The following is a 72,089-nucleotide window of genomic DNA, read 5'->3' on the forward strand; positions in this document are numbered from 1 at the left end:
AAGCAGCCATGTCAAGATGCTTCAGCTCTTTTTCTCTTTTTCTTTTTTTTTTTTGGTCAACTTTTTGTCACGGGCAGCCAAGTATAAGAAGACTCTACTAGGGCTGTATGGCTCTGTCCACGACTTCCAACACAAAGTAGCTCAACAATCAATGGCCAGATTCCCTGCAAAATAAAACACTCGACCATGATCCGTGAAAGATGGAGGAAGCGAAATAACCCATGATACTTAAGCTAAGCAGCAATTTTTATTTTTAACCTAAACTAATTTTTTTGCGCAACCGACACTATTAACATCCCCCTACAAAGGTTGCGAAACTCAGGGAGGCAATTAAGCCGACTGGACAAGACAACAAAGAAAGCATATAAAAATTAAACACACATAAAAGCAATAAATAATTAAGCTTGGGTTGCCTCCCAAGAAGCGCTTAGTTTAATATCCTGGCTCGACACACTCTTAGCAGAAACCATTCAGCCAGCTCAAACAGCCAGCTCAAAGTCAGTCTTCCAAAAACTCACACTTTTAATCCAGTTCAGCCAATAATAAAATCACAAGCTCTCAGCAACAACCGCTAACTTCATACTATACTCCTTATTTTAGTATCAAATGTACCCAGCAAGTACAACTCAAAACTTTAATAATTTTCTCAAACGTCAGCTCATTAATATATTAAACCATTAAGCCATTGTGTCCATTAGTATGTCGATAGCTAACTAACAATTCACAACTTCAAACAGCTCATTCCTCACACTTATTATAAACCATACATCACTTTTAGGGATAAAAATAACAGAGGGAGAGATTCAGGTGATAGGCTTTAGAGAGATAATAAGGGTCAAGCAAACGTAAAACAAAAAACAATTGGTTAGCTAGACTACTAGTTCCCTACAAAAAAACGTCATTCGACCCACTCTTTGTTCTTATACTCACTGCAAAAATACGCACACTCTCAATTAGACTATCAAACTCCAGAATGTCTCCTGTAAGTATATCGAATTTCCTTTCGGCTCTTTTGTCATATGTCAAACAATTAAATCAAGGTAACATTAGTAGTCCTTACTCCATACAATCCATCTTTGTCCACAAATAGCTGTCAATAGTTTAACATAACTCAAACCGGTCAAACATTATCTCATAACTTTTCAATTCAGCAACACTCACCAGCATTCCTTTGTAAATTAAAGCTCCTAGCAAAGAACGATTATCTAAGTGGGAAGTAAGGGAGATAACTTACTATTACACTAAGGTTACACTTAAACATGTGCCATTATTCATGATAGACCACTAACGTATGTCATTAAACTAAGGGACTTAAAGCATTCAAATTTATTACATTACACAGGACCTACAATGTGTACTAACGAACAGAGTGACATTGATGAATTTCACACTTATGATTTGCTCTAAAACGTTATGCTACAAAATATCAGTTTAGCAGGACTCAAAAACCAGAAGAAACCAAATGAGCAAGCAACACGCAAAAATTTTTAGGAAACATGTTGTCAACACATAATTTCTACCTAAATAAAGTCCAAATCATAACTGACTTACGTTAGTTTCGAAAAATACAAAATACATACCTAGAAACTTAATTAATCAACAATCTCCCCGCCAACGGCGCCAAAATTTGATACGTGTCGTTTGCGTATACAAATTAATAATTTGTAAACCTATCTTAACCTCAAAAATAATAACGTAGTAAAGGATAAGTAGGGTCGACTCTACGGAGAGACTGAAAAAAATTATTAACTATTGAGTTGTAACACCCCGGTTTATGAAGGAGCCTTCGCCAAGACATTCCCTAATAAACCGGACTGTTACCATCTCGGTTTCCCGATGTAGTGAATAACAAATTAAACTCCAAGGCAATTTATATAATTATTTTTAACTTAATTATTACAAAACCTCTTTTACGTCAAATTACAAAGAACTAACATAAATAAAAGTGAAAGTCTTCTAGATGATGATCTAGCTACTAAGTCTTCTGATCCAGTGTCTCACGCCCACCAAGCTCCCGTTCTATCTCTTAAACCTGTCAAGTCTGTTCGCCAATATTTGGGTCATCACACGTGTTCACGAATACACAGGGTCAACCACGAGGTTGAGTAGGGAAGACAATTAAACAACAATATATGATATGCATGATCCTCCGTCACCTCCATCTCCATCTCAACTCATATCTCGTATCTCATTTCTCATAACTCATAACCCGGAACGCCCAGCCATACCGATCTCCGGTAGACTATATATATCGACCGTAGCCGATCTGCCGCATTTCGCGTTTGAGGACACCAGGGCAAGTCCTGCAGAACCCGCCTGGGCCTTAACACAACATCATCATCACCACACCACATCACCACAACATCCACCATCTCCAATGCATATGAATGCTCAAAAGAAATTAATGCAACACAATATATATATAAATCATCGAATCGATAAATCATAAAATCATGCGGTTACCCGATGTTGTGATATCATACTCAATACGATCAATTGATCAATCACCTTCCCGTATATGAATCATAACATAAATCAACAACCGTGAATCAAGTCAACACAATTCAACAACAACGATAATAAGTCAAGTGTATTTCCCTACCTCAAAGTGCCAGCAATTCCAATTAAGCAATTTAAGCAGTCCAGAAAATAAAGCAATGAATTTGATTATCGATCCTTCACGAATCCGTCACCTAAAACAATTATAATATTTATAATTACTAATTACTAAACATAGAAATCTCCCAAAGTAGAAGCTACTAAAAATAGATAGGTTACCCAATATAGAGAGTTCCTAAAATAGAAGTTTTCCCGAAATACAATCCCGACACCAAACTTATGCCCAACTGATAACTAAAATAACCCGGTTAGTATTTGACCCAACTTCCCAAAATAGAAAGTTACTAAAGTAAAATTTCTTAAAATGGAAACTTTCCCGATATAGTAACTTTTCTCTTTTAACAAACCCGACTCAAAATCCGTCTCTAATTATTTTTAAAGGCTCGGGAATTTAAATTAAATAAATTATTTAAATGACTCGGGAATTGCATTTAATAACTAATATGATAAATAAAATATTAAACAAATTAAACGATTTAAGAAAACCCGAATCAAACATAAAACAACTCGAAAAACCCGAATCCACAACCCGTGACAACTCACTCGCCCAAACCCTCACGCGCCGCCTGAACCACCGTGACAACCACCAGCCGTGCTCCCCACTTCGACCCCACCACCAACAACCACCACCGGCTGTCGATCGCCGGCGAGTCGAACCAGGGCTGCCATAAGGCCTGGTTCACCACCGTGCCTCACCAAACACCCTCTGTTCTCTCCTTACCACCACCGCAGCCAACACCTATTACCTGTCAACTCACCACTGTCCTGCTCACCGTCAGCCCACGAACCCAGACGACATGGCGCCGTCGTTTCGACCTCCCCCGAGTCCACGGTGGCGCCACCCCAATCCTAACCCTCTAACTCACCTGAAAACCCGTATCTTAAACCCATTTGTTCCCCCTGTCGCTGCCGCCTCTCCCTGCCAATACCACCACCTAAAACCACCCCAACAACCACCAAGTCACTCGTCTCACACCACACTACTCATATACCCTGTCAACAACCACCATAACCACCTCTATAAGACACGAAACAACAACCAACAACCCGACATCAATGCGAAAAACAGAGGAGGGGGTTGAATGCTTACCTTTCCGCCACCACAACCGCCACCAGGGCCACCCACGGCCGTCGACAATCGTCCCTAGCTCTTCCTTGCTGTGCCGTCAACACCCACAGTCATTCTCTCTCACTCTCTATGCGTGAAAGGCTGAGAGTGGTGTTGAAGAAAAGAGGGAGGCGGGTTGAGGGAGTATGAATTGAGGGAGGCGGGTTGAGGGAGTAGGGTTTGTAGGGTTAGGGTACTATTAGGGTTAGGGTTTAGGGTTAAGGGTTAAATGGGCTGAAAATGTTATTGGGCCAGCTCAAATGGGTTAGCTCACATTTCGCATTCCTTATAAACCCGTCTTAATTAACTTACGATAGCTTATCGTAATTATCGACTCACCATTAACCCGACTTAATTAGTAATATAAAATGTATAATAATTAATATATAATAATATCCGTTTAATTGATTATATAAAATACGGGGTATTACAGTCTTCCCCCCTTAAAATGAACTTCGTCCCGAAGTTCGCTCCCGTACTCAAACATCAGAAGGGGTATTGTATATCGTACATACGGACGTCACGCATTTCTAACACAGTTAACACACACTTTTGACACATCAATTAAACATAACAGACACGAAATGTTACATTCTGCCCTCCTAAAAAAAATAAACTTCGTCCTGAAGTTTAACTCATCTTCACTTAACCCAACTAACTACAACTAATAACTACCTGAGAACACAAATGTATAACAACTAAATAATCACCTGAGAACACCGTCATCTTCCATTTAAATTCCGATCTCAAACTCAAATAACCCAATAACCATGGTCACACTAGACCGTAAACATAACTCCCATAACATAACTCGGCTCATAAGCTAACTCATAACTCAATACCAGTAGTTTAACTACACTCTCCTTTTACACATCAACCAACTAACAGAAGTAGGAACAAAACATATAGAACTCATTTGCATAGGTACCCCACAACGAAACATCAACTTGATCAAAACTACAATCTACAAACAAGTGCAACATAAACATTAAGATTTTACAATCCTCCCCAACTAGAAACATGGTTACGTCCTCGTAACCTCTTTTCAACTTTCATATACATATGCCACAAAATCACTGTCAACCACATGTAACAGGAAAGAACACATAATAAGAGATTGCGCATTAACATTAAAGTCGAATCAAGGTTTTATTATGGAATTAACTGATTGTCAACAAGTAACATTTAGTACTTAGCTCATGTTTAACTTAAAACACAACATCAAACTAAAAGAACAACAAGAAAGGAACCAAGGTTTACACGGTTTCACAACTAAACAAATTTGATGATCAATTACAGACCATGAACGAGCGAGAGTAAAATCAACCAAACAATTTAAGAAACTTCTCACATTTGTAAACATATCACCGAAAATAGATCTACCACTACTATCCATCACAATCACAGGATCTTATTGACATGTCCGTACAACCATTTACTCACTCACTGGTTTAGGTCACGAATTAGGCCGATGAATTTAAGCAATCAACAACATATTCATAATTCATATTTTAAATTATCAAAATTGTTTGCACGATATTAATTCTGAAAACATATTTCCCAATAAAAGTAATAACATATGATCTATGACAATAACAACATTACTTCCATATCACACATGTGTTTAACATTTTAGCCACCATATCATTCAATTGTGTCCAAAGAATCGAGTATAACTCATTTTCAAAATAAAACAAAAGATATCGTATAATTAGCTTAACATATACATTTGCCATCATATACTTTGTAGAACACTAGCTATGATAAAAGATTAGCAACTTGAACAACTTCTCTGATTTGCACGATTTGAATAATTAGGCAACTCGTAGGCTCGATTAAACGTAACTATAACGACTATCATTTAAATCAATGCATATCATGTGAATCATCAAAGGGTTGTCCCATTATAATTGTCAACACAGTTATCATAAACAATCTTTATTAGAATATGATTGATATAAACGACTCAAGAATGTAGATATGCCAAATGTTGTGCTACATCAAACAGTTTCCTCTATATCACGCCCATACAATTGCAAGAATCGCTTTAACATTTTATGACAATATAATAACGAACATATTCAATAAGGAATAACAACACTGTTTATTATCATGTTATAGGTTTAAGTTCAACTGAAATAATTTAATGCAATGAAAGTAATAAGTATAACTATAGGCACACAACTCACATGAAAGACATTAGAACTCAGATGACATCTTACATGTGTGAACATTTAGACATAATATTTAAATGACTCGGGAATTGCATTTAATAACTAATATGATAAATAAAATATTAAACAAATTAAACGATTTAAGAAAACCCGAATCAAACATAAAACAACTCGAAAAACCCGAATCCACAACCCGTGACATCTCACTCGCCCAAACCCTCACGCGCCGCCTGAACCACCGTGACAACCACCAGCCGTGCTCCCCACTTCGACCCCACCACCAACAACCACCACCAGCCTGGTCGACTGCCGCCGGCGAGTCGAACCAGGGCTGCCATAAGGCCTGGTTCACCACCGTGCCTCACCAAACACCCTCTGTTCTCTCCTTACCACCACCGCAGCCAACACCTATTACCTGTCAACTCACCACTGTCCTGCTCACCGTCAGCCCACGAACCCAGACGACATGGCGCCGTCGTTTCGACCTCCCCCGAGTCCACGGTGGCGCCACCCCAATCCTAACCCTCTAACTCACCTGAAAACCCGTATCTTAAACCCATTTGTTCCCCCTGTCGCTGCCGCCTCTCCCTGCCAATACCACCACCTAAAACCACCCCAACAACCACCAAGTCACTCGTCTCACACCACACTACTCATATACCCTGTCAACAACCACCATAACCACCTCTATAAGACACGAAACAACAACCAACAACCCGACATCAATGCGAAAAACAGAGGAGGGGGTTGAATGCTTACCTTTCCGCCACCACAACCGCCACCAGGGCCACCCACGGCTGTCGACAATCGTCCCTAGCTCTTCCTTGCTGTTCTGTCAACACCCACGGCCATTCTCTCTCACTCTCTATGCGTGAAAGGCTGAGATTGGTGTTGAAGAAAAGAGGGAGGCGGGTTGAGGGAGTATGAATTGAGGGAGGCGGGTTGAGGGAGTAGGGTTTGTAGGGTTAGGGTACTATTAGGGTTAGGGTTTAGGGTTAAGGGTTAAATGGGCTGAAAATGTTATTGGGCCAGCTCAAATGGGTTAGCTCACATTTCGCATTCCTTATAAACCCGTCTTAATTAACTTACGATAGCTTAACGTAATTATCGACTCACCATTAACCCGACTTAATTAGTAATATAAAATGTATAATAATTAATATATAATAATATCCGTTTAATTGATTATATAAAATACGGGGTATTACATGAGTACTTTTATTCACTAACTTACATATATACCATTTATTTACATATTCACAGCTATTAACATTATGTACGATTAGAGGGGAGTTTGTTTGTATTTTTGAACTAAACTAACACGACTAAATACTAAAGCTAGAAGCGAATTTAAATACCCCATTAAGCACATATTCTACTGGTAATTGTAGTTTGTCAACCGGTTATTGTTTACGTCAAATCTCCATATCATTTATAGATTAATTGCGGAATTAAAGATAACAATAACTCCCTATCCTCTCTTAGATTACAACCGACCTGAACTAAGCCTAGACCGATTCTTAACTAACCGACCAATGTAAGTTTGTCGCACCAACTAATGACTGGATTACAAGCATTATCGAACCAAGAAGACGTCATTAATCCAATTAATCCTTTCGTGTCGTCACTACCTAAAGATTAACTGACCAAATTTTACTCCTAACTGAAACTAACCCCAATTCGCAGAGATCAATCTAAACTAGATGCTACTCGGATTATGCGACTCGAACTAAGCCAGAATCACACAATTGGCGTAGTTAACAGTCTTAGGCCATAATAAGATAACAAATTATAAACTGAAATTCTAACTTTAAATTATTAAGAATGACTAAAGCTTTGGATACAAATAACTGAAAGATTAACAGTAAACAACCAACGATTTCCAATACTAAAATTAATCAACGAAAATAGACCATAAATTTAATACAAGAGAGGTAGAGAGAACTTAATTTCTGCCCGGAACTTGTATTCGGAACTTCGGATATCGCACCTCAGGATCCGCCCCAAAGTCGCCCTTACTCGACCGTGTGCTAAGACTCCGACCGAGTACGATCTCCTACTACTCTCACGACCTAATTAGATCTAAAATCGTCACTCTATTTCGCTCAATAACAAAATATATGGGTAAAATTGCCTCCTCTTCTGGAGGAAATCATGGGTATTTATACTCATCGTGATCCGTGTTTGGGACAGATTCGGGATAAATTTTGCAAGAAATATGGTATATTTTGGGATTAAAATATGGGAAGAGATTAATTCCGAGAATCAGACGAGACCCGGTTTCTTCATCTGCTGAGCTCTTCGCTTGGCTTCTCGAATTATGCGCTGCTCTTCTTTTTTTTTTTAATGATTTGTTTTGTTGACTTTTTATATTTGTTAAGTTGCTGCTATTCAACTCCAAATCCACGTGATGTTGGGCTCATTTACTTGGTCCACCGTCTTCTCGATAATTATCGGCCCATTTGATTGTCATCCACCTATTAGTCCAAATTACATACAAATTAGCTCATCAACGCAAAAAACGATAATTTGATGAAACACGTTGTGATCCATGAAACACGTTGTGGACCCGATCAAGCGATGGTGGTAAAGCTAGCCGATAGGATACTTTACCTACCCGGTCTAGAATCTCATAAGGGCCGATAAACTTCTGGCTCAACTTCCCTCTCTTGCCAAACCTCAACACTCCTTGCATAGGTGACACTTTCAAAAGGACCTTGTCACCTACCGCAAACTCAATGTCCTTGCGGTGAAAATCCGCGTAACTCTTTTGTCGATCCTGAGCTGTTTCATCTTCTGGCAAATCAAGTGAACTTGCTCAATCATATCCTGTACCATCTGTGGCCCCAACACCATGACCTCAGCACTATCATCCCAACATACCGGACTCCTGCACTTCCTGACATACAAAGCCTCAAAAGGTGTCATCCTAATACTACTGTGATAGTTGTTGTTATATGAAAACTCTATCAAGTCCAGCCTATCCTTCCAACTTCCACCAAATTCCATACCGCAAGCTCGTAATATATCCACTAAAGTCTTTATAGTCCTTTCATTTTGACCATCCGTCGTAGGATGAAATGTTGTACTCATCTTTAAGGTAGTCCCCATAAAGTCCTGCAACTCTTGTCAAAACCGCGAAATGAACCTTGCATCTCGATCTGACACTATATTCTTTGGTACTCGATGTAATCGAACCACATGCTTCCTGTACTCCAAAGCAAGTTGCATCTTAGTCCAAGTATCTTTCATCGGGATAAAGTGGGCTGCCTTTGTTAAACGGTTGATGATAACGTAAATCATATTGTTACCTTGCCGAGTCCTTGGTAACCCAACGATGAAGTCCATAGAGATCGACTCCCATTTCCACCCCAGCACTTCAAGTGACTGAATCTTACCTTGTGGTCTCCGTTGTTCACCTTTTACTCTGTGACAGGTTAAACACCTAGCCACAAACTCAGCCACCTCCTTCTTCATATTAGGCCACCAAAACGTTTTCTTTAAGTCCTTGTAGAATTTGTCACCACCCGGATGTACTGAATAAGGAGTGCAATGAGCCCCCATCATCATCATCATCAAGTTCTTTAAGTCGAAGTCATTAGGTACACACCATATCCCATCAAAACGAACACTCCCACATGTGTGGATAGAAAACCTCGAAATTGTGCCACTCTCTACCCTTAACTTCCACTCTTGAATCTTGGGATCAAGTTCCTGTTTCTTCTTTATGTCATCATACAGATCAGGCTCGATAGTTAAGTCACCGATGGCATCACCCTTCCGAATCACATGAATCCGCATCTTAGACATCTCATCCCTCAGTTTCAACAAAGACATAGCTGTGCACAATAAATGTACACTCTTCCTGTTAGGTTCATATACCTATTATTAGACTCTTCTAATAGTGAACTAATTAACATATTAATGTGAGTTCATTAGATCTAGTGCCTGCATAACTAAATAAGTGATTGATGCAGGAGCATAATCGGACAAGCAAGAAACACGGGTTACTTGGTGAGCAAGCAAGGGAACTGGATTAATTGGCGTGCAAGTAACACGGATTCCGAGTCGGAGCTATGGAGACACGGTTTCCTAAACCGTGTGGAGTTAGTTTTAGCTTATTTTATTTAATTTCGAATAAGATTAGGAAAGGTTAGCTTATCCTAATTCTAGTCATATTAGGAAAACTTGTTATTTCCTAATCCTAGTTTAATTAGAATACCCTAAATCTGATTGTATTTTAATTATTATTATTAGTTTAATTACTTTTCTAGTTAGTTTAAGGAAGGAGTAGATAGCTTGAGGAGCAAGCTAAGGAATTAGATCTCGAGTCATATTTCTGACATCGAGTAGGATTAGGAAAGATAGCTTATTAGTCAAGCTAGGTAGGAGTATAAATAGGACTTCGTTGTAACCTTATTTTTCAGATTATGAGTTTTAATAAAAATCGTTCCCTGTGTGAGAACAATTAAGTTCAAGGCTTGCGAGTTTTGGCTTTTAGATCTTCTTTGCGAGGTTGATCATTTGAGTGTTTCGAGTTCGTACCTTGCGAGGCGGAGAGCGAGATTCACCATACTATCTCAGTTACTTTGTTACTTTTTACGTTTTACAACAATTTCAGTTAAATTCCGCTGCGTTAATCCTAAAATACCTAGACGAACAGTCAAACAAACTGTCAGATTTGCACGATTTTATCCTATTCTTCATCCGAACAGTCCGTCGATCTGTTCAACCTAATTTGTCCAAGTTATTTTACATCAAATTGGTATCAGAGCTTCGGCTCTTGATTTCCTTCAATTAAGACGGTCTTATGGGGATGATCGAGATGGAAGGCCACAAAGATTTATTCTTTCACGAAGAAATTCAAATGGAAGGTAACTATTTGTTTAATCTGGATTTACCTCCGTTCTTTGATGATTATGATGAGCTGTTGTTGCATAAGGGTGGAGAACGTGTTGTTTACAACGTTGGTTCTTCAATTGATTTCAATCGGCCTCCAAAATTTGATGTTTATGGTGATACGGTTGTTTCTTTGGTCAAGGAGCCTTGTCATTTATTTTTTTCTAGCCAGGAATTCAAATTATTTGAGAAGCCAATCGAGAGTACAATTAGTTCTAACGAGTTTCAGATTCGGCAAGTTTATTATTTGGCTGATTTTCAAGTACAAAAGGATTCTGCAACTTTGAGGGATCTGTCGTGTTTACATTGCTTGTTCGTCAATAGGTTTTGTAGTAGTCTATCAAGGCATGTGCACGGAGAGAGGAGAGGTGGAAGGCACAAACTAAAAAGGCACAATAGGGGGACTGAAATCGAACAAGATGAATGAGCTTAAAGATTGCATCGAGGATGATGAGCTCAAAGATGATTCGAGTGTATTGCTATTTTTTATCAACAAACTTGCGTCCAGATTTGTAAGGTTCATATTTGATCCAGGAGTTCGCGGTCCAAGAATCAGGTCGATTCTTCTTTAAGAAAGGGAGTGTGATGCAGGAGCATACTCGGACAAGCAAGAAACACGGGTTACTTGGTGAGCACGCAAGGGAGCTGGATTAATTGGCGTGCAAGTAACACGAATTCCGAGTCCGAGCTGTGGAGACACGGTTTCCTAAACCGTGTGGAGTTAGTTTTAGCTTATTTTATTTAATTTCGAATAAGGTTAGGAAAGGTTAGCTTATCCTAATTCTAGTCAAATTAGGAAAACTTGTTATTTCCTAATCCTAGTTTAATTAGAATACCCTAAACCTGATTGTATTTTAATTAATATTAGTTTAATAACTTTTCTAGTTAGTTTAGGGAAGGAGTAGATAGCTTGAGGAGCAAGCTAAGGAATTAGATCTCGAGTCATATTTCTGACATCGAGTAGGATTAGGAAAGATAGCTTATTAGTCAAGCTAGGTAGGAGTATAAATAGGACTTCGTTGTAACCTTATTTTTCAGATTATGAGTTTTAATAAAAATCGTTCCCTGTGTGAGAACAATTGAGTTCAAGGCTTGCGAGTTTTGGCTTTTAGATCTTCTTTGCGAGGTTGATCATTTGAGTGTTTCGAGTTCGTACCTTGCGAGGCGGAGAGCGAGATTCACCATACTATCTCGGTTACTTTGTTACTTTTTACGTTTTACAACAATTTCAATTAAATTCCGCTGCGTTAATCCTAAAATACTTAGACGAACAGTCAAACAAACTGTCAGATTTACAAGATTTTATCCTATTCTTGATCCGAACAGTCCGTCGATCTGTTCAACCTAATTCGTCCAAGTTATTTTATATCAAATTGGTATCAGAGCTTCGGCTCTTGATTTCCTTCAATTAAGACGGTCTTATGGGGATGATCGAGATGGAAGGCCACAAAGATTTATTCTTTCACGAAGAAATTCAAATGGAAGGTAAATATTTCTTAAATCTGGATTTACCTCCGTTCTTTGATGATTATGATGAGCTGTTGTTGCATAAGGGTGGAGAACGTGTTGTTTACAAAGTTGGTTCTTCAATTGATTTCAATCGGCCTCCAAAATTTGATGTTTATGGTGATACGGTTGTTTCTTTGGTCAAGCAGCCTTGTCATTTATTTGTTTCTAGCCAGGAATTCAAATTATTTGAGAAGCCAATCGAGAGTACAAATAGTTCTAACGAGTTTCAGATTCGGCAAGTTTATTATTTGGCTGATTTTCAAGTACAAAAGGATGCTGCAACTTTGAGGGATTTGTCTTGTTTACATTGCTTGTTCGTCAATGGGTTTTGTAGTAGTCTATCAAGGCATGTGCACGGAGGAAGGAGAGGTGGAAGGCACAAACTAAAAAGGCACGATAGGGGACTAAAATCGAACAAGATGAATGAGCTTAAAGATTGCATCGAGTATGATGAGCTCAAAGATGATTCGAGTGTATTGCTATTTCTTATCAACAAACTTGCGTCCAGATTTGTAACGTTACTATTTGATCCAGGAGTTCGCGGTCCAAGAATCGGGTCGATTCTTTTTGAAGAAAGGGAGTTTGATGCAGGAGCATACTCGGACAAGCAAGAAACACGGGTTACTTGGTGAGCAAGCAAGGGAGCTGGTATAATTGGCGTGCAAGTAACACGGATTCCGAGTCCGAGCTGTGGAGACACGGTTTCCTAAACCGTGTGGAGTTAGTTTTAGCTTATTTTATTTAATTTTGAATAAGATTAGGAAAGGTTTGCGTATCCTAGTTATAGTCATATTAGGAAAACTTGTTATTTCCTAATCCTAGTTTAATTAGAATACCTTAAATCTGATTGTATTTTAATTATTATTAGTTTAATAACTTTTCTAGTTAGTTTAGGGAAGGAGTAGATAGCTTGAGGAGCAAGCTAAGGAATTAGATCTCGAGTCAGATTTCTGACATCGAGTAGGATTAGGAAAGATAGCTTATTAGTCAAGCTAGGTAGGAGTATAAATAGGACTTCGTTGTAACCTTATTTTTCAGATTATGAGTTTTAATAAAAATCGTTCCCTGTGTGAGAACAATTGAGTTCAAGGCTTGCGAGTTTTGGCTTTTAGATCTTCTTTGCGAGGTTGATCATTTGAGTGTTTCGAGTTCGTACCTTGGGAGGCGGAGAGCGAGATTCACCATACTATCCCGATTACTTTGTTACTTTTTACGTTTTACAACAATTTCAGTTAAATTCCGCTGCGTTAATCTTAAAATACTTAGACGAGCAGTCAAACAAACTGACAGATTTACACGATTTTATCCTATTCTGCATCCGAACAGTCCATCGCTCTGTTCAACCTAATTCGTCCAAGTTATTTTACATCAGTGATTAAATTAGAAAAACAATGTCCCTCACATTGTTATATGGCTCGAAAATAAGGGCACAAATAAGGTCATCTTCCTTATTTATTCTTGAGCTTAAATGTAATGGATGATCCTCCCAAATCCCAATGTAGAGATCCTCCTTTGATTGCACCCAAAACAAATCCCTTAAAATAATATACTAATTAACTAGATTAGTGTGTTATTATACCTTAAAATAGATTCTAATATTATCACTATTACTACACTAGTAATCTAATATTTTGATAATATTAGATGAACAAATTTCTATTTTTAAAAGCTTGTTTTAGAGAGAGGTAGAGGAGAGAGTATAAGATGAATGCATGTAGAATGAATGGATAAATAAGAGAACAAATTCTCTTTAAATAAAAGGAGGGGAAACCGGTGGGGTGAAGGCAAAAAATGCCAAAAGATGGCATCTCCTTTTGCTTTTGTTCTTCTCCATATTGTAGGCATGTAAGGCTACTTAGTGTAGGTGTGATTATTTAAATTTTATCACATAAAATAATATCATCCACACTCCACTACAACCCCTCCATTTCGGTCCATATGTATAAAATGGACTACCATTTTATTTTGTCAATTTGTAATTTGTCACATAATATGTCACATGTAGTATGTTACATGTTATTAATTAATTTAATGCATACTTATCAAATAAATATCATTTTATATATTAATTAAATTACATACAACAAATTGACTAGTGATTCTTGATCACATAAATAAAATGGGTCATATAATTATAATTCACAACATATTATAATTATAATTAACCATTCATTCTTATCTCAATTGTTTCATAAAGAATAATCAATTTTAGTAATGAAATATTTTAATTACTAAAATAAATCTTATTTAATCAAATTACAATAAGAAATAAATATTCTCTCTCACAATTGAATTGTTCAAATTAAGGAATTTGATTAACTTGTATCGTCATACAATTAATCAATTTGTCTATTAAGGGAATTGTCTTAAGGGATCAACTGATCACCACCGTCAAACGACAATAATGTCAAACTCTAGTTAGCCAATCATTACTGATTAATGTTGATCAGTTGACTATATAAATGAATCATCCCTTACGTATTCTTAATTTAAGATTTAAACATGTGATCGCACTATTGTTGAGGACACATACTCCAACAATCTCCCACTTGTCCGAGACAAGTGTGCGTCACCAATTCTCTTGTCCTATTACAATCTCCCACTCAATGCAAGGTGTCTCGCAGGTCGTACTTGCATTTAATCATATATTGAGTGGTTTCCTCGATCTGGAGAGTAACTGTCTGATCGGAATTATCTACCGTAGATACCTTCCGAGCGTGGCCACGCATTTTCAGTTCACTACTCCTCGAGTGGCCCTGAGATTTCAAACAACCCTGACAAGGGGATGGACAATTCCTATCGCACTATTCCCTTCGCATAGTCACAGTTCAGGATGACCCAAAATACACTCATTTGACCTCAGTTACGACAATCGCAAAGAATAAATTAAAGCCATTCAGAAATATATTCCAACTTGGGCGAATAGTTTCTAGTCATAAGAATTGACTCATAAGAATACTATAGTAGCTCTTACCACAACCAGGCTTTATGAATTACCAGAACTCCATAAGCGGTCACTGCCCGACAGAGTGTCCCATACAGTCCGTCTATGTGATCAACTAGTCATCTCATATGACTCTATGGCACTTGAACTTGCCATCAATCGCATCACACTCTATTTACTTTGAGACGTCACCTCATTTAAGTAACCAGGGGCGAATACTATGTTAATCCAGTTCACTTCAATGGGGTTCAATATTGTCTCAACAACCCATTTGGATTTAACCAAACAATAAATGAGTTTAATGAAACTCAAACGATAAATGCGATTATCATATATAAATAGTCAATACACTATTACTACTTCATATCTTATAATGTACAGTGTACCTTTTACACTAGTTGAAATGCAATAAAAGCTTGGCAAGTGGATATACCATGTATCCAAATTTTCCAACTTTATGAATTGTTATTTCCTTCTATTCAATGTTATTTCTAATAACATGAATTTATCTAAGTATATGTCTAGTCTTCTTACTAGACTTGGGCTCTTTAGCTTGAAAGATGCTCCCACTGTTATCTCATAACTTGTGATAAAGTCATTGGTAGAGGGATTCACTCTTATTCCATATGTTGACCATTTTATCACAATTTACTTAGATTCTATTTATAGAATTTGCAATGGTCAAAACTAAAACACTTCTCTAGTCTCTTACTCCTAAGTCAATAAAATCAGCCTAGGATTTCGACAAATCCTTATAGGTTTGGAACCTAGAGTTTGTGTAACCCTTCAACACACAACTTAGTATATCATCCAAACATAAGAATGGATCCTCAATTTTTCTCAAAAATCTCAAGAATGTTCTTTAAGGCTTTCACAGGACCATCATTCGAATTAACTCATTAGGACTTATTATGGTCTAAGCATATGATTCATCCCAGCATGTGGATGTAATGGCATACATGATCGTTCTAATGGCGGAAACATTAGCAAACGATTTCATGTGATCAACAACTTAATAGGTTCAGTGAACGACTATGACTCGATCGTAGCAATTCCACTTTCATCAACATGAATAACCTACTCAACTTTGTTGATGTTAAATAGATATGAAAGATCTTATCATCATAAGACTCTCAACTCTATGCCAATAATCTCTCAAATTAACACATAGATTCGAAAATCTAAAATACATCGCACCTTTTCCTAGTCTCTCAATCACTCTTTCACAGAAGAGAGCATTGGTACATTATTCTCAATAAGTAATATGTTATCAACATATAAGACATGGGAAAATAATTCTGGCTCCCACTTAACTTCATGTGTAAACATGATTCTTCAACAATATGAATGAAACCATTCTCAATCATCACATGAACGAAAAGTATAATCCTTTGATACTTGCTTAAGACCATTCTAGGATTGGTTAAGTAAGCTTTGCTTAATATGTTAGGATTTTTAGATCTTTATCTAAGGTTTTGTGTTCCATACACATCCTTTTCCAAATTCCCATTTTAGAAAAACGAATTTTTTAATATCATTTGCCATTCTTCATCAAAATGAAATGTGGCAATTCCTAACATAATTTATCTTGATCAACATCTTCATGTCAATCTATGCTCTTAGGTACTCTAAAGCTCTATTCACTTTAAGGAGACCATCGCCTTAAAGTAAATCTACTCTTGAGTAACAATCTTTGGATTATAATGCTATGTCTCGTATGCAACAAGGTCGATTTGGGACAAGGTCATAATACCATTTAGATCAAAAAGCAACATTTTAACAATAAGACATGTGTGTTATACTCCCACTAAGCTATACTCCCACTCTATTTTAATAGATTATAGTTCCATTACTTTCAAAAAGTAACACATTAACTATAAGACATGTTTGTGACGACCTACTCCCACTCTATCTCTTAGAAATACATCTATCTTCTTAAGAGATAGCTTTGTGAGTTACAAACATATATGGTGAGGTATTAGCAATTTGTCTAGACTGACGTGTTAGCACATAAAAAGACAAGCTCTATCATGGCAGCTTGATTCATGTAATATGCGAGCCTGATCAATGTCATTTGTTAAATATACTCTCTATTTTAGGTATATCTTGGGTTGACCATTCGTTTTTAATAACGTGTCTGTTTTGGATTGCAAATTCCCTAAATTGAGCTCGATAACCCTAACGGAATCATGTCCATGTTATGTACAAACTTGAAGTCTTAAGCCTTCCCATAACTCGTATAGAGTCTTATAAATGGTGTAGCCAATTGGTTTATTAAATTTCCCTTTTTAGAGTTCAATTAACTCTTTTGACTTTATAATCATTTAATCTTATGTCAAATAAGATGTGACATTAAGTCACAAAAACTTCATGACTTATGAACTTAATTACAATGATCCCATAGTTGTAAGTCTTTTGTGATTAAATTAAGTCAACAGAATTTATGTTATGATATGTAAGATATATAATGACAAGTTTTTAGAACGAAGAAGAAAACTTCCATAACCGAATGACTTTGGTTGAAAGACAAGCCATTAAAATTCATACAACCATTGTTTACGAAATGTAAATGAAACAAACTTCTATGTCCAACATGGAAATTAAAATAAGTTCTAAAAACAACAAGTCAAAATACAACAATACTAAAATAGACAATAAAATAAAAAGCCAAGCTTCCATAGGCATTCTTCTATGGGCGGCTACACTAGCATCCCTTGTTGAAGATCATCCTCAAGCTTGCTTATCCTTTCCCTTGTTTTTACTCACATGCCCTATATCACATTTAAAGGGGGTGAGAATCACAACTTGTATCTAAATACCAAAGTTGAAATTTTTATCAATAACATAATAGATTAGAGATCTTATTACCTACTGGAGTCACACGTCCAGCTTTAACATCTCTAACATACTTGGGGCAATTTCGTTTCAATGTCCCATGCCACGACAATAGTGGCACTTATCTTCGGTGGATGCACCCTTTTTCGGCTTGGAAGAGTTATTCCCAATAACTTTCCCTTTGCCCTTGTTGGGTTTCTTACCCTTACTAGTACTTCGCTTGAATTTCCCTTTGCTTTTGTTGTTAATAGAAAGCACATCCTTTGATGAACTAACATCAAGACCCATGTCCCTCTCGGCTTGCACAAGCAATTTCTGCAACTTATGGAGAGAAGTCTTCATGTTTTGCATATTGTAGTTTACCCTAAACTGCACATATGCCTTCACTTTGTTCAAAGAATGCAGAACTCGGTCTATGACGAGCTGCTCGGGAATATTGAACCCTTGGGTATTTAGAGTCTCAACAAGCTCAATCAATTTGAGCACATAAGGGCTCACCTTTTGGCCCTCTTTTATGTTGATCTCGAAAAATGTGGAGGCTGCCTCATATTGGATTATTCTCGGAGCTTGCGAAAACATGGTCACAAGCTTGGTATAGATCTCATAGGCCGTGTTCATTTTGATAGCACTCCTTTGGAGATCGGGCTCCATAGAGAAAATCAAGACATTCTTGATTGCGGCCGACACTTTTAGGTAAGCCTCATAGGCTTCCCTAGCGGCGGAGGTTCACCTTCCGCGGCCAAATGGAGTTGCGCATCCCAATCACCGAAATTTGAACCATTTTTTTCAAGTTTGCATTGATCCATAAAGGATCGTAGCCAAGAAGCATTAGGAAGTGGTGGAGCGTTTGTACTAGTTGATGCGGATGTAATTGGAGTCATCATTGCAAACTAATCAAATTGACTACAAAATAGAAAATGAAGGAATAATAAACATTTATCGTCTTAAACCTTGTAAATATTTAAAACAGGTTTTAGCATTTCTATAGTGACCTCTACCCAACTATTATAAATGATTCTGAGATATAAATTCATATCAATTCGGGCACGGTGAGCCGATTCATCCCTAATCAATATAACTCGCTGGATTAACTCTTTAATCGATTCTACTTCTAGAACTCTCGGTCGATAAAATTACTTTAATATTTATCTTAAGCCCGGAACACATGCGGCTACAATCGCGAATACTTTCGTTGAGCTCAATCCAAATTTCGATGTAATAACAATTTACTACCCACTTACCCAACGTAACAAGTTTAGTACCTCGGTAAGCCAAGCTTACTTCCTTATGAAATTGGGATTTATGGTTCTACTATTTGGTAAGGCTAATTCTCAATTATTATTTAGTGAGAGGTCTTGTTAATTCATTATCTATCACGTTTTAAGTGAAATAAAGCGGTGAACTACGATAATTATAATTGACACGGTCGATGACTCGATATGAAATACAGGTGTTGTTATGGCGATTTGGCAATGCATGCAACATATTAAAATAAATTGATGCAGGAGCACTTGAAGAAAATGAAAATGAAGTCTTAATTAGTCGAAATATAACTCACATTTCTGAAGGATTCAAAATGGGCTCAAGTATCGTGAATATGATAGCATGGAGAGGTCAAGGTGACGGGTTGGAGTCCGTCTAAGTCAACACGCCAACCAAGGAGGTTCAAGGTCGTGTGCTGATGGAGGTGTTTAAGATTATTAGTTTCCTTATTTTTGCTTTCCTAATTCTAGTCAATAAATTTAAGGTAGTATTGTTATTTCCTTATAGTTTCTTTCCTAATCTTAGCAAGATTGTAATAAGGCAATTTGCCCTAATATGGTTCGGATTTCCTAATCAGTTTAGGACAAGTTAAGGAAGTTTAGGGAAGGGAGGTCGGTTTCCTTATAGTATAAATAGGGTCTTTTGTATTCAGTTTTATGCATTCCAGTTTAGAGATTAATACAAGTTTTCTTGTTGCTTATTGCTTGCGAGCTTTGAGAGTCTTATTTCTTTCTTGCGAGGGAGAGATTAGAGTGTGATTGATCCTTGCGAGGTGAGAGTCACAAAAACCCAGTCGTGTGTGAGTTCGAGTTCCTTGCGAGGGAGGAGAGTTTATTCACGTCATATCCTTTTAATATTCGTTCAAAAACATATAAAAATCAAATAAAAAGTTTAATATTCCGCTGCGTATTATACAACACAAATCGAACAGGCCAACGTACTGTTTAAACCCATAAAATCGACCTGATTTTACATCAATTTGGTATCAGAGCAAGGTTATTAATTTGTTTCTTAACAAGTTAATCTTAGGAAGTAAGGATGCCGGGAGAGGATGATTCCTGCAAGACAACCGGGGATGGTTCAAGCACACTTCAAGAACAGCTAGATGAGATGAAACAAGCTATGGCCGAGCTAAAGTATATGATGAAGAACCTTCTAATTGGACGAGGTAGAGAACGAAGTCCAAGTCGTAGTAGGTCTCATGGATCATATTCTGATGATGCGGTTTCCAAGTCCAAAAAGGAGAACAAAAACGATGATGATCGAGGTCTAAAACTTGACATACCTGATTTCAATGGAGATTTGGATCCCGAAAAGTTTTTGGATTGGATTAGGCAAGCTGAACGAGTTTTCGAGTACAAGGAATACGATGAGCATAAACAATTCAAGGTAGCTATTCTAAAACTCACTAAATATGCATCATTGTGTTATGAAAACTTGAAAAAACAGAGGAAGTGAGATAAGAAGAGCAAGATTGATACTTGGGAGAAACTTAAGAAGCACCTTATGAGGAGATTCTTACCAAGAGATTATGAGCAAGAAAATTACCTAAAATTGCAATCTTTATCACAAGAAAATTTGTCCGTGGCCGAGTACATTAAAGAATTTGAAAGGATGATGATTGTTTGTGATCTTGAAGAGAAGGAAGAGCTTAGAGTTGCAAGATTCATCAAGGGTCTAATACCGTCACTTGCATCAAAAGTTGAGGTTCATATTTACAATGGGTTTGATGATGTGTGTCGTTTGGCTCTAAAATTCGAAAAGCAAGACAAAACAAAGAAATCCTATACCTATTCGAAAGGAGCAAGTTCTGGCTCGAGTTCTTATTCTAAACCAACAACGAGCAAGCAAAAGGAAGTTGTGACAGAAGAAGTAAAGGACAAAGGTAAGGGTGTCGTGGAACCTAAGGGTATCTCATTAAGGCGCTGTTTTAAATGCCAAGGCTATGGTCACATAGCTAACAAATGTCCACAAAAGAGAGCACTTACCGCTCAAGAATTGCGCAACATAGTTCCAGCATTCGTTCAAACCGAACAGTCAACAGAACTTTCTGAAATTGAAGATAACGAAGAAGAAGGTGTCGCCTATGATGTTGATCCATTGAGTGAAGAGGAGTGTTTGGTAATTCGTACTATTCATGTGGAAACAACTCCGGTTGAAGTTGAACAAAGGGAGCAAATATTTCACACTCGTTGCAAGGTACATTCTAAAATTTCCAATCTAATCATTGATAGTGGATCATGTACCAATGTTGTGTCAAAGGAGTTAGTAGATGAGCTGAAATTACAAACCAAGAATCATAATAAGCCATATAAATTGCATTGGTTGAATGGGGACAATGGAATACAAGTAAGGAAGCAAGCATTAGTTTCTTTGAGCTTGGGACCTTATAATGATGATATTTGGTGCGACGTGATTCCTATGAGTGCGTGCCATATTCTATTGGGACGACCATGGTAGTTTGATCGAAAGGTTGAACATGATGGAAGAACTAACGTATATAGCGTGACCAAGGGCAAAACAACATTCAATTTGAAGCCTTTATCACCTAATAAAATCGAGGAGCTGAAATCAAAGAAGGGGAGCTTATTTATGAAAGCTCGTGAGGTTGAAGAGGTTCTAGCTCGTGGAGAACAAGCCTATGTTCTTATGGTTCGTGAATTAGAAGCTAATGGTGAAGGAAGCAGCCGTGAAGTTCAAGGACTATTAAAGGAGTTTTGCAATGTATTTCCCGAAGAATTACCGGTTGGATTACCTCCTTTAAGAGGTATTGAACATCAAATTGACTTAATTCCAGGAGCTCAATTACCAAATAAACAAGCCTGTCCTTGTAATCCAGAAGAAGCAGAAGAATTACAAAGGCAAGTACAAGAATTAATTGATAGGGGTTATGTTCAAGAAAGTTTGAGTCCTTGTGCCGTACCAGCTCTATTGGTTCCAAAGAAAGATGGGACTTGGAGGATGTGTATTGATAGTAGGGCCGTTAACAATATCACAATAAAATATCGATTTCCTATGCCGAGGTTGGATGATATGTTAGACGAGTTGAGTGGATCACGAGTATTTTCGAAGCTTGATTTACGAAGTGGTTATCATCAAATGAGAATTCGTGAAGGTGACGAATGGAAAACAGCGTTCAAGACTAAGCAAGGGTTGTATGAGTGGCTCGTTATGCCATTTGGTCTTTGCAATGCTCCTAGTTCGTTTATGAGATTGATGAACGAAGTGTTGAGGCCGTTCTTAAATAAGTTTGTGGTGGTGTATCTCGATGATATTCTTATTTATAGCAAGAGAAAGGAGGAACATATTTAACATCTCCGTGAAGTGTTTAAAATGCTACAAAAACAGAAACTATATGGCAAAATGGAGAAGTGCACGTTCATGGTGTCAAGCGTGGTGTTCCTAGGTTATATTGTTGGTGAGAATGGTGTGAGCATGGATCCGTCCAAGGTGGGGGCAATCAAGGCATGGCCGGTTCCTAAATCAACAATTGAGGTTCGTAGTTTCCATGGTTTGGCTTCATTTTATCGAAGGTTTATCCAAAATTTCAGTACAATCATGGCGCCTATAACCGAGTTGACAAAAAAGGATGAATTTGTATGGACTCCTAGTGCAGAGAAGGCATTCTAAGAGGTAAAATCTAAATTAAGCTCCGCACCTGTTTTAACACTTCCTAATTTTGATAAATTATTCGAAGTTGAGTGTGATGCGAGTGGAGTTGGGATTGGGGCTGTTTTGGGGCAAGATAAACGGCCAGTAGCATACTTTAGTGAAAAGTTGGGTGGTGCGCGATTGAATTACTCGACTTATGATAAGGAGTTCTATGCAATTGTGAGAGCATTGGATCATTGGGGTCATTATTTGCGACCTAAACCATTTGTGTTACATTCGGATCATGAAGCATTGAAGCATATTCATGGACAACATAAGTTAAATCAAAGACATGCCAAGTGGCTTGAGTTTCTACAATCTTTTACTTTCTCATCAAAGTATAAGACGGGAGCTTCTAATGTTGTTGCTGATGCGTTGTCTCGAAGACATACTTTGTTGATCGAGTTAGATGCGAGAATGCTTGGGTTTGAACATATCAAAGAACTGTACAAATCTGATCCAGAGTTTGCTAAGGAGATTATTGAGCCAACGGGGTTATATACTGTTCAAGACGGTTATCTATTCAAAGGCAATCGATTATGTATTCCCAACGGATCAATTCGAGAGCTTTTGATTCGTGAAGCTCATGGTGGTGCAATAGCTGGACACTTTGGAGTAAACAAGACTAATGATATTTTGAGTGAGCATTTTTATTGGCCAAAGATGAGCAAAGATATGCAAGAGATCGTGGCTAAGTGTGTGGTGTTTCAAAAGGCAAAGAGTACGTTCAATAAGGGACTTTATACGCCCCTGCCCGTACCTACACAACTGTGGAATGAGGTAAGTATGGACTTTATACTTGGTTTACCTAGAACTCAAAGAGGAAAGGATTTAATTATGGTTGTTGTGGATCGATTTTCAAAGATGGCGCATTTCATCCCATGTCATAAAACCGATGACGCTACCAATATTGCTGAACTTTATTACAAAGAGATTGTTCGATTATATGGTATTCCACTTACTATTGTGTCGGATCGAGATGTTAAGTTCTTAAGCTACTTTTGGAAGACATTATGGACATTGGTTGGAACGAAGTTGTTATTTAGTACTTCTCATCATCCACAAACAGATGGACAAACCGAGGTGACTAATAGAACTTTGGGAAGCTTGTTACGAGGTTTGGTTAGCAAGAGTACGAAAGATTGGGATGTTAAGTTAGCTCATGCTGAGTTTGCATACAATCGAACGCCGTCAATGACTACGGGAAGATCATCGTTCGAGATTGTTTATGGGGTGAATCCGTATCTTCCTATTGATTTGGTTCCTATACCAAAGAAGGATGTGTTGAGTTTCGAAGCAAAGGAAAGACAAGCTGCATTTTTTCGAGTTTGTGAGCAAGTTAAAGCACAAATCCAGAAAGCTAATGCTAGATACAAGGAGAAAGCAAATAAACATCGAAAGCAACCTGTTTTAAAGTTGGAGACTTAGTATGGTTACACTTAAGGAAGGAACATTTTCCATCCAAGAGGAAGAATAAATTGATGCCAAGAGCCGATGGACCATTCAAGATACTTGAAAGCTATGGGACTAATGCCTACAAGTTAGAATTGCCGAGTGAGTATGGAGGTGTAAGTGCGACATTCAATGTTGGAGATTTGTCACCGTACTTAGATGACGAAAATTTGAGGTCAAATTCTCAAAAAGAAGGGGAGAATGATGCAGGAGCACTTGAAGAAAATGAAAATGAAGTCTTAATAATGTAACTCACATTTCTGAAGGATTCAAAATGGGCTCAAGTATCGTGAATATGATAGCATGGAGAGGTCAAGGTGACGGGTTGGAGTCCGTCTAAGTCAACACGCCAACCAAGGAGGGTCAAGGGTCGTGTCTTTGATGGAGGTGTTTAAGATTATTAGTTTCCTTATTTTTGCTTTCCTAATTCTAGTCAATAAATTTAAGGTAGTATTGTTATTTCCTTATAGTTTCTTTCCTAATCTTAGCAAGATTGTAATAAGGCAATTTGCCATAATATGGGTCGGATTTCCTAATCAGTTTAGGACAAGTTAAGGAAGTTTAGGGAAGGGAGGTCGGTTTCCTTATAGTATAAATAGGGTCTTTTGTATTCAGTTTTATGCATTCAAGTTTAGAGATTAATACAAGTTTTCTTGTTGCTTATTGCTTGCGAGCTTTGAGAGTCTTATTTCTTTCTTGCGAGGGAGAGATTAGAGTGTGATTGATCCTTGCGAGGTGAGAGTCACAAAAACCCAGTCGTGTGTGAGTTCGAGTTCCTTGCGAGGGAGGAGAGTTTATTCACGTCATATCCTTTTAATTTTCGTTCAAAAACATATAAAAATCAAATAAAAAGTTTAATATTCCGCTGCTTATTATACAACACAAATCGAACAGGCCAACGTGTTGTTCAAACCCATAAAATCGACCTGATTTTACATCATAAATGCAAAGCAATATTAATAAATTTCTAGCATGGCCTTCCTAAAATAGAAAATCAAAATAATCTATTACATATTTGGAAACCAACTCCTTTGCTCCCTTGAATCTTCAAGTGGCGCGCCTCCCAATAACACCGTCTTTGTCGGAAGACTTTTCCGAATGGCACCGTCTTGGAGGAACTCCGGAATTACAAATAATATTAAAAATACATAGCTATTCCTATTATACATTTGTAAAATTATAAACTAGTAAAAATAAAAGTGATACGAGATCACATTAAATTACAACCGAATCAATATTCCCTTTCATTACGAGTAATATCGATTAAAACTAAGGCCATACTAAGATAAAATTACATAATTCAAAATTATATAAATAAAAAGACATTCAGCAGTTGAAATATGCAGCATTTAATATGTGTCTATCATGCCAAATTATGTGCCAAATCGCCCTATCCCAGGAAAAGCTCGAACGACCTTCAACAAAAGGGTACCTGTACCCGAAACCGACACAGGTTATTTAACTTACATCGTTTATATAACCCGGTTTTATGGAAATGGGTGATAATAGCTTATTAAAATCACAAATCAATACTTAAATCAAATTTAAGCTCAAGTTAATTATTCTAACATACTTAGGTCTCAAAAATTAGTCATCACTCAATTTTTTGACAGTAATTCAACTTGATATAATTTTATGCTCATTTTGACCTTAAAATCATTACTATTATGAAATAAATCCAAATTAAATTACAATAATTTCAAAATATGAATTTTAAATTTTTGAACATTCTGGAATATTTCCATGACACTCATAATGTGAAAAATTATGGTTAAAATTTTCGAATTTTATTTCGAGAAAATATAGTTGCAATTTATCGGTTTTATCAAATAAAACATCTAAAGTAATTCAAAAATTAATCTAATCAATTTTACAACTTTAGATCTAATAAGTGGGATATAAATGCAACCTAAAATAATTTTCTCATGCCATGTAATTCATTTTAGCTATTTATGCTAAAATAGTCACTATTTATGTCATTTTTACACTAAAAATTCATAAATCATGCTAAATGAATCAAGTTCATCTCAAATTTTACACACAGTGAGTAAACATGCATGTGACAACATATTAAAATTTAATGGCCTATTTCGAAGTTCAACTATATTTAACCATTTTACCTCCATTTAATTCATTTTTATCTCATAAAAATCATAAATCATGAAATATTAATCACATTAATACGAAATTTTACATACAATACATAAAATATTCATGTGAGGTCATATTAAAAACTCACGGCCAGTAATGAAGATTAACTATTTTTAGTAAATAAAAGTTCATCTTACTCATAAAAATGTAATTATTTCACTAAAAATCATTAAATTGAGCAATAAAATACCATAAATCATAAAAATGACCTAAAAATATTTTAGGACCAGAATATATAACATGCATCATGATTTCGTGAATGAATCTAATTAATCACAAATTTTTAGTTTTAATTAAGTTACTAATAACTCGACAAAACTATAAATCGATTATGCATGCAACATCCTATGCTCTAATACCAATTGTTAGGTTCATATACCTATTATTAGACTCTTCTAATAGTGAACTAATTAACACATTAATGTGAGTTCATTAGATCTAGTGCATGCATAACTAAATAAGTGATTAAATGAGAAAAATAATGTCCCTTACATTGTTATATGGCTCGAAAATAAGGGCACAATGTCACCTTCCTTATTTGTTCTTGAGCTTAAATGTAATGGATGATCCTTCAAAATTCCAATGTAGAGATCCTCCTTTGATTGCACCCAAAACAAATCCCTTAAAATAATATACAAATTAACTAGATTAGTGTATTATTTTACCTTAAAATAGATTCTAATATTATCACTATTACTACACTAGTAATCTAATATTTTGATAATATTAGATGAACAAATTTCTATTTCTAAAAGCCTGTTTTAGAGAGAGGTAGAGGAGAGAATATAAGATGAATGCATGCAGAATGAATGGATGAATAAGAGAACAAATTCTCTTCAAATAAAAGGGGGGGAAACCGGTGTGGTGAAGGCAAAAAATGCCAAAAGATGGCATCTCTTTTTGGTTTTGTTCTTCTCCATATTGTAGGCATGTAAGGCTACTTAGTGTAGGTGTGATTATTTAAATTTTATCACATAAAATAATATCATCCACACTCCACTACAACCCCTCTATTTCGGTCCATATGTATAAAATGGACTACCATTTTATTTTGTCAATTTGTCATTTGTCACACAATATGTCACATGTAGTATGTTACATGTTATTAATTAATTTAATGCATACTTATCAAATAAATATCATTTTATATATTAATTAAATTACATACAATAAATTGACTAGTGATTCATGATCAGATAAATAAAATGGGTCATATAATTATAATTCACAACATATTGTAATTATAATTAACCATTCATTCTTATCTTAATTGTTTCATAAACAATAATCAATTTTAGTAATGAAATATTTTTAAGTACTAAAATAAATGTTATTTAATCAAATTATAATAAGATATAAATATTCTCTCTCACAATTGAATTGTTCAAATTAAGGAATTTAATTAACTTATATCGTCATACAATTAATCAATTTGTCTATTAAGCGAATTGTCCTATACGTGTGACCTTAAGGGATCAACTGATCACCACCATCAAACGACAGTAATGTCAAACTCTAGTTAGCCAATCATTACTGATTAATGTTGATCAGTTGACTATATAAATGAATCATCCCTTACTTATTCTTAATTTAAGATTTAAACATGTGATCGCACTATTGTTGAGGACACATACTCCAACACTTCCTACTCAAGGCATCCGCCACCACATTAGCTTTCCCCTCATGATAGACGATTTCCATATCGTACCCCAATAAACTCCATCCATCGCCTCTGTTGCATGTTCAGTTCTTTATGTGTGTAGATATACTTCAAGCTCTTATGATCCGAAAACACCTTAAAGGTCGCCCCAAAGGGATAGTGCCTTCAAATATTTAGAGCAAAAACCATTGCACCGAGTTCCAAATCGTGAGTAGGATAGTTCTCTTCATACGGTTTCACCTGCCTCAATGCATAAGCGATAACCTTTCCATTCTGCATCAACACACAACCCAACCCATTGTTTAAAGCATTAGTATAAACCTCAAAGTTCTCACTTCCCTCTGGTAAAGCTAGAACGGGAGCTGTGGTCAAGCGCTCCTTTAATGTTTGGAACGCTGTTTCACAACTCTCATCCCAACGAAATCTGGTCTCTTTCCTCATCAAAGCTGTCATAGGTCTAGCAATCTTGGAAAAGTCTTTCACGAACCTCCTGTAGTAGCCAGCTAAACCCAAGAAACTCTGGATCTCAACAAAATTCTTCGGTGCTTCCCAGTTTGTTACTGCCTCAATCTTACTAGAATCCACTAACACCCCCTCTTTCGATATCACCTAGCGCAGAAAAGTCACTTTCTCTAACCAGAACTCGCACTTAGATAGCTTGGCATAAAACTAATTATCTCTCAAGGTCTGTAGTAGCAACCTTAGGTACTTCTCGTGCTCCACCTTAGTCTTAGAGTAGACTAAGATGTCCTCAATAAAAACCACCACAAACCTATCCAAGAACGGACTGAAGATCCGATTCATAAGAACCATGAACACTGCTGGTCTATTAGTTAACCCAAAAGGCATCACCACATACTCATAGTGACCATACCGCGACCGAAAAGCTGTCTTCAGAATATCCTCATCTGCGATCCTTAACTAGTGATAACCCGACCTCAAATTGATCTTGGAAAACACTCTTAAACCACTCAACTGGTTGAAAAGATCATCAATCCTTGGCAAAGGATACTTATTATTCAGGGTGGCATGGTTTAGCTCCCTATAGTAGATGCATAACCTCATACTCCCGTCTTTCTTCTTCAGGAACAAAACTGGTGCACTCTAAGGTGATACACTAGGTCGAATGTACCCCTTGTCTAGCAACTCATCTAGCTGCTTCTTCAACTCTTCCAACTCTTTAGGCCCCATCCGATATGGTACTTTAGATATAGGTCCCGTCCCCGGTTTGAATTCAACACTGAAGTCTATTTCCCTCTTAGGAGGTAACCCCGGTATCTCATCTGGGAAAATGTCACCAAACTCCCCAACCACTGGTATGTCAGACGCTGATGGCTCCTTTACACGCATATCCCTCACATGGCAAAGGATTAAAGGACACTTCTTTCTCAAACATGACTTCAAAGTCATTACCGTGATCAAATTCATCTTAGGTTTTACTATGAACCCCCTATATGACACTTTGACTCCATTAGGCTCCTTTAAAGACACCCTCTTTTGCCGACAATCTATCTTAACCTCATACTTCTCCAACCAGTCCATCCCGACGATAACCTCAAACCCATCAATAGGAAACTTTAACAGATTGACCTATAAGTTTACTTGTCCCACCATGATGGACACCCCTCTATACAACTTAGAACATGACACCGACTCTCCAGAAGGTATAAACACATTATCTTTTACCAGTTCATATTCTCCCAAACCCATATCTAAGGCATGACTCTTAGACACAAAAGAGTAGGTAGCCCCAGAATTAAATAGAACAAAGGATGACGTGTTATGAACAAGAAAAGTACCGGTGACAACGTGAGCATCATTTTCCGCTTCCTGCTTGTTCATCATAAAAAGCTTCCCACTGTTCTTCTGGCCTCCACCCTGAACCATGTTTGCCGAGGTAGTAGGCTTAGCTGCCGAGTTCTGCGTCACACTATTGTTCGGACGCTGGTAGGAACCTCAATTATTGCGTTTGTAGCCGCCATTGTTGTTGTTTTGTCCACCACGATTACCCCACGACCCAGCTGGCCTATTAATAGAAAATCTTTGACTCGGAGCATGCGAAAAGTTTCCCTGGTAAGTCCCTGGAAAACCCCCTCCTCCTCTAGCAGCGCTTGTACACTCATACCTCTTGTGACCGGATCCGCCGCAGTTGAAACATGTAAGATTGGAGTTATCACTAGTACTCCGTCCGCCTTCTCTTACCCAAGCTCGAGATCCCCCTGCATAACTAGATCCTCCAGAAAAGGTCCTAGCCGGATTGTAACTGCCCTTTTTGTGACTCGACTGGTTGGTGCCCTCACTCTCAGCCCTTTTTTTTCTCTACATTCCTTTCCATAGCCTCCTTGGCCAAATCCACTAGCCTCTCAGCGTGCCCCGCCCTTGCATAAACCTCTTTCAAGTCTGTGAGTGACCCAGCTGGTAGTCTATCCATGATCTTCGGTGCTAACCCCTTCTCAAAACGAAGAGCCGGACTCAATTAACTCAGTTGCATATCCTTCGCGTATTGTGACAACTCTATGAACCGGTGATAGTACTCTGTGACGGTCATGTTTTCAGCCATAGAAAAGGAATCAAACTCGGCTCTCAACTTATGGCGAATGTGCTTGGGCACAATGTGTTCTCTCATAGCACTCTTGAAACCTACACATAGGATAACAGGTTGACCCCGGTTCCTGCATACCCCAGCCTCATCCCTTAGGTAGAACACAGCCTGTTCTACCATTATATCCTCCGGACACTTCACTACCAAATGGTGGTGCTCAACCGGGATGCATCATCTGGTTTCTCTCCTCCCTTACCCACATTCTTAAGTGCCTCCATGAGCGCGTCTTGCTGCTCAATCATTCTAGAAATCTCCTCAAGACTCATCTCATTTGCTTGAATGTATGCAGCTGATCTCTTTAGCGGCATTTTGAGCTGATATAACTAAGAAAATGTAATCATATAGCCTACGGCTCAAAATAAACAACTCACCCGCCAAAGAAGTACTCGGTCGAGTACCCGAAAGTACTCGGTCGAGTAAGGACTACTCGGTCGAGTACTGAGAATACTCGGTCGAGTGTCCTACTCCAGTAGCTGACCTCCAAACCACATAAAACATACTCGGTCGAGTACACAAGGTACTCGGTCGAGTAGGTCCCACTCGGTCGAGTGCCCCTTTTACTCGGCCGAATGGTCACAACCAGTAACTACTGTTCTAAACACACGAACCCACACTCAGTCGAGTGCTTGGCTACTCAACTTGGTCGAGTACCCGCCCTGCTCGGCCGAATCATGCCAAAACGAGCTACCCTTCATCTTAAACGCGTGTATCTATTCATACGTTACTTCTTAAACATGTAATATCAACCAATAGCCACATAATAACACATTCAATCATGCTTCATATATCCACACTATTCTCTATTCATGCAATCATATACTTCATTCCATCCGACAAACTCACAAGAAACATAAACAACGCACACAATGACTTGCCAAGACCCCCATAGTGACCGACTCAAAGCCGTAAGGGCCAAAATGGGACTTTGGGACGTCTCCCAAGTCTTTGCGGTAGCTCCAAACAACTCCTACCCGGGTTCATTTTAATTAGACTCCCTATTTTCATTTTGTTCACTGGTTTTAGGTTCCAAAATCGTCGCTCTGATACCACTTTGTAACACCTCCCATATACCAAGATGCCTTACCAAAGACAACCCTAGCATGTAATGGTACTACCATCTTAGTTGCCTGAGGTAAGTATATAGTGACAATTCAAGAACAATTATTAAAGTATAATGTTAACTGATTACATTGTCTCAAAACTGCAAACCAAAGTAAAAAGGATGTAAATCAAAGTACAACAAAACAATGTATCTAAAACTTGTGACAACGGAAGCTAAGAATCTAAGTGATGACATCTCATCCTCATTCCCGCAGCTAATATGAAATCATTGCCTGTCACAAAATGCTCACCATCCCCGAATGGATCACCACAGCTTTATAAAACATAAACGGGGTCAGTTCACTGAATAATCAAGATAAGAAAAGCACAATCCAAATGTATATCCATTGTCCAAACTCCATTAGTATCCAGTAACAGACTACACACCTCAGTGTGTAGCCCTTTCATATTACCCATCGCAACATGTAATCCTCACCGCCAGTGGGGGGCTGCAGTCTTGCCCACCTAAGCCCCGCTCATCGCAACGAGCAACAAACCATGTCCATTAATGTGCACATCCCCCTTGTGACGGGAACAACAAGGGGCGAATCAAGGGAGTGAAGCCATTCTCGAAGATGACTCCACTCAGCCGAGGACGCACCTCGCAAACATAGACAAACAACAACCAATCCAACATCCAAGATAGACAATTCCAATAACAATATTAATCAATACCAATACATCAATTAACACCGTCTTAAATGAATTAAACATGCAACTGAGTGGGGAAACCCTACCTTATTACGAATTTGAATCACAAGCACATGGCGGAAGCTAGAATTGTTCCTCTACGAATCCTTCACCTAATAACAATCCCAACAATTCTAATCACAATCATACCAATCCACCTTTTCCCTAAATCTAACCATTAGGGCAAAACCCTATAAGACAAATCTAATCAATTGACAAAGTACTGGTGACTTACCGACGAAATTGATGTGAAAGAGACGAATGAAAGACTCACGAACGATCAATTGCCTTGAGAGTGATTAGGGTGATTAGGGAGAGAGATGAACGTCGTTAGGCTTGTGGGATTTATCTGTATGCATCCCTTTAATTTTTAGGACTATAACAAATTATAACATGATGAAACTAGTCATAAAATAAATTGCATAAACAAAATTGCAAAGGATTCAGAAATAACCTTCAGTCCTAGCAAAAACGGCCTAAGAAGAATATCAAAGTTGATATTCGCCTATCAGTTGCACCCAAGACGATATGAGAAATGCCCTTTGATTATGCTAGAATCGATCCAAAAATTAACTAAATAATTTTTAGGTTTTTTTGTGTTTTTCGTAGAGATGAGAGGCAAGAAAATTAGTGAGAAAATTTAGGTTAAAAAATTTACTCCTATCTCTCCCTTTAACCGTGTATGAGAGAGAGATTAGGGTAGAATTTTTTTACTAATTACTCGCCCCATAATCCGAAATTAGGAGAGTTATTTCTCTTATTTTCGGTTATTCCAAAAATGTATAAAATGTGTAAATTGTCATATAGTGAGGATCGAACCCATGACCTCTTGGTTTGAGTACCCTCACTATTACCACTATGACACATTCATCTTGTTGATATTAAATATAACCGATTACATTTAATTACGAATTAACAGATTAATTCGTCCAAGCTAACATTACATACATTTAATTAAATATAACTTATTATATTCAATTTACGAATTGACAGTTAATTCGTCTCAACTAATATTATTTAATCTTCATTAAATAATTGTCTCGTCAACACATTGACTAACTGTTTAGTCATATAAGGCATCATGTGATTATATTTCTATAACCACATCTCTCAAACACATCCTATAGGTGTGACCTTTAGGGACCAGTTGATCACCGCCATCTATATGATAATAACGTCAAACTTTCTAGCAAGCCAACCGTTATTAGGTAATCGTTAATCAACTGATTAAAATACGAAGTATACCCTTGTGAACCTGTAAGAGATTTACAAATGTTATCACACTAATTTGTGGAGGACACAAGCTCCAACAAACTCCCACTTGTCTTCACAAGTGTATGTGCGATAACCGATTCTCATATCCTAAAATTTCTCCCACTCAATGTAAAATAATTTGCAAATCGGTATTCACAAAGGTCGTATTTTATAAGCGATCATCATTAAGAGTGGTTTCCTCGACTAGAGAGTAACTTAACTGATAAACGAATCAACATTCGAGCATGGCCATGCATTTCAGTTACAACTTCTCGAGTGGCCCTGAGAAATAACTATACCTGATAAGGGTTGGATATTTTCCTCAACTCGAATTTTGCAGATGTAAGCACAGTATGAAATGACCCAGAAAAAATCTACTTAGCCTCCGATTCACAGACCGTGAGAAAGAAACCAAAGTCACCCAAAAACTGCTTTAATCTGAAGAGACAGTCGATAGTCAAAAGAATCGAATCTAGGAACACAATGGATGTCCTATCCACGACCTGGCACCGAATGTTTTTAAACATTTAGGACTCCATTACGTTGTCACAAAAATTTGTCCTACGAGGTATAGTTATAATCTCGCATTTGTGATCGATCAGTCAACAGTTTGACTTATGACTCGTTGAACCCACCATCAATCGACTGCACAATATAATAGCCGGAGTTATCAGCTCACATGGGCGACTACGAACCAAACAAATATAATGTAATTCAGTTCACTTTGTGGTGTTCAAAGTTGTCAGTACAATCCACATGAAAAACAAAATATTATAATAAAACGATGAAGTTATAAATAGTATATGAAAAAGATAATGTATCAAATCTATAATCAAGTACTATAACTCAGGAACACGTTTAATTCCCATGGAAATAACGTGCCCTACATGCTTATCATAATTCAACGGTTTAGTGAGGGGATCCGCGATGTTATCATCCATCGCAATCTTGTCTATCACTATCTCCTCTTGCTCCACATAATCACGGATCAGGTGAGCTTTCCGATGTACATGTCTAGATTTGTTGCTAGACTTTGGCTCCTTAGCCTGGAAGATGGCACCTCTATTATCACAATAGATAGTGATCGGGTCATTCGAACTAGGAACTACCGTAAGTCCTTGTAAGAATTGATGCATCCATATCGCTTCCATTGCTGCCTCTGAAGCGGAATAGTACTCGGATTCAGCAGTAGAATCTGCTACAACACTCTGTTTAGAACTCTTCCAGCTGACCGCAGCACCATTAAGAGTGAAGACAAACCCGGACTGAGATTTTGAGTCATCTCGATCCGTTTGGAAGCTAGCATCTGCGTAACCGATTGCGCATAGCTTAGTATCGCCTCCATAAGTCAATACCCAATCCTTAGTCCTCCGTAGGTACTTGAGGATGTTTTTAACAGCTATCCAGTGTGTTTCACCTGGAGTATTTTGGTACCGACTCGTCATACTCAATGCATATGCCACGTCTGGACGTGTGCATATCATGGCATACATGATCGATCCTATTGCAGATGCATAAGGAACACGACTCATGCGCTCAATCCCTTCAGGCGTCGTGGGTGACTGAGACTTGCTCAACTGCATCCCAGACGTCATTGGAAGGTTCCCCTTCTTGGAGTTGGTCATGCTGAACCTCTTAAGAATCTTATCCAAATAAAACTTCTGACTAAGTGATAACGTCCGTCGTGATCTATCTCGGTAGATACGGATTCCCAAAATGCGTTGTGCCTCACCCAGATCTTTCATCTGGAAATGGTTCTTCAACCATTCTTTAACCGAAGATAGGAGAGGAATGTCATTCCCAATCAGGAGTATGTCATCGACATACAGTATCAAGAATACAATCTTGCTCCCACTCGACTTGATATATAAGCATGGTTCTTCGACCGATCGAGTGAAACCATACTCTTTTATCACCTGGTCGAAACGATGATTCCAACTCTGAGAAGCTTGCTCAAGTCTATAAATGCAACGCTTAAGCTTGCATTCTTTCTTAGGATGTTCAGGATCTATGAAACCTTCGGGTTGCACCATGTACAACTCTTCCTCCAAATAACCGTTTAAGAAGGCGGTTTTCACATCCATTGGCCAAATTTCATAATCATGAAAAGCGGCAATCGCTAAGATTATCCGAATGGAACGTAGCATGACTACAGGTGCGAAAATCTCATCATAATGCAATCCGTGCACTTGAGTGAAACCTTTTGCCACTAGTCGTGCCTTATAGGTATCTGGTTGCGCGTCTACAAAACGCTTTATTTTGTAAAACCACTTGCACTGTAGAGGTTTTACCTTATTAGGTAAATCAACTAGATCCCATACGTCATTCTCATACATGAAGTCCATCTCGGATTACATGGCTTCGAGCCATAGCTTTGAGTCGGAACAGGCCATAGCACCTTTATAGGTAGCGGGTTCATTACTCTCTAAGAGTAAAACGTCATTCTCCTCGACCATACCAATGTATCTGTCCAGAGGATGAGAGACTCTACCCGACCTCCTAGGTTCCTCGGGAATATTAACCGTATCATCAGTTCGAGGAAAAGCTTCCTCCATCCGTTCCTCGGTTGTTGGTTCTGGAATCTCCGATAGCACAAAGGTTCTATTACTCGTCTTGTTCTCGAGAAATTCTTTCTCTAAGAACGTCGCACTAGCCGCAACAAAAACTCGATGTTCGGTAGGCGACTAGAAGTAATGACCAAATGTTCCTTTTGGATAACCTATAAAGTATGTCTTGACCGATCGCGGGCCGAGCTTATCCTCGTGTCTCCACTTGACATAAGCCTCCCAGCCCCAAACCCGAATAAAGGACAAGTTAGGGACCGTTCCCTTCCACATTTCATATGGAGTCTTGTCGACAGCTTTAGTCGGACTTCGGTTAAGTATAAGAGCAGCTGACAAAAGAGAAAAACCCCATAATGAATCAGGCAATACCGTGTGACTCATCATGGATCGAACCATATCAATTAAGGTTCGATTTCTTCGTTCGGACACACCATTTAATTGAGGTGTTCCAGGTGGAGTTAACTGTAGAACGATTCCACAATCTTTAAGGTGTTGATCAAACTCATTTGAAAGATATTCGCCACCCCGATCTGAACGGAGTGCTTTAACCTTTCTACCCAATTGGTTCTCAACCCTGTTCTGGTATTCCTTGAATTTCTCAAAGGACTCACTTTTATGCTTCATTAAGTAGACATATCCGTATCTACTCAAATCGTCCGTGAAAGTGATAAAATATCTATGGCCATCTCTAGCGGTAATTGACATAGGTCCACAAACATCAGTTTGTATGAGTCCTAATAGGTCACTAGCGCGCATTCCAACACCTTTGAAGGAAATTCGAGTCATTTTGCCAATGAGACATGATTCACACGTGCCATATGTAGAAAAATCGAATGCGGGAATAGTCCCATTATCGACGAGTTTCTTTACGCGTTTCTCATTTATGTGTCCCATTCGACAATGCCATAGATAGGTTTGATCTTTGTCACCAACCTTTAATTTCTTATTATTCATGTGTAATACTTCCGTGGTTTGATCTAAGATGTAAATTCCATTCATGGAAACTGCTTTGCCATAAATCATTTCATTGAAAGAGAAAATACAGCTATTATCCTTTATTGAAAATGCAAAAGCGTCTTTAGCAAGTACGGAAACATAAATAATGTTCTTAGACAAACTGGGTACATAGTAACAGTTATTTAAAAATAACTCAAAACCACTAGGGAGTTGGATTACATATGTTCCCTTCGAGACAGCAGCAACTCATGCTCCATTCCCGACTCGCAGGTCCACATCACCTTTTTCGAGAGGTATGATGTTCTTTAGGCCCTGCAAATGATTACACAGATGAGAACCACAACCAGTATCAAGTACCCAAGTTCCGAAACTTGCATGGTTAATCTCAATCATATGAATATAAGATGACATACCAACAAGAAAGACGCGGCCTGCTTTGATGTCCTCACGGTAGACGGGACAGTTCCTCCTCCAATGTCCAGTCTTGTGACAATGGTGGCACTCAATGTCACCGCCCTTGCTCTTTGCCTTACCCTGTGAGCCACTAGTCTCACCGGGCCCACTCTTACCGTTTCCTGGCTTTTTAAACTTTGGCTTACCTACGGCTAGGTCGCCATGAGCCTTGCCCTTACCTTTACCCTTGTTGGAATCGAGAGAACATCCTGCTTCATGCTCCCACTCAATTTCATATCCTTCTCGGTCTGTACGAGAAGGGAGTGTAGCTTATGAGGACTCTTTTTCAAGTCATTCATGTAGTAGTTCGCCCTGTAAAGGGCAAAACCATCATGAAGAGAATGAAGCATTCGGTCAATGACAATGCTCTCACTGATTTTGCAATCAAGAGCCTCCGGCTTCTCGACATTCTCAATCATGTGAAGAATGTGTGGGCTAACCGGTTGGCCCTCTGGAGTTTCGCATCAAAGAAGCGACAGGTATGCTCATATGTAACGATTCTCGGTGCTTTTGAGAACTCGTTAGTGAGCGTGGTGAAAATCTTGTTCGCACCTTGGGCAATGAAGCGTCTTTGCAAATTTGTTTCCATTGCAAAGATGAGTACGTTCTTTATAGCACCCACTTCCATAACGAAGTCACTATAAGCGAGTGAGTCGTTGACTCCTGCATTGGGGCCTGGGTTTACCGGTATTGGCTCAGTTAAGTACCTGAGCTTACCGTCGCAATGGCGACATTCCGTAGTCTTTGCCTCCCGATCCGCAAAGTTGGACCGTCGTTTTTCAGACGTGTGAACTGATTCATTTGGTCCATGAATATTTTCAGCCAGGACTCGCGTCCAAGTGTGGCACTAGGCATTTGGATTGCGTTATTTCCAGACATTTTGTTGTAACAGTATTATCAGAATAAACGTGTTCTACACTGCGAGAAGAAGAATAAAAATAATAAGCATGTGCATCGTTTATATTTTTAAGTCTAATGAACTACTGTCATAACGCGAAGACTCAAAACATTTATACAATTGACCTCCCTCAAGAATTATATAAATGATCCCAACACTCAATTCTCTGTAAATTGATAAGCTAACCTTTTAGCTAATTCTACCGTTAGAATTCTTGGTCGATAAATTTCTGTAAATTCTATCTTTAGTCCATCATAATCACGAGAAACTCTTCGGACTATGATGTTGAGGTAAACTAAGTCAACACAACTACTTACCCAACGTAGAAGGGGTCATATTATGCCTACCGACGAAGAAGGGATTTATAGTTGTTTGCCCTTATAAAGACTAATCTGAATTTTCGTTTTAGAGGAAGATCCCATCAACTTTTTTTTAATTCATTTTAAGTGAACTAATATCTAGCATGCGAGAATGAATAAACTAAGGTGATGGCTTAATAAGTCTGTGACATCTGTATGTCCATGAAAACTAACATACAACATATATGAGTCAATTTTCATGCATTTTAGTAGTAGGTGGTTTGGTTTTAGGCGGAATATGATGCATAAACTATCATGTGAATGAAAAGCAATATGAATGAAAACGTAAAACAATAAAAGTCCTAGTGTGGCCTATCCTATCAAAATGAACATTAAATACAAGTTTGGAATCCATCCTTGGACCCGCGAAGCTTGTCTTGATGTTCCATCTTGATCCATGTAGCGGGAGTGAGCTCCAATCTCCATCTTTAGTCTTCTTTTGAAAAATACAATAAATAAAATTTACATAATAAACCTATTTATTACATTCTAATTTCAAAACCCAAAACTAAAGAAAAATAAAGGAGATTCGAGATCTCATAATTACATAAAAATTATGTTTCCTTCATTACGAAAACATAATTAACTAAGGCCACACTAAGTATTACAAATTACAACCGATTGCAAAAAAATACGTAAATAAATTCATTCAACAATTCATTCAACAAAAATAAAATGCATCAACTAAAAATAAATTAAACATACATGACACAATTCCTTAATTATGTTGATTAATTTTATCCAAACCACCTATTTAAATCAAATTAAGTGACAATTCCTCAATTAATCACATTAAATTTAATCTTAATTCATATTAAACTTCCAATATGAATTTAATCCATCAATATTTTAAATTGCTTTAAAATAATTTGGTATCTTAAAATTGTGAACCGTTTCACAACAATTAAACATACATTGTAAAGGTAATGTATAATTAATATTGGCCAAAACAAACAAAAACAGAATCCCCCCTTTTTTTATATGTCTCGGCTAATCAAGGAAAAACAAAACAAGTTTTTTTTTTTTATTTTTGGCAATAACAGCAAAAACAAAAAAAAACAGCCCTTTTTCTTATTTTGTACACGGTTTTATCTGTAAAAACCGAAACAAGACAAAAAAAAATTTTTTTTTAAATCTGTCCTCTGTTAACAGTAACCACGTGAACAGTAACAGGAAAAAAAATTTTCTTTTCTCAGATGCTTTTCAAATCGGCATAAACAAAAACAGCCGCAAAAAAAACTTTAATCGGTTTTTTCAGGAGAAACCGAAAGAGAGAAAAAAAATAGAAAATAAATTTTTTTTTTTAATAACACTGTTCAACCGTGAACAGTAACGGAAACGGAAAAAAAAAATCCACGGCTCAAAAAAAATCCAGCCGATTATATTTTTTTTCGCAAACCCTAATTATTGTTTACAAACAATTTTATGAAAATCATCAAAATTAAAATTCGTGGCCTTGGCTCTGATACCACTTATGGGATTTATCTGTATGCATCCCTTTAATTTTTAGGACTATAACGAATTTTTAGGTTTTTTTGTGTTTTTCGTAGAGATGAGAGGCAAGAGAATGAGTGAGAAAAAATAGGTTAAAAAATTTACTCCTATCTCTCCCTTTAACCGTGTATGAGAGAGAGATTAGGGTAGAATTTTTTTACTAATTACTCGGCCCATAATTCGAAATTAGGAGAGTTATTTCTCTTATTTTCGGTTATTCCAAAAATGTATAAAATGTGTAAATTGTCATCTAGTGAGGATCGAACCCATGACCTCTTGGTTTGAGTACCCTCACTATTACCACTATGACACATTCATCTTGTTGATATTAAATATAACCGATTACATTTAATTACGAATTAACAGATTAATTCGTCCAAGCTAACATTACATACATTTAATTAAATATAACTTATTATATTCAATTTACGATTTGACAGTTAATTCGTCTCAACTAATATTATTTAATCTTCATTAAATAATTGTCTCATCAACACATTGACTAACTGTTTAGTCATATAAGGTATCAATGTTATTATATTTCTATAACCACATCTCTCAAACACATCCTATAGGTGTGACCTTTAGGGACCAGTTGATCACCGCCATCTGTATGATAATAACGTCAAACTTTCTAGCAAGCCAACCGTTATTAGGTAATCGTTAATCAACTGATTAAAATACGAAGTATACCCTTGTGAACCTGTAAGAGATTTACAAATGTTATCACACTAATTTATGGAGGACACAAGCTCCAACAAGGCTTAGGTAAAAGTGTTTTGTAAATTGTTAAAACGTAATTTATAATTCTCTAATCACCTTAATCAAAACCGCGAACATTAATCCCGTCAGACCGGTTACTCGGTCGAGTACCTGAGGTACTCGGCCGACTACGCCTTACTCGGCCAAGTATTACACTACTCAGCCGAGTGTTCCTAGGCAGCAGCCTGACCAGAAAACACACGACACCTTATGCGGCTGAGTTAGCCCTATTTGGCCGAGTAAACAAGACTCGGAAAACTGTGGTATTAAAGTCAAACCCAGGGCAAAACCTTCCAAACCGGAAGTAGTCCCACTAGCCAAACCGACTAGAATCCACTATAATAATAATACTAGTACAACGTAACTGTCCCAAATAAATATCAATTCAGAACCCACAATAATTAAAGTAAGACACCCTATGGTTTTTCGGTAATATTGTTAAATGCCACCAATAATACTCTAGAGTAAGCCCTCAATTATTGTATTAGAATACATGTTGTACTACCTCTCGGCCTCTCAGTCTCTCAGTCTCTCAAACCCTCAAACCCCGCCTTTCTAGTCACGTTGTTTGATAGGAAAACCTATAGAACAAATTTTATGTACAAACATCTTCATAAAAACATTAGTCTCCCTTGTCCATAGGTAATCCGATACACCAAATATAATTCACTGAACTCCATTATGTACATTGTAACTTTGTAACGCATATACATGTAACATCTTGTGACATTGAACCAAACTTGTATTGGATAATTGGGTGTTACCCAACCAGTGGTGAATCTAGGATTTATGGAATGGGGGTGTTTAATAAAATTTATAGCATAAAAAAAACTTCAAAATATAGTTACTCGAATCAGGGTCGTCCCTAATATTTCGGGGCCCTGTGCGATGTTTAAAAGATCAATTAGTCTTACTATAAGCTTGCGACGGGTCGGATAGTACCATATTGTGTTAAAGTGGTATGAGAATCGGTCATGTGCAATTGCATGTAGGCTTTTGTAGTCAAAAGTAGACTGACTTGGAATAGACACTTTTAAATAAAAAATTTAAAAACCTTACCTTCCTAGTGTTGGAGCTAGTGTCCTCCACAGTTAGTGTGATAACGTATATAAATCTCTTATAGGTTCACAGGGTATACTTAGTATTTTATCAGTTGATTAACGTTTATTAATAACGGTTGGCTTGCTAGAAGTTTGACATTATTATCATACTGATGGCGGTGATCAACTGGTCCCTAAAAGTCACACCTAAAGGATGTTTTTGAGAGATGTGATTATATGAAAATATAATCACATTGATGCCTTATATGACTAAAAGGTTAGTCCATGTATTTGACTAAAAGGTTAGTCAATGTGATGATGAGTCGATTATTTAATACAATTAAATAATATATTTGAGACGCAATTAATTGTTAATTCGTAAATTGAATATAAATGATTATATTTAATTAATGTATATAATGTTAGCTTAAACGAATTAAGATGTTAATTCGTAATTAAACGTAACCAGTTATATTTAATTAGCAAATTATAAATATGCGATATTTATAGTTAATGTATATATTATACGAAATTGTCATAATAAATGTAGACAGACCGGCATTAATAAATCGACTACAAACTGTTGTGTGTGGACTTATTAATACATGTCGACATAATTGACAATTAATATGATACACATTATATACAATTTGATAACTACCTAAAAGTAAGAAGATTTTTCTCCTTATTTGTTTTGGGGGTTACTCGGTCAAAGGGGAAAAAAAAGAAAGAAAAAATATCTTCCCTTATTCCTCCTTTTACACGGTTTAAAGAGGAGAGAAGGGTGGATCATTTTAACTTACTTGTTTTGACCTAATTCTCACATCACAAAAAAAAAAAACCCCTAAAATCATTAGAAATTAGGGATCTCATTCTAGTAAAAAGAGAGGCATTTCTCGGAGCATTTTTGGTGCAATAATTAGGAGAATATCGATCTCGATATTTGTTCTTAGGCCTAATTGCTAGGACCGAAGGTTGATTCTAATATCTACTCTTTTTGTTTATGCAATTTCGTTTATGACTAGTAATTTCATAATTATAATTTCGTTATAATCCGAATTTCTTGATGAAGTATACCGATATTTCTCACAAGTGGTATCAGAGCATAGGCCACGAAATTATTTTATATGATTTTCATAAATGAATTTAACAAAATTTCGAGAAAAAGAAAAAAAAATTTGTCCGCATAAATTTTTATTTTGCCGAGATGGTTTTTCGTTTTTTTGATGCCTTATTTCCATTTGATTTATTGATATTGTTGTTTTAATATGTTAAGATGATAATATGATAAATTTGTAGATGTTTTGTTTTAATAAAAATTAAATTGAAATGTAAATGGAAATTGTTTTAAATTGGTGATGTTCTTTTATCTTTGCTATATAGTTTTGGCATACAAGTTAATTTAATTATGTTCAAATCAATTGTGATGATCGATTTAATCATAATTTGGATATTCTTTTTAAGAGGTTAAATTGAATCATCTAGTTTGATCTATGTTTAAATTAAACATTAATAATTATGCCAATCTTGTTCTAGTAGCAACATTAAACAAATTTGTTCATTTTAAAAGGGTTGTTTTCGAAAAGAAAAAAAAACTGTTTTTTGATTTTATGGGCAAATGCCGAGAGAGAAAAAAAAACTTTTTTTTTTCCGTTTTTAGGGTAAATGCCGAGAGCAATAAATAAAAAAAAAATCTCGTTTTTGTTGTGTTTTGGCCGTTTCTATTATACATTAAATCCATAATGTATGATTGTATGTTGTGAAAAAGTTCACAAATTATAGATACCCAATTATTTTAAAGTGGTTTAAAATAATGTTAGATTAATTCATATTACAAGTTAATATGTATTAAGATTGGAATGATTGTGAGTAATTGAGGAATTGTCCCATAATTTTGATCATTTTAAAATAGGTGGTTTGGATAAATTACTCTACATAATTAAGGAATTATGTCTTGAATGATTAATTTATTGTTGATGCATTTTTATTTAAGTTGTATGAATTGTTGAATGGTTTATTTACGTATTTTTGCAATCGGTTGTAATTTGTATTACCTAGTGTGGCCTTAGTTGATTATGTTTTCGTAATGATGAAAACATAATCTTGATGTAATTTTGAGATCTCGAATCTCCTTTGGTTTTCTTTAGTATTATGGTTTTGAAATTAGAATGTAAATAGGTTCATTTTGTAATTTATTAATTGTAATTTTGAGAAGACTAAAGATGGAGATTGGATTGCTCACTCCCGCTACATGGACCAAGATGGAACATCAAGACAAGCTTCTCGGGTCCTAGGAAGAATTCCAAAGTTGTATTTATGTTCATTTTGGTAGATAGGCCACACTAGGACTTTGTTTTTGTTTTCTTTTTTCCATTCTTGTTGCTTTTCTACGCATGATAGTTAGTGCATCATTTTCCGCCTAAACCAAACCACCTACTTAAATGCATGAAAATTAACTCATATAGTTTGAATGTTAGTTATCATGGACATAAATATGTCACACTTTTTAAGCCATCATCTTAGTTTATTCATTCTCGCATGCTATATATTAGTTCACTTAAAATGAATCAAAATAAAGTTGATGGGATCTTCCTCTAAAACTAAAATTGAGACTAGTCTTTGTAGGCCAAACAACTATGAATCCCTTCTTCGTCGGTAGGCATATAAGACCTTACTCTCCATGTGACCCCTTCTATGTTGGGTAAGTAGTTTGTGTTGACTTATTTTATCTCAACATTATAATCCGAAGAGTTTCTCGTGATTATGATGGACTATAGATAGAATTTATAGAAATTTATCAACCAAGAATTCTAAAAGTAGAATTAGCCAAGAGGTTGGCTTATCAATTTACAGATAATTGAGTCTTGAGATCATTTATATAATTCTTGAGGGAGGTCAATTGTATAAATGCTTGAGTCTTCGCTTATAACGGTTTTGCATTAGACTTAAATTATAACGATGAGTGTGCTTATTATGTTTTTATTCTTCTTTTCGCAGTGTAGAATTCGTTTTATATTGATAATACTGCTTACAACAAATAGCTGGAAATAGCGAAATCCCTATGCCAAGTGCCACAATTGCACGCGAGTCCTGGCTCAAAACTTTCATGGACCACATGAATCAGTCCACACGACTGAAGAATGACGGGTCAAACTTTGCGGACTGGGAGGCATCATTACGGAATGCTGCCATTGCTGACGGTAAGCTCAAGTACTTAACTGAGCCAATACCGCCAAACCCAGACCCCAATGCAAGAGCTAACGAGTCACTTGCTTATAGTGACTTCGTCATGGAAGCGGGTGCGATAAAGAACGTACTCATTTTTGCAATGGAAACCAATTTGCAAAGACGCTTCATTGCCCATGGTGCAAACAGGATTTTCACCATGCTCACTAATGAGTTCTCAAAAGCACCGAGAATCGTTACTTATGAGCATACATGTCGCTTCTTTGATGCGAAACTCCAGAAGGGCCAACCGGTTAGCCCATACATTCTTAACATGATTGAGAATGTCGAGAAACTGGAGGCACTTGATTGCAAAATCAGTGAGAGCATAGTCATTGACCGTATGCTTCATTCACTTCATGATGGTTTTGCCCTCTTCAGGACAAATTACTACATAAATGACATGAAGAAAAGTCCTCATGAGTTACACTCACTTCTCGTACAGACCGAGAAGGATATGAAATTGAGTGGGAGCATGAAGCAAGATGTTCTCATGATTTCCAACAAGAATAAGGGTAAGGGCAAAGCTCACGGCGACCTAACTGTAGGAAAGCCAAAGTTTAAGAAGTAGGAAACGGTAAGAGTGGGCCTGGTGAGACTAGTGGCTTACAAGGCAAGGCAAAGATCAAGGGCGATGACGTTGAGTGCCACCATTGTCACAAGACTGGGCATTGGAGGAGGAACTGTCCCGTGTACCGTGAGGACATAAAAGCAGGTCGCGTCACTCATGTTGGTATGTCATCTTATATTCATATGATTGAGATTAACCATGCAAGTTTCGGAACTTGGGTACTTGATTTTAGAAATTATTAATCTCATTAATTTACATATTCATATATGAATCAATTTATTTAGTCATAAAATAAATTCTAGATCTTATGCATGCAAACATGAACAAAAGTAGAGAAGAAATCGTCTTTTTTACAATGTGATTTCGGTTTTATGGGCACCAACAAGATCTCCTTCTTGTTAGTTCTTGAGCTTTCCAACAATGGATGAACAAGATTCAAGTTTAGAATCTCTCCCAAAAACATATACCCAAGGAAACCTCTTAATAACTAATATTATTATGATCTAGTAATAATATTAATCTAGCTTAAATATTTGACCCAAAATATTGATTTTGTTCTCCTCTATTTCGGTTTAGAGGAGAGGATTTTGTGTGATTTTCTTTCTCTAAAATTTCGCAAGTTGTAGAGAAAAATACATTTTTTACTACACTAGAAAAATATGAGTTGAAGTGTGTATGAATAAAAATGATAGAGGAAAAACTCTATCATTTCACTTGGCAAAACCGGTTGGAGGAGGGAAGGTAGCCAATGCATGAGGCCAACTTTCTTCCCAAGAACAACTAGGCATGCATCGCTACATATAGAGTGTAATAATTGTGTTTTTCCCTTATTAAAATAATCAACACAATTTATGCACTAATACCCTCTAAATTTCGGTACACTTGAGATAAAATGGGTAGTCCATTTTATTTGGTCATTTGTCAATTGTGACATATGTGACATGTTACTTGACATGTGAATTTGTAATGTATTTTTAACATATTAAAAATCAACATACTCATAAAATATGTCATTTACAAAATCGACTAGTAATTCGTAATTACTTGTACCAAAACGGTTTATCAAATTATAAATTACAACGTCCTGTATTTATAATAAATTATTCATTCAATTTCAATTCCAAATTGTTTCGTAAACAATAATTTTATCTAAGTAATAAAACAATTCAATTACTTAGACCGTATCTAATATAATCGAATTACAATAAGACACGTTATTTTTACTCACAAAATCATCCGTCAATTTTAAGCAATTTAATTAACTCGTATCGGCATACGATTAATTAAATAATCAATTAAGAGTATTTCCCTATAGGTATGACCTAAGGGGATCAACTGATCACCACCGTCGCACGACAGTAATGTCAAACTCTAGTCAGACAATCATTACCGATATGTGTGGACCAGTTGACTGTAAAATTATTACATCCCACATGTATTCTTAAAATGAGATTTAAACATGTGATCATCATGATCGACAGTTGTGATCGCATTATTTTCGGAGGACACATATTCCAACAATCTCCCACTTGTCCTCGACAAGTGTGCGTCACCAATTATCTTGTCCTATTATTATCTCCCACTCAATGCAAGGTGTCTTTCAGGTCGTACTTGCAAGTGATCATATCGAGAGTGGTTTCCTCGATCTGGAGAATAACTGATTGACCGGAGTTATCTACCATAGATACCTTCTGAGCGTGGCCACGTATTTCCAGTTCATTACTCCTCGAGTGGCCCTGAGATATTGTTTTAATCCTGATAAGGGGGTGGACAATTCCTATCGCACTCATTCCCTTCGACTAGCCACAGCCATCATAACCCAAAATATGCCCATTTGACCCCATTTACGAAGGTCGTAGTAACACAAATCAAAGTTAATTTGAAACTGTGCCACCTTAGGTGAACAGTCTTTAGTCAAAAGAATCGACTCATTAGAATACTATAGTAGCTCTCGCCATGACCAGGCTATATAAATTTGCCAGAACTCTATAAGCTGTCATAAGGCCCGACAAAGTGTTCCTAACAGTCTGCCTATGTGATCGACTATTCATCTCATATGAATCTATGGCATTTGAACTTGCCATCAATCGCATCACACTCTAGTCACTTCGAGACGTCACCTCATACAAGTGACTATGGGCGAATTGTTTCTACAACCCGTTTGGATGTAACAAAGTATAAAAGGAGTTTTCAGATTTTAAAAACTCGAACGACAAATGTGATTATCATATGAGTAGTCAATACTTGATTACTACTTCATATCCAATTTAGATCTTGTATGTAGTTGTTCATCTTAATTCAATTGAAATGACATGACTCATCATGTTAAGCCTATGAGAAGGCTTTGGTTAGTAGGTTTTATCAACTTCTTGTACCTTACTCAACCTTACTACATACTCGTTTTCCTTTGTAATGTATACATTTGCATTACAAAACTTTCTGAGTACGTGTCGAGATCCAATCAAGACATAGGCCCTCTAGCCTTAGAATAGCTCCCACTGTTTTCACAGTGTGCGGGACTCATCCTTCTTGCACATTCCATGATTGCAACTGTACTGAATTTCCGTTGTAAATATTTCTCATTGTTCTTTATTGCCTAGAACGATTCTAAAAAATCTATTTCTTAAATAACATAGCCACAATGGTATCTTAACCATCCTAATGTGTTTTGATTATCGTTTTGTCGGAAACCATGCGCAATCTCAATTGTCAATTGTCACTTGTGTAACACCCTTACACAAAATTGCATCAAAAACACTTTGCATTACATCCTTAATGTTTCCGCTAGCACTTAAGGGTAATCTTTATGGCTTACTTGGTAACTATTACTTAAATTCGATTTGAAACAATTCATCATACTTAAAGTATATGAAGTGTTATACATCATTTCCTATTTAATTGATTCGGCAGCGGAAACAAATGGAATCAATCAAATATGTTCAACTCGATTGAACTAATCATGAATCTTATCAACATAAGACTTATTATTTGATGCTAATATCATGTGGATTTATCTACATAAATCTGGATATTAAAGATGTATTATATTACTCCAAAAGTCTTAAATCATTCCCGATGATCAATATGTCATCCACATATTAGACTAATTAAAATTTCCGTAACTCCCACTAAACTCTATGTATAAACACAACTTCTCGACCTATCGAGAAAAGTTTTATAACATGATCAAAACATTTATTCCAACTCATTGATGTCCTACTTAAGACAATCTCTTAAGTTGCACATTATCTTAGGATTGTAAGAATCTATAAAACTCATGACATGTATTGAATACATTCCTTCTAATTGAAGAAGTGGGTTTTAGATTCACCCGTTATATGTATATCATCATAATGAAATACAATCCCTAAGAAGATCCAAATAGTGCAAAACACTTTGCTTGATATCTCTCTTTGATATCCAAAAATTCCATTCGGAATTTATTTCGGATTTTCATGGCTCTAAGCCTTGTATTGAGTTGTGACTTAAACACTCTTATGTAAGTCATATATTCATTACTTTCCAGAAGTAACTTGAATCAAACAATTTCTTTGTAAGTTGTAAGCTCTTTACTTTCTTAAAAGTAACACTAATTCATCATCTTCAACAATTGATGGCTTTAACCTCCTAGGTTTTGAAGAAACAACGTCTTACACAAAACGTACAACGTCTTACACAAAACGTCTCATGTAGCCAAGAAAGACCAGTTTCTTGCGACATAACATTCTTTGTGGCTTTTGAATAATTTCTCCCACTCTGTCTTCTAGAAATAAACTTGTATTCTAGAAAGACAGCTTCACGAGCCACAAACCCGTTGTACTCGTGATTATAATAAGGAAAAATGAGCATTTGTTTCTTTTGAAAACTTACAAACATGGTACCCTACCATTTCATATCTCATATGATTCGTTTTAGATTTAGTGGAAAAATAATTTAGACAAAAAATGATAAATTCCCCATAAGGATCAAGTAACTCAAAGTAACTTGATTGAAGTCCAAACCATATCGAATAACATTTGAATTCTTTATCCAACCACACATTATCCCATAATGTATGCTAAGAGAGATTTACTTGTGATACTATATCACATTTCCTTTGGCTTATATCAAAGTCTTCACTTTGATAATCCCATCACGACTAAATCGTGATTTCTCTATTTACCTTATTAAGTGAACACATTAGTGTCAACTTAAATTGTTGGTAAAAGAAAATGATTAACCTATTCTGGATCAATGATTTACAACCTCGATCTTCTTTTCAACCAAAAAGCACGCGACATCTTGCTTTGAATACAAGATACGCATATACCATTAGATTAACAATCTAATGGTTCCAAGAGTACTCGATAACTCTTTGCGTTTAGCGTTCCAGAATTTAAGGTTTAATCTTGGGTTACCAATTTGAGTCTTGCATCATCTACATGATATATCATTCTAGTTTTGTTTAGAATATAATCACCTTGATAATGGGTTAGCCATACATCAAATCATGGTGTATAGGGTCACAAAAGTGAAGCCTCTTTTGTATCTTAACAAGTTTATATTCTTCTTTGGAATTTATTCACTTAATAGTCATAATTAAGGTCAACTATAAACCCAAAACTAGATTGAGTACACAATGACTCTATCTCTCGACATTATTTGATGCTAGTCGTCATATTATAATCATCTTATGTATCGAATACAATGATGAAAACCTCCACTGGTTTCTAATATTCACGAAGTAGTACTAGGAAAATTTATGTTAATCAAATAAACATTTAAAGAAGAAGGTCCCCTTAGATGTCCCACAACTAACTTGCTGATTCTTCAATAATTTGGGGTAGTTTCCTTTCTAGCGTCCAACAATTAAGACAATGGAAACTTTATCGGTCGGGATTGATAGGTTTAGTATCGTTATTCTCAATAACTTTTAACATTACCTTGTATCAATTCCATTCTAATTTTACTTCTTTAAAACCTTATCCTTTTCTTAACGGTTTAAGAGAATGCTCCCACTTATTTCAATGAGTCTTTGCTATGAGAAGCAACATTGAAATTCATGAAGACTACTCTTCAATTTATTCGTTTAGTCTTAAAACTTTCATTGAAGTGGTTGCGGTATTTTGGTCAATTTTGATTTCAAACCAGTCTAGTTACCAAAATGATATAGCGTTTCAAAGTACTTAACTCAATTAAGCATATGAGAAACAATTCATTGTAAGTAGATATGTTAGTCAAGAATCAAAAACCCTTTTGATCACGAATAACTTTTATCTATACTCTTCACAAGAGATCCTTACAATGGATAATACGAGGTTTTTAGAAGAAAATTCAAATTTTGTCTTTAGTTACGATGTTTTAATGGAGATTTGAACTAAAATCGAAATGATATCGTATATGAATTGTGGTAAAGAAATAGAACAATATGATAACGGAATAGTGAAAACAAAACATTTATCGTTTTATTAATACTTGTAAATAACAAGTAAAGCATTTATATAGTGACCTCTACCCAACTATTATAAATGATTCTAAGATCCAAATTCATATTAACTTGGGCACGGTGTGGCCGATAGATCCCATATCAATATAACTCAGTGGATTAACTCTTTAATCGATTCTACTTTTAAAACTCTTGGTCGATAAAATTACATTAACATTTATCTTTAGCCCGGAACACATGCAACTACGGTCACGAATACTTCCGTTGAGCTCAATCCAAATTTCGAATAAATGTGTCCATGATCCAAACCCACATTAACTTGGGCACGGTGTAGCCGATAAATCCCTCATCAAGATGAATTCGGTGGATAGACATTTATCACCCACTTCCCCTACGTAACAAGGTTTGTACCCCGGTGTGGCCGAGTGCCCTCCCTCACGAAATAGGTTTTCATGGTTTCTACTTTTTGGTAAGGCTAAGTCTCAATTGTTTATTTTTAGCAAGAGGTCATGTCAATTTATTATCTATCACGTTTTAAGTGAACTAAAGCGGTGAACTATGATAATTATTATTGACACGGTCGATAAACTCGATTTAAAATGCATGTTTAGTTATGGCGATTTAGCGATGCATGCAACATATAAATAAAATGCAAAGCATAAATTAAATCCTAGTATGGCCTTCCTAGAATAGTAAATCTAATAAACTATTACAAATTCGGAAACCAACTCCATTGGTCCCTTGAACTTCGGTCTTGGCACGCATCTCGAGGTAACACCGTCTTTATGGAAACTCCGGGAAATTACAAAGTAATAAATAAAATTGTAAATGAATTACATAATTTCCTATTATACATTTGTAATTAAAATTTAAATCTATTAAATTACAAAACGGTGATACGAGATCACAATAAATTACAGCCGAACCGATATTCCCATACATTTCGGGTAATACCAATTAAAACTAAGGCCATACTAAGTAAAATTACATAATTCAAAAATTACATAAAATTAAAATATGACAATCATAACTAAAATGCAGAATTATAATATGTATGAACATGCCCAATTTTATGCTAAATCGCCTTTAAGGAGCCAATATCGTATATTAATCGGTTTTTACGGATTTGCGTGATTTAACCTTTTATAATCACAATAATTACATTAATTCATATTTATGTACAAGTTAATTACCCTAACCAACTTAGGACTCAAAATTAGTCTCTACTAACATATTGACAATAATTAACTTATATTTCTTAATATTGTTCATAAATGGACTCAAAAATACAAAATTATGCCATAAACTTCAAATTAAATCATAAATTTTCAAATAAATTTAAAATTTGAAATTTAAACACATGAACATTCTGGAAAAATACCATGACACTCATAATGTTCAAAAAACTTAGGTTAAAAATTTCGAAAATTTATCGAGGAAAAACAATGTTGCGGTTTATCGGATTTATCAATTATTACCATAAAAATATGAGAAAAATTATTTTTATTAACTTTTCACTTTTAGATTTGAAATATATGATAAAATGCAATATGTGACGTTTTTCCTTAGTCATGAAGTATGTTTTAGCATATTTACTAATTAAAGTCACTATTTATGTGATTTTTCATCAAAAATTCATAAATCATGCATAAAGACTTCATTATAGCCAAATATTTTACACACATCTTGTAAAATTTCATGTGACAACATACTAAATTTCCATGATCAGATTCGAAATATAACTCATATTAACCTATTTAACCATTTAAATACGATTTTAACTTGAAAAATCCATATTTTGAGCATAACTCATTTTATTATGAAAATTTACAAGCCATCAGTAGATAATATATGTGAAAACATATCCAAAAACTATTGGAAAAATCGAAGTTTAGCTATTTTTAGTCCAAAAATGACATTTTTATCATAAAATCACATTTTAATGTCATTATTATTTTAAATGAACAATAAAAATCCATAAATAAACCAAAATATCCTAAATATATTTTAGGACCAGAAACTTTAACATGCAAATAAATTTCGTGATATTTCATAATAAACACAAATTTATAAGTTTTGTTTGTTAATCTTATAACTCGGAAAAACAATAACCGATTTGCATGCAAATAACCTAAGGCTCTGATACGGCTTGTTAGAAATTATTAATCTCATTAATTTACATATTCATATATGAATCAATTTATTTAGTCATAAAATAAATTCTAGATCTTATGCATGCAAACATGAACAAAAGTAGAGAAGAAATCGTCTTTCTTACTATGTGATTTCGGTTTTATGGGCACCAACAAGATCCCCTTCTTGTTAGTTCTTGAGTTTTCCAACAATGGATGAACAAGATTCAAGTTTAGAATCTCTCCCAAAAGCATATACCCAAGGAAACCTATTAATAACTAATATTATTATGATCTAGTAATAATATTAATCTAGCTTAAATATTTGACCCAAAATATTGATTTTGTTCTCCTCTATTTCGGTTTAGAGGAGAGGATTTTGTGTGTTTTTCTTTCTCTAAAATTTCACAAGTTGTAGAGAAAAATACTTTTTTTTACTACACTAGAAAAATATGAGTTGAAGTGTGTATGAATAAAAATGATAGAGGAAAAACTCTATCATTTCACTTGGCAAAACCGGTTGTAGGAGGGAAGGTAGCTAATGCATGAGGCCAACTTTCTTCCCAAGAACAACTAGGCATGCATAGCTACATATAGAGTGTAATAATTGTGTTTCCCTTATTAAAATAATCAACACAATTTATGCACTAATACCCTCTAAATTTCGGTACACTTGAGATAAAATGGGTAGTCCATTTTATTTTGTCATTTGTCAATTGTGACATATGTGACATGTTACTTGACATGTGAATTTGTAATGTATTTTTAACATATTAAAAATCAACATACTCATAAAATATGTCATTTACAAAATCGACTAGTAATTCGTAATTACTTGTACCAAAACGGTTTTTCAAATTATAAATTACAACGTCTTGTATTTATAATAAATTATTAATTCAATTTCAATTCCAAATTGTTTCGTAAACAATAATTTTATCTAAGTAATAAAACAATTCAATTACTTAGACCGTGTCTAATATAATCGAATTACAATAAGACACGTTAATTTTACTCACAAAATCATCCGTCAATTTTAAGCAATTTAATTAACTCGTATCGGCATACGATTAATTAAATAATCAATTAAGAGTATTTCCCTATAGGTATGACCTAAGGGGATCAACTGATCACCACCGTCGCACGACAGTAATGTCAAACTCTAGTCAGCCAACCATTACCGATATGTGTTGACCAGTTGACTGTAAAATTATTATATCCCACATGTATTCTTAAAATGAGATTTAAACATGTGATCATCATGATCGACAGTTGTGATCGCATTATTGTCGGAGGACACATATTCCAACACTTGATACTGGTTGGGGTTCTCATCTGTGTAATCATTTGCAGGGCCTAAAAAATATAACACCCCTCGCAAAGGGTGATGTGGACCTGCGAGTAGGGAATGGAGCAAGAGTTGCTGCAGTCTCAAAGGGAACATACGTAATCCAGCTCCCGAGTGGTTTTGAGTTATATTTATATAACTGTTACTATGTACCCAGTTTATCTAAGAATATTATTTCTGTTTCCGTACTTGATAAATACGGTTTTTCATTTTCAATAAAGGACAATAGCTGTATTTTCTCTTTTAATGAAATGGTTTATGGCAAAGCAGTTTCCATGAATGGAATTTAAAACTTAGATCAAACCACAGATATATTACATGTGAATAATAAGAAATTAAAGGTTGGTGACAAAGATCAAACTTATCTATGGCATTGTCGAATGGGACACATAAATGAAAAACGTGTAAAGAAACTCATTGAGAATGGGACTAACTCCAAAAAGGGGTTTCTTCCTATGGCTCCAGGGGTGCATTTGAGCAAGTCTCAGGCACCAGAGACACCGGAAGAGAAAGAGCGCATGACACGGATTCCTTATGCCTCGGCTATAGGATCAATCATGTATGTCATGATATGCACACGTCCGGACGTGGCATATGCATTGAGTATGACAAGTCGATTCCAACAGCATCCAGGTGAATCACATTGGATGGCTGTCAAGAACATTCTTAAGTACCTACGGAGGACTAAAGATTGGGCATTGACTTATGGAGGCGATCAAAAGCTATGCGCAACCGGTTACGCAGATGTTAGCTTCCAAACGGATCGAGATGACTCGAAATCTCAGTCTGGATTCGTTTTTACTCTTAATGGCGCGTAGTCGGTGGAAGAGTTCCAAACAAAGTGTTACAAACAGATTCTACGACGAGTCCAAGTACTATGCCGCGTCGAAGGCGCGCAAAGGAAGCGATATGGATGCGTCAATTTTTACAAGGACTATCTGTAGTGCCTAGTTCGAATGACCCGATCACCATCTATTGCGACAATAGAGGTGCCATCTTCCAAGCTAAGGAGCCTAAGTCTAGCAACAAGTCTAGACATGTACAACGGAAAGCTCATCTAATCCGAGATTACGTGGAGCAAAAGGAGGTAGTGATAGAAAAGATTGCTACAGATGATAACATAGCAGATCCTCTCACTAAACCATTACGACAAGATAAGCATGAAGGGCATGTTAATTCCATGGGAATTAAACGTGTTCCTGAGTTGTAGTACTCTTTTATGGATTAGATTCATTCTCTTTTGTACTCTATACGACATCATCGTTTTGATATTTATATATTCTGTTTTTCATGTGGATTTGTACGACAATTTTGAACACCACAAAGTGAACTGAACAAACATTATATTTTTGGTCCTTAATTGCCCACGTGAGCTGATAACTCTGGCAATTATTTTGTGACGTTGGTTGATGGTGGGTTCAACGAGCCATAAGTCAAAAGGTTGACTGACCAATCACAGAGGCGATTTATACGGATATCTCGTAGGACACAATTGTGACATCGACGTGGAGTCCTAAATGTTTTATAACATTCGGTGCCAGGTCGTGGATAGGACCTCCATGGTGATCCTAAGAGTCGATTCTTTTGACTATCGACTGTCTCTTGAGACTAAGGCAGATTTTGGGTGACTTTGGTTTCTTTCTCACGGTCATCCGTAACAGGGGGCCAAGTAGATTTTTTATGGGTCATTTCATGCTGTGCTTAGATCGGAAGGAGTCGAGTTGAAGGAAATATTCAGCCTTTATCAGGTAATCGATATTTCTCAGGGCCACTCGAGGAGTCAGAATCGAAATGCATGGCCATGCTCGAATACGGTCGTTTTATCGTTAAGTTACTCTCTAGTCGGGGAAACCACTCTTGATACAGATCGATTGTAAAATACGACCTTTGCGGATCCGGATCTGCAAATTGTTTTACATTGAGTGGGAGAAATTTTAAATGAGTATGAGAATCGGTTATCGCACATACACTTGTACGGACAAGTGGGAGTTTGTTGGAGCCGTGTCCTCCAGTTAGTGCGGATAACGTTATTGCACATACACTTGTACGGACAGGTGGGAGCTTGTTGGGGCTGGTGTCCTCTACAGTAAGTGCAATAACATTTAAATCTCTAAAAGGATCAAAGGGTATACTTTTGTATTATTATCAGTTGGTCCACGTTTATCAATAACGGTTGGCTTGCTAGATAAGTTTGACGTTATTGTCATACAGATGGCGGTGATCAACTGGTCCCTAAAAGTCACACCTATAGGATACGTTTGAGAGATGTGACAGTATGAAAATACATCATGTTGATGCCTAATTTGACTAAACAGATTAGTCGGAGTTATTATTGACTAATAATTAGTCAAACGCGATGTTGAGATATTTATTTAATACGGATTAAATAATAATGGCTAAGGCAATTAAGCGAGTTATTTCGTAAATTAAATATAAACGATTATATTTAAATTGATGTATATTGAATTAATTATACAATATTGTCTTTGTCGGACATGTATTAATATATCGACTGAGTCATGTTACTAGTTGATATTTTAATAACCGATAACCGATGACGATTTATAATAATAACCCGTCATATACATTTTAGCATTTTCGTGTCGGACCACGGGTTAAAAATTAAGGAGAAAGTGGAAAGCCCACTCCCTCCTCTTGAAGCTCACGGCCGAAACACACAAAAGGGGAGCCTCTCTCCTTTTGTGACCTAATCATCTCATTTGCAAAAGAATCAGGGTTTCGGGGCAATTTTCTCTGAAATTTCTAGATTTCACATCGAAAAATCTCACAACAACTCTCTCAATATTGCAAGTCAATTAGAGAGTATTTCTAGCACAAGGGGCATAGTCTCAGACGGTCTTGGGTGCAACGATTAGGAGGAAATCTACTTTGATTTCTGTTCTTAGGCCGCATTTCAAAGGACCCGAGGTTGATTCTTTTTCTTTATCGTTTCTCTATTGTTTTTCGTTTATGACCATAAATCGCATGTTAAATTTACGTTATAGTCCTAAAATTTAAGGGTTTTATACGGATATTACCGCACAAGTGGTATCAGAGCGAGGCCACATAAATTTTTCTTTGTGATTTTCATCAAACGAATTTGAATCGATAAATTTTTTTGCATAAAAACCGTGCGGCAGCAGCATTTTTTTTGTCACGACAGAAATTTTTTTTGGCTGTTGCATTTTTTTGTCTTGGAAACCGTGCCATACGGTTCATGTCTGATCAGACGGTCTTTTGTTTTCGATTTGTTCTTTGCATATTGTTATTTTAAACGATTATTATTGCAATATGTTTATGTTTTATCAATTGTAAATTCATTTCTATACGGATTAGTTCTAATTTGCAATTGGTTTTATCAAATCGATTCTTGTTTGGGACTGTTGTACCTCTCGGTATTGCTGCTGGAATTTAAAAAAAAAAAAAAAAAAAAAAAAAAATTGCTGTTTGTCACGGTTTAACCGTGAAAACGAAGAAAATTTTTTTTCATGTTTCAATTTTTTTCCTCGGCCATGTTTTGTGCATAATACGGATTTTATGCATTCGCTTGATAGTGAAACGGTCCACTCACGTACCATTTAGTTATTTTAAAGCGATTTAAAGTAACGGATTGTAATGAATTAAAATTAAGTTGATTAAAGCAGTTTTGTCACATAATTTTAATTATCATAGGTGGTTTGGATAAATTTAACATAATTACGGAATTATGTCACGAATAATTTTTATTTTAGTTGATGCATTTTTATTTATCGTTATTTTGAATGCCTTGAATGTTTTATTACGTATTTCATTTTTACAAACAGTTGTAACTTAGTGTGGCCTTAGTAGAACGTGTTACCGTAATGATGGAACACGGTCTTGGTTGTATTTTGAGATCTCGCATCTCCATTTTGATTTTTCCTTGTAATTACAGTTTTTATTTAGAATGTAAATAGGTTTATTTTTGTAAATTTTAATTGTAATTTTGAGAAGACCAAAGATGGAGATCGGATGCTCACTCCCGCTGCATGGACAAAGATGGAACATCAAGACAAGCTTCTCGGGTCCAACGGTGGATTCCAAAGTTGTATTATGTTATTTTTACTAGGATAGGCCACACTAGGAATTTTTATTTACGTTTTGCATTCTTTTATTTTTTTATCGTAACGATAGATTGCATCATATTCCGCCTAAAACCAAACCACCTAATAATTGCATGAAATCTGACTCATATAGAGGACACGCGTTAGTTTTCTTTGATATACAGATATCACACGTTTTTCCATAAGCCATCACCTAAATTAATTCATTCACGCAATGCTAGTTTTTTTTGTTCACTTAAAATGAATTAAAACTAAGTTGATGGGATCTTCCTCGTATAACCAAAAATTGAGAATAGTCTTTATAGGTCAAACTCCAATGAATCCCTTCTTCGTCGGTAGGCATAATATGACCCCTTCTACGTCGGGTAAGTTGGAACTGATTGACCTATTTTATCTCAACACTATGGTCACTAAACGATCCTGTGATTATGGTGGACTATAGATAGGATTTACGGAAATCTATCGACCAAGAGTTCTAACGATAGAACTAGCTAAACAGTTGGCTTATCAATTTACGGAAATTGAGTCTTGGGATCACTTGCATCATTCTTGAGGGAGATCAATTATGCAAGTGCAATGAGTCTACACGATTAAAATGAATTTTAAATAGACTTAAATCACCTCGATGAGTTGCTTATTTCGTTTTGTTTTTCCTTTCTTTTTCAGTGTAGATCACGATCACTTAAACTGCTAATAACAAAATGGCTGGCCGTGCTGACGACCCAATGCCAAGTGCCACATTGGACCGTGAGTCCTGGCTTCGGATCTTCATGAATCAGATGAATCAGTCTACTCGATCGAAGAATGATGGATCAAACTTCGCATGGACGGTGGGAGGGCATTACCGAATCTTGCCGGCTTGCCGACGGGAAGCTCAAATATCCGACAGAGCCCATCCCGTCAAACCCAGGCCCCACGGCTGGAGCTAACGAGATCGCCAAGTATAACGATTTCGTCATGGAAGCGGGTGCGATTAAAAACGTACTCAATTTTGCAATGGAATCCAATTTGCAGAAACGCTTCATAGCCCAAGATGCAAACAAGATTTTCACCACGCTCACTAAGGAATTCTCGAAAGCACCGAGAATCGTGTCCTATGAGCATACCACTCGCTTCTTTGATGCGAGACTCCAGAAGGGCCAACCGGTTAGCCCACACATTCTCAGCATGATTGAGAATGTCGAGAGACTGGAGGCGCTTGATTGTAAAATCAGCGAGAACATCGTGATTGACCGCATGCTTCATTCACTCCACGATGGTTTTGCGCTCTTTAGAGCGAATTACTATATGAATGATTTGAAGAAAAGTCCTCATGAACTACACTCCCTACTCGTACACACCGAGAAGGATATGAAGTTCAGTGGGAGCTTGAAACAGGATGTTCTCGTTGTGTCAAACAAGGGCAAGGGTAAGGGCAAAGCTCAGGCAGACCTAGCGGTAGGTAAACCGAAGTTTAAGAAGTCGGGATCAGGTAAGAGTGGGCCTGGTGAGGCAAGCAACTCATCAGGCGCGACAAAGAGCAAGACCGAAAACATGGAATGCCATCACTGCCACAAGACTGGGCATTGGAGGCGTACATGTCCTGTTTACCATGAGGACATAAAAGCAGGTCGCGTTAAACCTGTTGGTATGTCTTCTTCCTCTTCTACTTTTATTCATATGATTGAGATTAACCACGCAAGTTACGGAACTTGGGTACTAGATACTGGTTGTGGTTCTCATCTGTGTAATCATGTGCAGGGGCTCCGAAACATCGAACCCCTCGTAAAGGGTGAGGTGGACCTGCGTGTCGGGAATGGAGCACGAGTGGCTGCCGTCTCGAGGGGAACATACGTGATCCATCTTCCCATGGATTTGAGTTATTTTTATATAAACTGCTATTATGTACCAGATCTTTCTAAAAACATTATTTCGGTTTACGCACTTGACAAACTTGGTTTTTCATTTGTAATAGAGAATAATACTTGCATTTTTTCATTACACGATATGATTTATGGCAAGGCAGTCTCCATGAATGGAATTTATGTTTTAGATCAGACCACCGAAATATTACACGTAATGAATAAGAAGTTAATGGTTGGTGACAAAGATCAAACGTATCTATGGCACTGCCGTATGGGACACATTAATGAGAAACGCGTAAAACAGCTCATAAAGAATGGAGCTATCTCGGCCTTTGATTTTCAATCATTTGGCACGTGTGAATCATGTCTCATTGGTAAGATGACTCGAATTTCCTTCAAAGGTGTTGGAATGCGCGCTGCTGACCTATTAGGACTCATACATACGGATGTGTGTGGACCTATATCAATCACCGCACGAGAAGGCTATAGGTATTTCATCACTTTCACGGATGATTTAAGTAGATATGGCTATGTCTACTTAATGAAGCACAAAAGTGAATCCTTTGAGAAATTCAAGAAATACCAGAATCGGGTACAGAACCTATTGGGTAGAAAGATTAAAACACTGCGCTCAGACCGTGGTGGCGAGTATCTTTCTCACGAGTTTGATCAACACCTCAAAGACTGTGGGATTGCCTTGCAGTTAACTCCACCTGGAACACCTCAGTTGAATGGTGTGTCCGAACGGAGAAATCGAACACTACTTGATATGGTTCGATCCATGATGAGTCACACCGTGTTGCCTGACTCATTGTGGGGTTATGCTCTTTCACCGCATTTGCTCTAATACTTAACCGAAGTCCGTCTAAAGCTGTTGACAAGACTCCATATGAACTATGGAAGGGAACGGTCCCTAACTTGTCCTTTATACGGGTTTGGGGCTGCGAGGCTTATGTCAAGTGGAGACACGAGGATAAGCTCGGCCCGCGATCGGTCAAGACATACTTTATAGGTTATCCTAAAGGAACACTTGGTCATTACTTTTATTTGCCAACCGAACAACGTGTATTTGTTGCGGCTAGTGCGACATTCTTAGAGAAGGAATTTCTCGAGAATGCAAAGAGTAATAGAACCTTCGAACTGTCGGAGATTCCAGAACCAAATACCGAGCAACCATTGGAGGAACCAATTCCTTCAATCCCGGCTGCGGTTAATATTCCTGAGGAACCTAGGAGGTCGGGAAGAGTCTCTATTCCTCCAGACAGATACATTGGTATGGTCGAGGAACATGACATAGATGACGTTCTACTCTTAACGAGTAGTGAACCCGCAACCTATAAAGGTGCCATGACTAGTTCCGACTCAAAGCTATGGCTTGAGGCCATGCAATCCGAGATGGACTCTATGTATGAGAACAACGTATGGGATCTTGTTGACTTGCCTGCTAAGGTTCGCCCCTTCAATGCAAATGGCTTTACAAGATAAAGCATTCTGTGGAAGGTCAACAAGATATCTATAAAGCACGACTAGTTGCTAAAGGTTTCACCCAAGTGCCAGGTTTGCACTACGATGAAATTTTTGCACCCGTAGTCATCTTTGCGTTCCATTCGGATTATCTTAGCGATTGCCGCTTTTCATGACTATGAAATTTGGCAGATGGATGTGAAAACCGCCTTCTTAAACGGTTTTTTGGAGGAAGAGTTGTACATGGTACAACCCGAAGGTTTCATCGATCCTGAACATCCTAAGAAAGTATGAAAGCTTAAGCGTTCCATCTATGGACTTAAGCAAGCTTCTAGGAGTTGGAATCATCGTTTCGACCAAGTGATAAAAGAAAATGGATTTACTCGATCGGTCGAGGAACCATGTCTATATATCAAGTCGAGTGGGAGCAAGATTGTCTTCCTAATATTGTATGTTGATGACATACTCCTAATTGGGAATGACATACCTCTCTTAACTTCGGTCAAAGTATGGTTGAAGAACCATTTCCAGATGAAAGATCTGGGTGAGGCACAAAGAATTTTGGGCATCCGTATCTATCGAGATAGATCACGTCGGATATTATCTCTCAGTCAGAAGTCTTACATAGACAAGATCCTAGAGAGATTCAGCATGACTAACTCCAAAAAGGGGTTTCTTCCTATGGCTCCAGGGGTGCATTTGAGAAAGTCTCAAGCACCAGAGACACCGGAAGAGAAAGAGCGCATGACACGGATTCCTTATGCCTCGGCTATAGGATCAATCATGTATGCCATGATATGCACACGTCCGGACGTGGCATATGCATTGAGTATGACAAGTCGATTCCAACAGCATCCAGGTGAATCACATTGGATGGCTGTCAAGAACATTCTTAAGTACCTATGGAGGACTAAAGATTGGGCATTGACTTATGGAGGCGATCAAAAGCTATGCAAGAACCGATTCTGTGAGATGCTAGCTTCCAAATGGATCGAGATGACTCGAAATCTCGTCGTATTCGTTTTACTCTTAATGGCTGCTGATCAGTGGAAGAGTTCCAAACAAAGTGTTACAGATTCTACGACCGAGTCCAAGTACTATGCCGCGTCGAAGGCGCAAAAGAAGCGATATGGATGCGTCAATTCTTACAAGGACTATCTGTAGTGCCTAGTTCGAATGACCCGATCACCATCTATTGCGACAATAGAGGTGTCATCTTCCAAGCTAAGGAGCCTAAGTCTAGCAACAAGTCTAGACATGTACAACGGAAAGCTCATCTAATCCGAGATTACGTGGAGCAAAAGGAGGTAGTGATAGAAAAGATTGCTCTGAGATGATAACATAGCGAGATCCTCTCACTAAACCATTACGACAAGATAAGCATGAAGGGCATGTTAATTCCATGGGAATTAAACGTGTTCTGAGTTGTAGTACTCTTTTATGGATTAGATTCATTCTCTTTTGTACTCTATACGACATCATCGTTTTGATATTTATATATTCTGTTTTTCATGTGGATTTGTACGACAATTTTGAACACCACAAAGTGAACTGAACAAACATTATATTTTTGGTCCTTAATTGCCCACGTGAGCTGATAACTCTGGTAATTATTTTGTGACGTTGGTTGATGGTGGGTTCAACGAGCCATAAGTCAAAAGGTTGACTGACCAATCACAGAGGCGATTTATACGGATATCTCGTAGGACACAATTGTGACATCGACGTGGAGTCCTAAATGTTTTATAACATTCGGTGCCAGGTCGTGGATAGGACCTCCATGGTGATCCTAAGAGTCGATTCTTTTGACTATCGACTGTCTCTTGAGACTAAGGCAGATTTTGGGTGACTTTGGTTTCTTTCTCACGGTCATCCGTAACGAGGGGGGCAAGTAGATTTTTTAAGGTCATTTCATGTTTGTGCTTAGATCGGAAGGAGTCGAGTTGAAGGAAATATTCAGCCTTTATCGGTAATCGATATTTCTCGGGGCCACTCGAGGAGTCAGAATCGAAATGAATGGCCATGCTCGAATACTGGTCGTTTTATCGGTTAAGTTACTCTCTAGTCGGGAAACCACTCTTGATACAGATCGATTGTAAAATACGACCTTTGCGGATCCGGATCTGCAAATTGTTTTACATTGAGTGGGAGAAATTTTAAATGAGTATGAGAATAGGTTATCGCACATACACTTGTACGGACAAGTGAGAGTTTGTTGGAGCCGTGTCCTCCAGTTAGTGCGAATAACGTTATTGCACATACACTTGTATGGACAAGTGGGAGCTTGTTGGGGCTGGTGTCCTCTACAGTTAGTGCAATAACATTTAAATCTCTAAAAGGATCAAAGGGTATACTTTTGTATTATTATCAGTTGGTCCACGTTTATCAATAACGGTTGGCTTGCTAGATAAGTTTGACGTTATTGTCATACAGATGGCGGTGATCAACTGGTCCCTAAAAGTCACACCTATAGGATACGTTTGAGATATGTGTGGCGATGAAAATACAGTCATGTTGATGCCTAATTTGACTAAACAGTTAGTCGGAGTTATTATTGACTAATAATTAGTCAAACGCGATGTTGAGATATTTATTTAATACGGATTAAATAATAATGGCTAAGACGAATTAAGCAGTTATTTCGTAAATTAAATATAAACGATTATATTTAAATTGATGTATATTGAATTAATTATACAATATTGTCTTTGTCGGACATGTATTAATATATCGACTGAGTCATGTTACTAGTTGATATTTTAATAACCGATAACCGATGACGATTTATAATAATAACCCGTCATATACATTTTAGCATTTTCGTGTCGGACCACGGGTTAAAAATTAAGGAGAAAGTGGAAAGCCCACTCCCTCCTCTTGAAGCTCACGGCCGAAACACACAAAAGGGGAGCCTCTCTCCTTTTGTGACCTAATCATCTCATTTGCAAAAGAATCAGGGTTTCGGGGCAATTTTCTCTGAAATTTCTAGATCTCACATCGAAAAACCTCACAACAACTCTCTCAATATTGCAAGTCAATTAGAGAGTATTTCTAGCACAAGGGGCATAGTCTCAGACGGTCTTGGGTGCAACGATTAGGAGGAAATCTACTTTGATTTCTGTTCTTAGGCCGCATTTCAAAGGACCCGAGGTTGATTCTTGTTCTTTATCGTTTCTCTATTGTTTTTCGTTTATGACCATAAATCGCATGTTAAATTTACGTTATAGTCCTAAAATTTAAGGGTTTTATACGGATATTACCGCACAATTGTACATGGTACAACCCGAAGGTTTCATAGATCCTAAAAATCCTAAGAAAGTGTGCAAGCTTAAACGTTCCATTTATGGACTTAAGCAAGCATCTCGGAGTTGGAATCATCATTTCGACAAGGTGATAAAAGAGTATGGTTTCACTCGATCGGTCGAGGAACCATGCTTATATGTCAAGTCGAGTGGAAGCAAGATTGTTTTCTTGGTATTGTATATCGATGACATACTCTTGATTGGGAATGACATTCCTCTCTTATCTTCGGTAAAAGGATGGTTGAAGAACCATTTCCAGATGAAAGATCTGGGTGAGGTACAACGCATATTGGGAATCCGTATCTATCGAGATAGATCCCGACGGATGTTATCACTGAGTCAGGAGTTTTATTTAGATAAGATTCTTGAAAAGTTCAGCATGACCAACTCCAAGAAGGGGAACCTTCCAATGACTTATGGGATACATTTGAGCAAGTCTTAGTCACCCAAGACACCTGAAGGGGTCGAACGCATGAGTCGTGTTCCTTATGCATCAGCCATAGGATCAATCATGTATGCCATGATATGCACACGTCCAGACGTGGCATATGCATTGAGTATAACGAGTCGGTACCAAGGCAATCCAGGTGAAACACACTGGATGGCTGTTAAAAACATCCTTAAGTACCTACGGAGGACTAAGGATTGGGTATTGACTTATGGAGGAGATACTAAGCTATGTGCAATCGGTTACGCAGATGCTAGCTTCCAAACAGATCGAGATGATTCAAAATCTCAGTCTGGATTTGTCTTTACTCTTAATGGTGCTGCGGTCAGCTGGAAGAGTTCCAAACAGGAAGTTGTAGCAGATTCTACTACTGAATCCGAGTACTATGCCGCTTCAGAAGCAGCAAAGGAAGCTATATGGATGCGTCAATTCTTACAAGGACTAACCATAGTTCCTAGTTCGAATGACCCAATCACCATCTATTGTGACAATAGAGGTGCCATCTTCCAGGCCAAGGAGCCTAAGTCTAGCAACAAGTCTAGACATGTACATCGGAAGGCTCACCTGATCCGTGATTACGTGGAGCAAGAGGAGATAGTGATTGACAAGATTGCTTCGGATGACAACATCGCGGACCCTCTCACTAAACCATTGAAATATGATAAGCATGAAGGGCACGTTATTTCCATGGGAATTAAACGTGTACCTGAGTTGTACTAGTTGCTTATGAATTCGATACATTTTCTTTTCATATGCTATTTATAACTTCATCGTATTATTTCATATTTTGTTTTTCATGTGGATTTTACGACAACATTAAACGCCACAAAGTGAACTGAATTACATTATATTTGTTTTGGTCCGTAATCGCCTATATGAGCTGATAACTCTAGCTATTATAGTGAAGTTGATTGATGGTGGGTTCAACGAACCATAAGTCAAACGGTTGGCTGATCGATCACAGATGGGAGTTATAACGATACCTCGTAGGACATTGTGACAACGTAATGGAGTCCTAAATTTTTAAAAATATTCGGTGCCAGGTCGTGGATTGGACGTCCATTGTGTTCCTAGAGTCGATTATTTTGACTATTGACTGTCTCTTGAGATTAAGGCAGTTTTTGGGTGACTTTGGTTTCTTTATCATGGTTGACCGTAACAGGAGGCTAAGCGAGCTTTTTTTCTTTGGGTCATTTCATCTTTGTGCTTATATCTGCAGGATTCGAGTTGAAGAAAATATCCAACCTTTATCAGGTTTAGTCATTTCTCAGAGCCACTCGAGGAGTTGTAACTGAAATGCATGGTCATGCTCGAATGATGATTCGTTTATCAGTTAAGTTACTCTCTAGTCGGGAAAAACACTCTTGATAATGATCACTTGTAAAATACGACCTTTTTGAATATGGATTTTGCAAATTGTTTTACATTGAGTGGGAGAAATTAAGGATATGAGAATCGGTTATCGCACATACACTTGTGAGGACAAGAGGGAGATTGTTGGAGCTAGTGTCCTCCACAGTTAGTGTGATAACGTATATAAATCTCTTATAGGTTCACAGGGTATACTTAGTATTTTATCAGTTGATTAACGTTTATTAATAACGGTTGGCTTGCTAGAAGTTTGACGTTATTATCATACTGATGGCGGTGATCAACTGGTCCCTAAAAGTCACACCTAAAGGATGCTTTTGAGAGATGTGATTATATGAAAATATAATCACATTGATGCCTTACATGACTAAAAGGTTAGTCCATGTATTTGACTAAAAGGTTAGTCAATGTGATGATGAATCAATTATTTAATACAATTAAATAATATCAGCTGAGTCGAATTAATTGTTAATTCGTAAATTGAATATAAACAGTTATATTTAATTAAAGTATATAATGTTAGCTTAAACGAATTAAGATGTTAATTCGTAATTAAACGTAACCAGTTATATTTAATTAGCAAATTATAAATATGAGATATTTATAGTTAATGTATGTATTATACGAAATTGTCATAATAAATGTAGACAGACCGGTATTAATAAATCGACTACAAACTGTCGTGTGTGGACTTATTAATACATGTCGACATAATTGACAATTAATATGATACACATTATATACAATTTGATAACTACCTAAAAATAAGAAGATTTTTCTCCTTATTTGTTTTGGGGGTTACTCGGTCAAAGGGGAAAAAAAGAAAGAAAAAATATCTTCCCTTATTCCTCCTTTTACACGGTTTAAAGAGGAGAGAATGGTGGATCATTTTAACTTACTTGTTTTTGACCTAATTCTCACATCACAAAAAAAAACCCTAAAATCATTAGAAATTAGGGATCTCATTCTAGTAAAAAGAGAGGCATTTCTCGAAGCATTTTGGGTGCAACAACTAGGAGAATATTGATCTCGATATTTTTTCTTAGGCCTAATTGCTAGGACCGAAGGTTGATTCTAATCTCCACTCTTTTTGTTTATGCAATTTCGTTTATGACTAGTAATTTCAAAATTATAATTTCGTTATAATCCGAATTTCTTGATGAAGTATACCGATATTTCTCACACCTAGTGCAGTAATATTGCATCTTCTTAGCCTCACATTTCATTTTCAATTTAATTTTCAAATACTTTTTCCATCTTTATTTCTCTCTCTAAAAAACCTAAAAATTCCCCCTACTTTTTCCATATGCAACGATCTTCATCTGTTACACTATTTCCGTCTGCTACAAGCTTCATCTTCTCCCATACAAATTAACAAAAAACTCAGAACATAATCAATATAATTATAAACATGGTAAGGAAAACAAATAGAAAAGACGATATTACCTAAGAAGAATACTATAATGGCACATGCAAGTGATGAATCTAACAAAGGTATTTTAAATTTTTGGTTTCTATTTATTATAATTGTCTTGGGATGGTTTTAGGGTTTTAATTATGTATCATTTTAGTATGAATGTATGAAGTTTATTTTAGTATAAATGCATTAGGTTTATTTTACGGTTCCGTTGATGAGGATTTATAAGGTTGGAGGTTCTTGTTGTTTTATTGTTAAATGGATGATGTTTTTTATTCTGCTATATTAATTGTTGTTTTTATGTTTGGGGTTGTGCCGCGGAAAAAAAATAGCTTGAAATCTGAAATGTGACCATTTTAGTGGTGTCATATTTACGAACTAAAACTGGTTACATATTCAAGTACAATGTGTACATTTTATTAGGTTTACTAAGATGTACATTTGTTTGTTTTCACAAACTTTTATTGTTTTTTTACCACATATAACATATTTAATTAAAGTGTCGACATGTTGATTAGTTTATTGAAATTGAGTAGTAGTATAAAATGTAACCAAATTTCACTTGTTTGTGACAATTTTTATTTTACAAACATGATTTGGTTACTTAGTCTATCTTTGTGGTGATAGATCATAAATTAAGTTGAAATTTTGTTTGTCACCATTTTAAAGCTTTTTGTACAATTTTTTTTTTTTTAATGTCAAATTACTAAAGAGTGCAGTGATAATATATGTTAATGGTTACATACTAAGTTAGGAGTACAATTTATTATGTTTATAAACTTGTGTTCTTTGATACCATTTTAGATATTGAGTTAAATTATGAACATAAAGACAAGAATAGTCATGTTTTTGTGTCATATAAGATGTTACTAAAGATGAAGTGTTTGTTACCATTTACATAAGCTACTAAATTAAAGGATAATGATAAAGTAAGATATCAAACTAAACTGGTGACATATTAATATGAAGTGTCTACATATTTGCATATTATCCAATATGTTATTGTGTAAAATATGTGACTAAAGTAGTGTCATATTATTCTTAAATGGATACATCTTAAGCAAATATGTTGACATGTTTATTCTTGGTGTTTCTTTGCGGTCAATGGTCGCTGAAGAAGAGGCAACAGTTTTAACAAGCAAGTTCACCCAATATTACACTCGAGTTGCGGTGAGAAAGGGTGTCATATGCGTTGGTGCTGGCTGCAAAGGGAGATAGTGAAGGACAAAAAGCTTTAAGAAGTCTGGGTGGGGAAATGGGATGGTAGTGGTTTGTATTGAACAAATTTAGTTTCCGTTTGTTATATATGACGTTGTGGACATTTTAGGAAGATATTTTGGATCATTTTGTTGACAATTATTGTTTGATGAATACCATTATCAGCGGCTTGTTGTGGATGCTGATTTGGTACCATTCTTCATCTTTATAGTATGGATGTTTGGTAACTGTGACAATGTATATATTTAAAATGTCATTGCATTAAGTGTTTATGCAATCTTTTCTAGTTAAAATGGTTGTTGAAAGTAACCAGATTCTTTGAAATATTATTTGACAAAAGTTATTCCATATTAAGGTGTATATCATGGTAACATATATAATCACCATCCTTTAAAAATGGTACCAAATTGGGTTAAAAGGGTAACAAGGAATATGTTACGTTTATCACGTAAATATGTTACCATTGTAGTGGACTATGTTACCATGTTTTTGAAAAGATGTAACCATTTGTTATATTATGTAGCTACTTAAGTTATAAAGATGGAACCATTTTAAAATAACTTATTGGTATTTCAAAGCTAATGTAACCATTTTTACTAGTCGAATTAGAAATAGTTTACAAATGGTAGTGTACTGTGTTTTGCTACATGTTTAAAAGATTGTCCAATATGTTACCAATTAAAAGATGGTAACGTATTGATAAAAGATGTGAACATTATTATTACTGGTTTTACTTATGTACATAATAAGCTTGTTCCATATTCAGTGTTACTACACATCTTTGTTGATGTGACCAAGTTATTAGCCTATGTCGGTAAAATAAGGCATCATATCATTATATTAACATAAAATTTCACACCATTTGTGATTACATACTTTAACCCATTTGTTAACATGATGATATTAGGTGTAGAAAAAAAATTAAGAAATCCCTATGAGTGTTTCTTATACATGTGAAATATAAGTTTTTTTCTCTGCTTTTGAAGCAAAAGGAGCCACGCCTAAACCATGCTTCCACCCGATTTTGATCCTTCACGCAAAACGAGGTCCAAACTCAAAAATCCGTCTAAGAAGGCACGGTAATTTTTGTCATGTCTCAATTATTTAATGAATTTGGAGACTTTTTGGCTGGCGACTTTTATTTAAATAAGGATCCGAACTAAGATAAAGTCACAAGACAAAACCGAGTAACAAGTTTATCGGTTTTCAACAATCGACCTTAGTTCGCTTCCAAATGGTCCTATTCTTTCTAGTTAAATAAATCAAGACAATCCTAGGCTAAATAAGGGTTGGTTGGTCGTCCAAGAGAGTCCAAGAGGGCTGTTTTATCATTTTCAAATGAAGATCAAATGCCCCTTTCAAGGAAGGTCCAAATGTCGCTTTCACTCTTACATTTGTGTAAGGCTTGTGTAAGGGCTTTTGTTTGACTCTATGATGGCTACTCCAAGGCTCTTTTTCGGCTGGTATGAGGACCATTTGAAGCTTCCAAGGAGTCCAAATAATCATTGTCTTTATTAGTTTACTTTTCTTGCTTTTAGCATTTGTTTTTCAACTTGTGTAAGAACTTTATGTAAGGCCTTGGGCCACTTTTGTACCGGTTTTCCTAGGTGCTTTTGAGCCGTTAGATGCTAGGTTAGATGGATGGCTAGGATTGCTTGGCTTGGCCTATAAAAACAAGGCTTTCCTCATGTAAAATTCAGATTTGAGTGAATTAAAGAATGAGTAAGAAACCAAGTGTTTTCTTCATCAAAACCTATTCTTTGCTTAGTGCTTGAATAGTCCTCATTGCTTAGTGCTTGAAGT

The 72,089-nt window shown here is 36.6% G+C and overlaps 1 protein-coding gene across 1 annotated transcript; it reads right to left on the reverse strand.

Moving 5' to 3' along the window:
• Nucleotides 1-29,369: 29,369 nt before the first annotated feature.
• On the reverse strand, nt 29,370-30,152 carry LOC141628287 (uncharacterized). Its single transcript, XM_074441448.1, has 2 exons — nt 29,952-30,152; nt 29,370-29,855 (listed from the first exon to the last, which is right to left on the reverse strand). The coding sequence occupies exons 1-2, from the start codon at nt 30,150-30,152 to the stop codon at nt 29,370-29,372; spliced, it is 687 nt and encodes a 228-aa protein (XP_074297549.1).
• Between the last annotated feature and the right edge of the window lie 41,937 nt (nt 30,153-72,089).

The sequence above is a fragment of the Silene latifolia genome, chromosome Y (assembly GCF_048544455.1).
Source record: "Silene latifolia isolate original U9 population chromosome Y, ASM4854445v1, whole genome shotgun sequence".
Classification (NCBI taxonomy): Eukaryota; Viridiplantae; Streptophyta; class Magnoliopsida; order Caryophyllales; family Caryophyllaceae; genus Silene; species Silene latifolia.

Bases quoted from the DNA above. Each gene is read 5' to 3' on its own strand.
- LOC141628287 (XM_074441448.1), bottom strand. From the start codon at position 30,152: ATGGTTCAGGGTGGAGGCCAGAAGAACAGTGGGAAGCTTTTTATGATG. The intron at 29,856-29,951 runs GTAAAAGATAAT...GTAAACTTATAG, and splicing joins GTTTGGGAGAATATGAACTG to GTCAATCTGTTAAAGTTTCC.